This window comes from Gallinula chloropus, assembly GCF_964237585.1.
Source record: "Gallinula chloropus genome assembly, chromosome: 14".
Lineage (NCBI taxonomy): Eukaryota > Metazoa > Chordata > Aves > Gruiformes > Rallidae > Gallinula > Gallinula chloropus.
The window spans coordinates 5075530-5137542 of NC_140099.1; the positions used below are offsets into that span (position 1 = coordinate 5075530).

The 62013-nt window shown below is 44.3% G+C and overlaps 2 protein-coding genes and 1 pseudogene across 3 annotated transcripts; 1 reads left to right on the top strand and 2 right to left on the bottom strand.

Annotated features, from left to right (window-relative positions):
* Positions 1-2901: 2901 nt before the first annotated feature.
* Positions 2902-4290, bottom strand: LOC311197010 (inositol 1,4,5-trisphosphate receptor-interacting protein-like 1; annotated as a pseudogene). The gene is made up of 3 exons: positions 4225-4290; positions 3968-4054; positions 2902-3924 (listed from the first exon to the last, which is right to left on the bottom strand). The product of its transcript is annotated as an inositol 1,4,5-trisphosphate receptor-interacting protein-like 1 (transcript).
* Positions 4291-4901: 611 nt separating this feature from the next.
* LOC311197011 (inositol 1,4,5-trisphosphate receptor-interacting protein-like 1) lies at positions 4902-6407 on the bottom strand (the record flags this gene model as incomplete). Its single annotated transcript, XM_084270698.1, has 1 exon — positions 4902-6407. The coding sequence occupies one exon, from the start codon at positions 6405-6407 to the stop codon at positions 4902-4904; it is 1506 nt and encodes a 501-aa protein (XP_084126824.1).
* An 11473-nt stretch (positions 6408-17880) lies between these two features.
* MTHFD1 (methylenetetrahydrofolate dehydrogenase, cyclohydrolase and formyltetrahydrofolate synthetase 1) lies at positions 17881-60188 on the top strand. The gene is made up of 28 exons (XM_084270578.1): positions 17881-17956; positions 26584-26668; positions 28986-29045; positions 29640-29693; positions 30070-30206; positions 30344-30444; positions 30784-30920; positions 32300-32411; positions 36076-36203; positions 36884-36981; positions 37678-37851; positions 38340-38476; positions 38751-38797; positions 40890-40997; positions 41096-41170; positions 42921-43023; positions 44200-44276; positions 45188-45328; positions 48312-48380; positions 48902-49013; positions 49207-49346; positions 49786-49827; positions 50883-50983; positions 51922-52099; positions 53165-53272; positions 54473-54625; positions 59031-59139; positions 59310-60188. Exons 1-27 carry the CDS (start codon positions 17916-17918, stop codon positions 59118-59120), a joined length of 2808 nt encoding a protein of 935 aa, XP_084126704.1. The 5' UTR covers positions 17881-17915; the 3' UTR covers positions 59121-59139; positions 59310-60188.
* Positions 60189-62013: the final 1825 nt, after the last annotated feature.

A 62013-nucleotide genomic window follows, 5' to 3' on the forward strand; every position in this document is an offset into this window, starting at 1 on the left:
TGCTTTTGGGTGAGTTTCTGCGCTAAGTTCTGCCGGTAAAAGGCTCCACTAAGCAGATGTGCTGTCCCTACCATGAACTGGTTTACACGTGTAAGTAAGCTCTGAGCAAGCTCTGTGTGAACTCACTGCCTGGCCCTAAAGGATTGGAAAAACAGGAAACTCTTTCAAAGGTGTCTAAGGATTTGATGTTGACATTTGAATTTCCCTTTCATATCACTGCAACATTTTTGTCCAGGCACTTTATCCAAGCACTGCAAAGCTGTCATTTCTTCCCAGTCAGAGATTTTGTGCTTTTGAAAATAAATCCAAGGAGGACAGAAAATACAAGGACACAGAATAATTTCAAGACACTTTAGTGCATGAGGCAAGTGTTCATTATGGACAACTGAGCCTTTTAAACCACTGGGGAAAAGCATAACTTGTGTGCAATTAATTTAGCAAAAAGACAAAGGTGTTCTGCCTCCTGAGATCTTTGATGCTACCAAAACGTATTCATCAGGAGAAACAGAGTTATAGCAGTGATAATAGTCTGGTAGGAGTTGAAGGGGACCAAAGACAATCCAGACTGCATGCTAAGCAGCTGGGAAAGCATCATTCTCGCTCAACCAGGCACTGAAGCAAGCAGTTGGGCTGAGAAAACAGGGCAGTGTTATTGTGGGGGATCCTCTGATGACGATTCACCTGTGAAATGGGCTCTATTTGCTAGCAGCTTGTGGTCACAGAGGCTGCAGGCATGGGAGCAGGCAGAGAGCATCTCGTCCTCTTCCCAGGAGCTTCTGGGAACCAGGTCCCAGAGCAGCAACTGTCCACAACTGTTCTTTAAAGATGCATCCCTTGATGCTGCAGCTGGAGCTGGCCAAATTTCCCTGCCTGTAAATTGCGCACTGGGAGGAACTGTGGAAAAATAATCCAGCAAGATTCTGTGAATATAATCCTTTAGATGAAACACTATCCCACTTGCAACCCAACTCAGCAAATGTTAATGTCCTGTCCCTGCATTTGCATTCCCATCAGAGCCATTTCTCCCAGACAATGGCTGCCTTTGCCCTGTTAAACACAGAAAGTAGGCATTTCCTCAGAGGAAGTTAATTTGGATTTTTAGACCAGGAAAAAAAATAAGAGTGGCAAACAGAGTCTTTTCAGTAACCTGGGAAAGTATTATCAGACAAAAACCTTTTCTCCTCAAGGGAAACACTTTCCAGAGGCCATTGAGAAGTTAAGGACCAACACATTACTTTAATATTGCCTTTAAATGAGGAAAACTCGATGGCCCTGCATTTAATTTTACCACTACACATACCATAGTCATTGAAGCCTGCAATATATTTTAAGTGTGATTCATGCATTTAGCTTTTGGTTCATTTCTGTCTTAATTTTGGAGCCATAATAAATCTAACTTTGGAGGTGCAGAATGATTAATTCCTCAACCACATTTTTGCTTTGAAGTGTCTATTTGCTGTGAAAAAAAAATAAGCCCTTTTGCTTTTTTTCTTCAGAGTCACAAAATACAAACACGCACAGATGCTTTGGGCCAGAGGAGGGAGCTGAAAATCTGTCTGGCACTGACAATTTATCTGGAATGAGGAGGGGGGCTCCTATCTCACTACCCCAGGGAAGAGTGCTGTATTTGTTAAACCCAAGCCACTGTGTGAGGAGACAATGGGAAAGTTGGGTCTCCTTTACTCCCTTCTTCACCCCCCATCGTAGTGTGGGGGGGGGTAGGGAATGGGGGAATGGGGTTTCAGTCAGTTCCTCACAAGCTACTTTCCTTCTCCAGATCTTAAAACCTCTACTCCCCCCCCACCCTTCCCCTCTTAGCAGACTTTAGTCATAATTTCACTCCCTTCTTCCCCCCTCATCGTGGCACGGGAAGGGACAGGGAATGGAGAGTGGAGGTTTCAGACAGTTCTCATTCTTCTTAGCTGGGTAGCCCCTGGCAGTGCTTGTGGATGCTTTTCTCCTCCCCTGTGCTGGGGCAGTCAAGTCTTTCTTGCCACAGCTGCTGTGGCCTGTTACAATGTTCCACACATGACACAGGTGTGGATCACTCTACCCTGCCCTTTGCAATGGATTTCATGGATTAAACCCTGATCTTGGCAATGACCTGACTTGTCATTTGGCTGATGGGTCTACAGGTATGCTTGCATTTTGCATGACAAGCAAATGAGAAAGGGTCACCATACAAAAGCAACAGCTGATAGAGAGGAGGAAAGAAATTCAGCAAGTATTTTATGGGCAATTCCCAAACTTTGCTCCACAGTAGGTGCAGTTTGGGGTACCCAAACCTTCTCTCTCTTCCACAGCTCATGTTACTTTAACTTGACGAGGGACCAACTATAGGCAAAGGGAGACTGAAGTTTTGGAGAGGGCAAGAATGTCTTTAGCCATTCACTCCTTACACTACTTCAGGACCATAGCAGAATACATAAACCTCTAGCTCCAGCTAGAGGCCGTTCATGGTCAGGTTTCTAACCTGAAAGTGGCTTTGGGCAATTGATGCGCTTTGAAAAAATCCTGCCCGGATCCCCCTCACAATCAGAATCTTCTTCTTCACCCTCTTCCTCCTCCTGCTCCTCTACCTCCTTCAGCTCTTCCTCCTCTACCTTTATATTCCTGCTGGAGCACTCTTCAATGTTGCCTGCCCTATGACTCCTCCTCTGGAGCCACCACCAGAGACGGAACAGCAGGACCAGGACTCCAGCACTAGCCCAGAACTGCCAGTGATTCAGGGCAGCAAAGAGCAGGGATCCCCCGGTCAGGCAGCCGGCTCTCACCGCACTTTTGCCTTCGCAGTTTTTGCCTTTAGCCACTACAGGAAGAGTCCCCTGGAACGATCCTCCCCTCTGGAGCCCTTCACCTCGGGGCATGAGGGTCTTCGGAGGATTGTAGACAGCAAAGCAGTCACCCCCCAGTCCTCTCAGGAGACATGATATCCTGCAGCCGCAGAGGAAAGGCTTCCTGCACCAGCCTGACAGGGCTATGGTTGTCAGGAGGTGCAGCACAGATGTTTTGAAGGCATCGGTGGAAAAGCCAGTGCCCACCAGGTTGCAGGCACAGAGCTGCAGGCACTTGAGGTGGAAGCTGTCCCCCAGAGCCTGCCTGGCCATACCCCTGAAGAACTTCACCTCTGCCACAGCGTAGGTCTCTGGCCACATTATGTTTGAAGTGAAGCTGTCCTCTGTGCTCTGGCTACACACAAAGATATCCCAGTCGCCTTGTTGCACCCCAAATATGATCTCTACAAAGAAGGTTCTTTTGGAGGCATTTTTTAGCTTCAGCTTGCAGGAGCAGCTGGAGGGCAGCAGCTTCATATGGAAGCGACGTGACTGAAGCAGAACTACCCAGGCCACGCTCACAAACGTCTGCAAGCAGCACACAGTTTTCTGCACGACTAGGTAGGAGGCAGTGCAGAGTGTGTGGAGGAGCCTGGGACCCTGCTTTCTCTTCAGTTCCTCCTCAGAGTGGTGGAGGAAGCACAGCATGTTCCCCACCAGCTGCTCATTCGTGCAGGTGCGTTCCAGCTCCACGCATATGCAGGCGAGCGTTGCTGGGATCTCCCCTGGGGTGCCCGGCTCCAGGTGGAAGACATGCCCACGGGGAGCCTTGGAGGGCACGAGCATGCTGTAGAGAGCACCATCCTCTTGAGGACTCCAACCTTCAAATGCGCTGCCCACACCAATGGCTGGTTGTAGCACGGAAGAACTGATCTGAGAAGAGGTCTTGCAAGAGGAGGAAGAGGTCGCCCACCAGCTCCTCGACCACTCAGCTCCAGTAGGTCAGGTTGTGCTTTGGCCACTGGCTACGCTTTGCAAAAAACCTGCCCAGATCCCCCTCACCATCAGAATCTTCTCCTTCACCCTCTTCCTCCTCCTGCTCCTCTTCTTCCTCATCTTCCTCCAACTCCTTCCTCTTCTTCCATCTCCTCTACCTCCTTCAGATCTTCCTTCTTTATTTTCCTGCTGCCCACCTTACGACTCCTCTTCTGGAGCCACCACCAGAGGCTGAATGACGCTCTCGCTGCGTCAGGTGGTGCCCGAACAGCCTGGACAGGGCCCTGTCCAGAGGACCCGGAATAAACAGGACAGGGACCCGGAATGAACAGGGACCCGGATACAGCCACTCATTACAATAGGGATTGTTGTATTGCTTATTGTATTTTGCTTGCCAGGTGCCTGTCAATGCTTACAAAACGTGATGCATTCAGTTATCGCTAAAGTAACCAACCAGGCACTGCTTGAACAGGAAGAAAAAGGGGGAGTTGCTGCAGAATGGCGTGAGAAGCAAGGCCATGGGTCTAGGGAGCAATTGTTCAAGCAGTGTCCTGTGTAACTTAGTATCACTCTCCTATGAAATTTAATAGGAAGAGTAGGCCACGCTACATCTTGAGGCAAATGATGGAAAGGAAGGTCATAGCTGTGTTACACAGTAACAAGAAGTAGGAACAAGATGTATGTTTCAAGGATCTGCTGTTCCCGAGAATGAGAAGGCAGCACAGTTCCCAGACAGCAAGATGGGTGATGTAACCTTTAACCAAGAACCAATCAAGCTGTGATAACTATAATATGCATTAGTGGCAATTATAATATGTATTAATGATAGTATAAAAGAAAGCCATTAGCCATAATAAATCGAAGCTTGCTTTATCAACCACATTGGCTGGCTGCATCTTCCCTCTTGCTGAACAGCAGGACCAGGACTCCAGCACTCACCCAGAGCTGCCAGTGATTCTGGGGAGCGAAGGGCAGGGATCTCCAGGCCATGCTGCTCTGCTCCTGAGTGCTGGGCTCCAGGCTTCTCCACCCTGTGGCCACGTTCCACAACCAAGCAATGCACAGAGACAGAAGCAGCATTCGTTCAAACACCCAGTTTATTGGATACTTTTCCCAGAGTCAAGGCCTCTCTCAGCTGCCAAAGATCAGGAATCTTCTAAGCCGATCTTGCAGCTCATAGAAGTCACGCAGTGCCTCAGGAAGGGCGGCTGGGTCCTCTGCCAAGTGATGGAAGAGGTTTGGCGGTACGGCATTTTGGAAGGATGAGGGCAAGTGAATCTCCTTGGGCACATTCTCATTGCCAAAGAAGAAATTGTTGAGGCGTTTCTCCTTCAGGCAGCAGTGCAGATACGACCTGACATCCCTTAGCCGTTGCAGGAAATGCTTGCTGCGCCAGTTTGACAGGGGTACGGTTGTCAGAAGGTGCATCACAGCTGTCTTGAAGGTATAGACGGAAAAGCCTGAGCCAACATGTATGTAGGCAAAGACCTGCAGGCACTTGAGGTGGAAGCTATCACGTGGAGCCTTCCTGGCTATATGCCTGAAGAACTTTACCTCCGCCACAGCATAGGTCTCTGACCACATCGTCCTTGGGGTGAAGATGGCCTCTGTACTCTCACTGCTCATGAAGATGTCTGACTTGCCTCGCCGCACCCCAAATATCAGTTCAATGGTGAGCTTTGGCTCATTGTCTTTTGTCACTTGAAATCTGCAGGAGCGACTGGAGGGCAGCAGCTTCAAACGGTATTTGGATGACATAGGATAAACCATCCAGGCAGCTTTCACCAACTGATGGAACCAGCGGGCTGTTTTCTGCACATCTAGGAAGGAGTCGGTGCAAAGAGTGTCAAGAAGGCTGGGTTCCTGATTCCTCCTTAGCTCCTCCACGGGGTGGTGGAGGAAGCACAGCATCTGCCCTGGCCTTAAGCAAGTGCACATCAGCTCCACGCGGATGCGGCAGGCCCTCATTTCCTTCTGCTCTGCAGTGCCTAGCTCCAGGTGGAAGGCATGCCCACGGGGTGGCATCATGGGTATGAGAATTCTGTAGACAGTATCTTCCTTAAAGAGACTCCAGCCTTCAAAGGGGTTGCCAACCCCAATTTCTTCTTGCAGCACTGGGTAGAAACTATTTGCACTGAGCTCCCTACAGACAAGGATGAAGGTGTGCACCAGGTACAGCACTGTCCTGCAATCTTTGGTAGTGTCCTGGACTGGCAACCGGAGGTGCTCCTCAATAAACCTTCCCAGATCATTTTCATCATCATCTTCCTCCTCTTCCTCATCCCTGTAGCCACTGGAGCTGTCATCATTGTGGTCGTCTGCCTGATGACCCCACCTCTTGAACCACCACCACCAGAGACCAACTAACAAGACCAAGAGTCCAGCAATTGCCCAGAGTGCCCTGTACTGCAGGGCAATGAAGAGCAGGGATCTCCTGGCCACGCTGCTCTTCTCCTGAGTCCTGTGCTCCAGGCTGCTCTGCTCCAGCTCTTGCAGGAGCTGAGCTATCTTACGGCTCAGGTAGAGATGACGCCGCTCCATGCGCTCACATGTAGCCTCATCCAGCTCCTCACCGACCATCTGTGGGTACTGGATGATGCTTTGCAGCAGCATCAGAAAGAACGTGGTGACAGCCATGGCCTGCAGCACAGAAGGGCTTCAATGGGCCTGGGAAGGATCTGGGAGGGGAACCGCAGAGAGAGGGGGGCCAGGAGGAGCTGGGGTGAGGCAGCCAGGAGGCAGCAGGGCCTGTGCCCAGCCCTGGTGTCGGCAGCACTGTGCCCTGCCCAAGGCTCTCTCACCAGCAGCTGGTCCCTTGATGCTGGGTAAGAACCCACCTCCCTCGGGGCCGGTGTTTCTTACCCAGACCTCATCCAGCCCAGCCTCCCCCGTGTGTGTATTCACTGCCAGCCCAGATCACACTGGGCAGAGCTGCCTGGGTGTGCCCCTTATAACCTGCAGCCCCCATTGTGATGCCACTGGTGTCACAGATACAGGAGCCAAATACAGGCGCAGCCGCAGCCAACCCCACCCTTGGGCCTCACCCTGGCCACTCTGCTCACAGATGCCCTGGGCAAGTTAAAGCCCCCAAGACACCCCCAAAGCACATGCCCTAGTTCTGGCCAGAGCACATTTTAACCTGTTTTATCACCCTCCCCAAGCAGCCAGCACAGCTGAGCTGAGTTAGCCCAGGCTCTTTTCCACACCACCTGACACCACTCCCCCATAAAAGGGGCTGGTTGGGGAGGGGGGCTCCTGGGTGTCTCCAGCGCAGCCTGTTTGCCTTTGTGTCCTGCAGTGCTCTGTACTCCTTGGGTCTGTAAGGTACTCTGTGTTATCACAGGGTGGGGATGTAATTGCCTGTTACTGTTCTACTTTCACAGTGCCTTTGTCCATAAGCTGTCCTGATCCCAACCTACAGAGGCTCTGTCTCTGCTCTGGGAGTGAGGGAGTGGTGTGGTGCTCAGCCACTGCTTGGGGCTGAGCCACCACACACGGGTGTCCTGGTTTTGTCTGGGATGGAGTCAGTTCTCTGACTAGCAGCCTGCACACTGCTGTGCTTTGCCTTTAGCATGAGGCTCATGGCAATAATGCGTAAAAGGGGTCTGGCTGGGGAGGATCTGGAGTGGCTCTGCCTGATTCCAGCATGGTCTGAGTGCCAGCTGGGCGTCTGTGTGGTTGTCAGGTCAGTGAAGTGCCTTGTGTCATCACCGTTGTGTATGTTCTGTTGCAAGTCCTGTTGTTGCCACACAGCCCCACCATTTGCTGCAGACTGATCCAGACTGCACTGGAAAAGGGTGAAGCCCCTGAGCACCTGGAGTACATTGACGATGGCATCAGGTGGGGCAACACAGCAGAGGAAGTTTTTGAGAAAGGGAAGAAGTTAGTCCAAATCCTGCTGAAAAGCTGGTTTTCCCTGAAAATGAAGTTAGGCCAAGGGACCTGCACAGAAGGCCCAGTTTTTAAGACTAATTTGGCATGACAAGTGCCATCAGATTCCAATGGATGTGATACATAAAAGAGCAGCTATGTCTCCACCAGTGAGCAAAAAGGAAACATGAGCTTTCCTCCATGTTGTGGCTTTTTGGTGAATGCATATTCTGAGTTTAAAACCCAGTGTAAGCATCATGTTGGCAAAGTCAATGAGGTGATGGGCTCAGTGGACCCTTCCCTGGCAAAAGGCAAAAACTATGAAGGCAAAAGCGTAGTGAGAGCTGGTCCCCAGCTCTCTGCAGCTCCCCTTCCAGATCCTTCCCAGGCCCACTGAAGCCCTTCTCTCCTGCAAGGAATGGCTGCCACCATGTTCTTTCTGATGCTTCTGAAAAGCATCATCCAGTGCCCGCAGATGGTCAGTGAGGAGCTGGATGAAGCCACGTGCAAGCACATGGAGCAGCGTCACATATACCCGAGCCAGACGGTGACTCTGCTACTGCAGGAGATGGAGCAGAAGAGCCTGGAGCCCAGCACTCAGGAGCAGAGCAGCATGGCCTGGGCAATCCTTGCTCTTTGCTGCCCTGAATCACTGGCAGTTCTGGGTTAGTGCTGGAGTCCTGGTCCTGCTGTTCCGTCTCTGGTGGTGGCTCCAGAGGAGGAGTCATAGGGCAGGCAGCATTGAAGAGAGCTCCAGCCGGAATATAAAGGTAGAGGAGGAAGAGCTGAAGGAGGTAGAGGAGCAGGAGGAGGAAGAGGGTGAAGAAGAAGATTCTGATTGTGAGGGGGATCCAGGCAGGATTTTTTCAAAGCGCATCAATTGCCCAAAGCCACTTTCAGGTTAGAAACCTGACCATGAATGGCCTCTAGCTGGAGCTAGAGGTTTATGTATTCTGCTGTGGTCCTGAAGTAGTGTAAGGAGTGAATGGCTAAAGACATTCTTGCCCTCTCCAAAACTTCAGTCTCCCTTTGCCTATAGTTGGTCCCTCGTCAAGTTAAAGTAACATGAGCTGTGGAAGAGAGAGAAGGTTTGGGTACCCCAAACTGCACCTACTGTGGAGCAAAGTTTGGGAATTGCCCATAAAATACTTGCTGAATTTCTTTCCTCCTCTCTATGGGCTTTTGCTTTTGTATGGTGACCCTTTCTCTTTTGCTTGTCATGCAAAATGCAAGCATACCTGTAGACCCATCAGCCAAATGATAAGTCAGGTCATTGCCAAGATCAGGGGTTAATCCATGAAATCCATTGCAAAGAGCAGGGTAGAGTGATCCACACCTGTGTCATGTGTGGAGCGTTGTAACAGGCCACAGCAGCCGTGTCAAGAAAGGCTTGACTGCCCCAGCACAAGGGAGGAGAAAAGGATCCACAAGCACTGCCAGGGGCTTTCAGTCACCACTGAGGCAGTCCCATTGGAGCTGCAATTCACAGCTCCCAAGGACAGATTTGAAGCAAATTAAGGTCTCCAGGTTCATATCCACGTCACTGCAGTCAAGGCAGTCCTTGAGCTTCACATCCATATGAGACTCTCTTTTTTTGATGGGAACAAGGTCCAACATGACACCTGTCCCAATATTCTGTCACTTGGAGGAGGAACTCCTCATCAGTGGATTCCAGATACTTCTTCCATTGATTGTGCCCTATTGTGTTGTCCCTCCAACAGGTCTGAGGGTGAACGAAGCCCCCCATAAGGAACAGGGCTTGTGAAGTTGAGGTTGATTTTCCTGATCTGGTAGCCTATAGCAGACCGCTGTAGTGGATCACTGTGGCAGTTGAAACCATATGAGGGATTTTTAGTCCATTATCTTGTCCAGACCCAGTTTGAATGGGTCTGCCCAAGGTAAGGATTTGGATATGGGTACTCTTCATATCACTGAACTCTCTGTGTACTTCTTATTTGAGATCTAGTAATTCTGGCTTATGGGACATAGTGACTTCAGCACTTTAATGAGTAACGTTTTATGCCTATATCTTCAGGAAAATCCCTCTTCCTCCCATCAGGCTCTCACCGGGCGTTTAACCTGAGTGTACAAAGTCTTCAGTAAATTCTAGATTAAAAAGTAATCAGGCTGCGTTGATTTTGGCTTCTCTCCTTGCTGATAGCAACCTTGCTGTAGCAAAGCCCACAAAAGAATGCTTTGGACTTTGTTAAATACAGTGCTGAAAAGTATGAACTTTTTCAAGAAGCACCTGATAGAAACTTTCCCACAAGTTATGCTTCCTTTTAATGTACTAATAAACTGCTCATTTACCTCTGTAAGGTGGACTCAGAAAGCCTTTTCTCTGTTTAAAGACTTGCAAGTTTCAGGTGTCTTTTTGCCTCGATGACAATCAGCATCTACTGAAATTATGTCTTAAAGAATTTGAGAAGATTGTCTGTGGCAAAAAAGGCCAGAATTTACTCTCAGTTTGGTTTATAAACCAAGTTATGGTTTCTTGACTGGTCCAAGCATACATTCAAGTAGTGTGAAAAAGAAAAGCTTTCTAGGAATACTCTTCTGTGATGGTATTAAGAACTGTTTTGTTTTGGCTCATTGCTTCCTAAATATGAGGTGGGCCACAGAAAGAAGATGTGCAAGTATTAAAGATGGTGAAAGCACAGAATACACAGTTCAGCATAAGGAAGTGGTTTAAAAGGCAATAGCTGAGACAAGGTATGGGGAAACAACAATATTAAGGGAGATGTGAGGGTGGATGTACACTGGAATAGTTTGTTCAGGACTCTGTATCCTTGGAGATCTTCAAAACTCGAATACAAATGGTCCTGGATGAACTGATCCTGCTGACTGTGCTTGAGTAGAGCTGACCAGATGTTCTCAAGAGGTCCCTTACAGCCTCAACTACTGGCACAACAGTGGAGAGAACAACAGGACCCAGAGGTGTTCCACACCAAGCTCTGAACCTTCCTGTACCCTGAGCAAGCATCACTGACTGCCTCTTCCCTCGGCCCAGTTTCGAAGCCCCTGGTTTGCTTTGCAAAGCAGCAGGGCTCCAGGCTAGAGGGTCAACGTGCTTTGCTCCAGAACAATGGCTGGAGGGAACAGAAGGGCCCTTAATGTGCTTTTTGCCAGCTATAGCTGTCACAGGCCACAGGACAAAACATTACACTGCTGGACCAAAGCTCCCAGAGACAGCAGCCAGGGACAGACCATTTCATACCACAGGCTCTCTAATCAGATCTCAAGCTGGTTTACAGACTGGGAAGCTCAGAGTTTGCAGTAGTAGACACCAGCAGAACTTGCTGTTCTTTTGGAAAATCTCCCAGAGGTGTGCAGGACAGACACTAGAGCTCTGCAGACTCACGAGGTTCATGTACTGCTGCTCTGCTGCAGCTGAGCGTGGGAGAAAGGACACACTCCACAGCCTCAGGGCAAACAGCAGCAATGTGTCTCTGAATCTGGTGCCTCCCACCAGGCTCTGCCTCATTTATAAATGGGACAGTTCTTGTTTTAAATGCCAGAAAACTCACGCAGCAAAAGGCAAAGGGTGAAAAAGTGATTGCTCCAGCCAGAAGCTGGCAAACTCCTGGGATAAAAAGGTTTGTAATATGAGGCTTGTAACCTGGAAAACACACGCACGCATAGGCACATATAAAAATGAGGGTAGAAGCTTACAGGGACCTTAGTTATGTTCATACTGTTCAGAGTGAAAGAGAATTAAATACTTGAATAGTTTGTGCATCACTACTTCTTATATCCTTTCAAACTGTGCTCACAAGCTGAAACTCAGCTTCAAACACTTAGGAGACCTTCAAGGAAAGGAAAATCTTCTTGTTTCATATATATTTGTGCATGTGCTCACTCGCTCATCACACAAAGGTCTGCTTTTCCAGAGCAGTTAAGGTAGGCCTCCTTCTCCTTAAATTTACTGTACCTTTCAATTCTACTTCAATTTACTGCTCCTTTATAACTACAAACAACAGCCATCAAACATGGGCAATGGGGGATAAATACAGACTTTTTAATTAGGAACCAATTCCAATAGGAGGATAATGAAGCACAGTGGGCAAATATATCTGTATTTCAGAGACAGAAAAATATATATACAATATCAAATAAGGGAAAAAATAATCCACTTTATCAATACTGTTTCCACAAAAACTAAGCAACAGCTCACATGGCCAAGAGGTGTTATGCAAGAAGTAAAGCACACAAAGCTCGTGTATTTTGAGACAAATTGAGACACTCTGTATTATATAAGGAAATGATCTTTGCCTCTCATGAACCTCTCGGAACAGGAGAGATGTGGCTGAAAATTGTACCAGGGGAGATTTAGGTTAGGTATCAGGAAGAACTTCTGTACTGAAGGGGTTGTCAGGCATTGGAATAGGCTGCCCAGGGAGGTGATGGAGTCACCATCCCTGGAAGTATTTAAAAGGCGTGTAGATTAAGTGCTTAAGGACAAGATCTAGAGGTGGCCTAGTCGGGGTTAGGCTGTGGTTGGGCTTGATGATCGCAAGGTTCTCTTCCAACCCAGGTGATTCTATGATACAAACCATTCTGTTTGTCCCTAATTTTACATTATTTCTGCCCCACTTCCATTATCATGTGTGCCTTAGAAATCCTTTCAGTTGTAAATGGTTGGAGGCCAGGAATATCATCAGTTTAGCCTATTCCTACAGTCTTTCTCACATACCTGCAGCTGGCCATCATTAGAGCTGGGACGACCTTTTTTTTCTGATCTGGAGGCAATTACATAGAAAGAAGGACACAAACTGGAATCAGGAATGCTCTAAGTACATTGAAAGTACAACTTCTTAAGTTCTTAAGTTCTAACTTCTTCATGTGACAGATTGTTTGTACACACCAACACCAAACACTGCTGGGTATTTCAAAGTGCCCATTAAGACATGCATAAAGCCTGCATTACCCAAGTGCAAAACTCCATTTACCTGTCTGTGTGTCCAAACACCCCACTTGCTGGAATTACCATCTTTGGGAAAGCTGGTTTCATGCCAGCCTTGGACTTCCCCCCTCCCCAAATTTCACAGGATCTCCTCACCCTCCTCCTGTCTCTGCAGAGATGGCAGATAACTAGTTGCACAACCTTGTGCTGCCAGGGATGTCCTTACTGGGCTGGGGGAATTACCTGAGAGGCTGTGTGGATTAAACTGCAATGGGAAAATTGTCTTCTGGATATCCTCTTCCCTGCAGCCCCAAAATTCAGCTTTCTCCCTGCCCACTTCTGCCTGTGTGTCAGTGTGTGCAGCCTCTCTATGCAGTTTAGAAAGGTGGAATTGGTATAATGAGTATTTCTGTAGAAAAATAGTGGACAGATTCATATAGTCACATATTCATATTCTTCTAGTGAAATTTAGCAGTTGGGAAAAGAAAGGGGGAAAGTCCTATGTAGGCACAAGCTATTAACTAAAAATTACTCTCTGAAGAGAATTAGGAGGTGGAAATGCAACACTAGTGAATCACAGCTCCATTGCTTATGTGTTTATATTTTGCTTTAGGCAATTAATTAATCTTTCTCAGTGACCTTATCTGGAAAAGGTGGAGATACACACCTCACAACCAGGTTGTTGTTTATTGCAGGGAATGTCACAACATGCTGTAGAAGTATTAGGAATGGTTATTGTGCAAGAGAGACGACTACTTAGAAAACGGTTCTTTGCTCTGAATTATCTCTCACCATCAAAGAGTCAGAACAACCTAGGGCCCATAGTTCCCAAGCACTCCGCCTCTATTCCCAGTGGAATCAAGTGTGACACAAAATTCTTCAAACTGTTACCAAGATATCTTTCTTCTGCAGGATCTCCAAGAGAAGCCCTAGGAGATTTCTGTGTGAAGTTGAGGTGACGTAGCTAAAGGAAATTAGCTAAAAGAGCAAGAAGAAAAGCAGCCAATGGAAAATGCACTTGAGTAAATACAAGTTTGTATTACTGGCATAGTAGTGCAAGTGGAAGTTCAGATAGTCTGAGCTGGTTGCTGCTGCCTGTAGAGAGACAAATAAACTGGTCAATACAAAACTACTTCATGATAGGCAAGCGAATGACAAGCTTGTGATGGGTGCTCAGAAAAGCACTTTAGAGCCCTCTTTGTTACTACCAGGCTGTTGGACACAACTGGCTTTACCTCCCTGCCAGAATAAAACCTATGATGAAAGCACCCTTCACTTACTTTATAGAAAATCAGTTCATTGTAGGTAAAACTGGTCGTGGAAGTGATTTGATTTGCCTGCCTTTGCACTGAAGTGGATCTGGAGCACTCCAAGTCCCTGTTCTGCCGGTTCAAGCATTAGACCAGAAACCCCCAGGAGAAGGCCAGAGAGCAAATACCAACTTAACCCAGGACAGCCAATTTCGCAGTGATTGTCCAGCAGCTGGCTGCATCACCAACTTCCCTGACGTGTCTGAAATGGATGAGGCATATGAGACAGCTAAACAGATTAGGAGAAAACACTTTATGATGGAACAAATGTTAGTTCATGCTATCTAGTATAACATTAACACAGCTTAGCTTCAAAGCTTGTCCATGGAGGTCAATCTTAAGCCTTACATCAAATTTTAGTCACCTGATCCAAGGGAGAGTTGACCAATAGCTAGAGTTGCCGCTGTTACCCCATCACAAAGTTGTGTTCTCCACCATGGTAGCTAACGTAGGTTCTAGAGTAACGTCATTCATTAACAATCCTGCTTTGCCCAGTGGGTCACCTCTAAACAGGAGAGACTCCAAAGTCTAATACTGTTTTTCCTGGTGCGCTCCTGCCAACAGGTTTTCTCAAAATCTCATTTCTGACCGAGGTTTATGAAGTTAATCTACATTTTCTGTTCCTCTTCCTTTGCTGGAGACAATGTCCTATTCTAACTGTCCCCCTCAATGGGTGAAGCAAAACCTAATGTTTCTCCTTGGCTTGCTGATTTGGGGTCAGTTTCTCACAACAAATCGTAGCTTCTGGGGCCCTGTGCCATCAAAGGCATAGCTGTTACCTCATCAGTAACACTGGAAGTCTTTCTGGCATGCACTTTCATGGCGTTTTAAAAGAACATTCTCCATGACTTTTGACACGTTGGGTAAGAGGGGGTGTATGCAAAGGTAAACAATCAAACTAGGGGAGTTGCCAAATCAAACCCCAGGATTCCTGGCAGGGAGGTAAGGCAGAACAACTGATATGGGGCAACACTCAGAGTATAGAGGTCTCTCTTACTCTGAGGCTTCAGCCTATACTGAAGTAACTGTTCTTATCCTTCTTTATCCATTAGGAAAAAAGTCTGTTTTGGGACAAAACAAATGATGCTCAGAGCTGTCTGTTATTGTGGCATTAGTTTTTCTCTCCTTCTTTTGCACTAATATGGTCAAAAGAATTGTACTGAAAGCATAAGACATCAATCATTGCTGTCACCTTTGCAAACATTTTCACCAGATTTGTCTCTCTTGCCACTGTGTTTCTCTGAGATTTCCTTTCTGTGAATAGCAGCTTTAACTTTTTAACTGCATTTTGGGGCTGAATTTGGCTCTAAAATGAACAAGCAGAAGGGTCTGTTCAGCCATTTCTCATCACATAATCCCTTCTCTGGTCTTTTCTCATATCATTTCCAGTATTTCAACCTCAGGATGACAATTAAGAATAAATGTTAAAGAACATGTTCTTACAGAAATGCATACAGCTTCTGAGTAGCAATCTCAGCTTTAGTACTTGACTGCCACATGAGACAAGTTAGAAATACAGAAGAACTTCCTGCTATGACAAAATGATGTTAGCTAGTCTGATTTTCTGGCATAAGCATTTAAAAGTAATGAATCTGTCCCTTCCCCCAAATGAGGATCTGGCTCAAAAATAATGAAACAATACAGTAAGTTATTTAGGGTTATTTTTATTTAATTTCCTAACATTTAGACTCTACAGTAAGTTCAGAACATATTCAAAGTTTTACCTATCATCATGAGACATCTCTTTTTCCAGGACCTGGGACATTATGAAAAGCAGTAAGTGTCATTAAAGCTCACACACAATCACTCATGCAAATCACTCAAGTTTGCAACTCTGGGTAAGAATCTGCAGCTCCTGATGTCAACAGCTGCTTCTGCTCACTCTGCAAATAAGGTCATGTGAATATTTGAATAAGGTGGGTTTCTATTTTTTTTCTTTTCTGCCTGGTATGTTCATACTGCCATCCTGAGCACCAAATTTTATTTTGGCAAAAGTTGCTTTTTGTAAGCTTATCCTGTCCTTAACTGAAGGAGTCCATCTTCTTTTTCCTTTTTTTTTAAAAACACAGGGTTTCTCCCCTCCCCATCCTCCCCAAGAGTTCATTCAGGCCTCAGATAAAGGCAAGAGAACAAACAAATAAGGCACAGAATTTTAATCAGCCTAGAAAAATCCCTTCTTTCAGTTAATTGTGTAATCTCAGTTTTGATCGTATAATACTGCAAGTGCCTGTTGGAGCACTCCAGGAAATACAGGGAATACATAATGAAAGAAAAGAAAAAGAATTTTCTAACATTTTTCTGTTTAGCATATAAAAGCCCTAAAATGCAAAGTCTTCTGTCTCTTACAAGTCACTTTTAAAGTGAAATTTCTGACCTTTAATCCTACAATTACAACACACTGTTAAGGTAGTTTAATCACTCAAGGTAACAAGCTGCCCCTCAACAGAAAAGAAAGCAGAATAGGAAGGGTGTCACTTGTTAGGCTATGAAAGGAACCACAAAAAAAAGAGGCTTATCCGTAGAGAAGTTGTGAATTATATATGGATTATATTCCCATCCTAGGACACTTACGAAGCAACTACAAAGCTTCTGGGCTTCCAAAACAGGAGGGCCCATATATTTCCATCATTATAGTCTGATGGAAACTGAGGCCTGCACTTCTTCCTTCTCAAATTCTGACAGTTCCCCAAACCCCTTTGTGAACTGATCACATTATGGAGTAGGATTGAATTGCTTTCTCAGCAAACTCTTTGGAACACTCACTTTATTTTTCCAAACGTATGCATTCTATGTAAATCAAAAATCCACGTGAAAGCATTTTACACAGGCCTCTTAAGTCTCATACCCTCAGCAGGAACCCTGCTGTTGTATCCTCCAACCCCTACTCTCCATAGCATGTTAATGTGCAGCAAATGTTATCCCATTTCTTTGCTGTTCTGCCATCCCAAAACAGCACTGACTGCTTTATAGCAAGCACTGGGATGCACTGTTACTGCCCAACAGCACCCTAACACTCTGAGTCCATATCACCATTGATCCCAATTTATCAGTTTGCCATTCCTGACCTTTTTATCACTGTTTTCTTTAATTGTAGCCCTGTTCTTTAATCATGTTCTAGATATTCACAGGAAAAACTCGTGAGTTCCGTAACTTCTTTGGGTCATGGAATTATCTTGCCCGAGCACGCCTGCCTGGGTGACATTTAACTGTTTTTCCCATCTCCAACTCTGCCTGGACCCTAACTGCTTTTTTGCTCTGTTTGAGAAATCCCCTGAAACTCTGCCAACTCTGAACAAGGGCCTAAAATGTCTGAGCTGGCCTGCGCGGCAAGGAAAAGCCTTGTAAATAATAGTACACACGGAGGCCTGCATGGACCTGACAGGGTGCTACACCTCCATCAGCCTAATGGGACTGCCTACTCCAAGTTCATTCCTTAGAGGCAACCATTAGGAACCCGTTTCTTTCGCTCTTGATGACTTCAGGCCACAATCCCCTTCCTTTTTCACTGCCCTCTTCCCAGGGGTGGTGACTTTATGTTGAACAGACGTGCTGCGATCCTGAATTGCCTCAGCAAAACCTCTGGGAAGTGCCGCAGTGCTGCCCCAGGACATGAAACCCTGACTCTCCTGAGGCAGATTTGCCATTTTCGTAGAGATCCAGCCAGGTATCCGCTGCACAGGGCCCACCAGCAGCAGAGCAGCACTGCCAGCCCCTCAGCAGCGGCGGGTGACATCCCACCGCCGCACACTCCTCTGCCCGAGCTCCAGAGGCAGCTTTCGCCCTCCGCTCCCAGCGCCGGCAGCCGACTGCTCCCCGTGGCGGGCGGGTACCAGGCGCCTCGGGGCGGCGGGAAGGACGGGGGAGGAGGCGCGGCACAGCCGCCTCAGGCAACAGCACCCCCCTCCTCCTTCCTCCTCCGGGGGCGGGGGCAGCGCTTGCGCCGTGGGTTGCCGAAAGTTTGGGGCCACGTGGGGCGCAGAGTAGGGCAGTGGTGGCGGTAGCGTGTCCCGCAGACGCTTCAGGAGTCCCGCCGTGCTCGGCCGCTGCCTCCTCGCCCTCGCCATGGCCCCCGCCGAGATCCTCAGCGGCAAGACAGTCTCCGCGTACGTACCAGGGGGCCGGGCGGCCGCCCTTCCCGCCATGCGCAGGGCGGGGGCTTCCTCCGGCGGGGAAGCCCCGTGGGGAGCCGCGCGGGGTCTGCGCCCTTTCGGGGTGGCTGCGGTCCGGAGGGGAACCGGTGCGTGCGGGGGGTGTCCCGGGGAACCCAGCCCCGCTGGCCGGGGGAGCGGGGATGTGGTGGTCTTCACTCCGGCTTGGCTGCCGGGATGAAACTGTTTGGGGACACCCCGAAGTTTTGTCACCTCGTTGTATTCCAAGCTCGCTTCTTCCTCGCTAGAAACGGTGTGGAGATGTTTAACGAAGGTAATATTAAAGGTGAAGTACTGTCAGGGCAGCATTGACCCCCCCAGGGAATCCAGCCGGCGTGTGTGCTTGGGCCGGCATCAGCCCAGCAGAGCTGTGATCGCTCAGCATCCCTGTGCCAGCATAAGTATCCAGGCAGGTGTGAAGCGGCTGGCTGGAGTATGGGGTTTGCACGCTCATTGCTCCTGGGATGCTTTACGAGCAGGAGTTAGGAAAGAGTGCTTAAGGTATGGGGTCTGTGTCCATCCCGTACAGGCATCGGTCTGTGTTTTCACAGGTGTCCTGCCAAAGGTGCTTGAAAGATCCATCAGACCCCGAAGGAAGAGGCTTTCTTGTGCTTTTCAGGTTTTAGTTAGCTGGCAAACTCTTTGAGTATAGGTGACCCTGCAGCGTGTCTTTTAGTTTGCTTATTTTTCCTACTGCTGCTGTGCATACATGTCCGGATTAATTTCCCTAACCCTAGGAAAATGCAGTGTTTAGCAAAGGGTAACACTTGTGTTATATTGTGTGCAAACAGGGTTTGGTTAGGTAGGTTTCTTGGGTACCTCCTCTCCATGACCAGGGAATTCAGACAGAAGGGTAAATTCTAAATGTTCTAAAATAATCATGGAAAAGTTATTAGACTCAGTCCTATGTACTATTATGTATAACACATCTACATCTAACTGACAGTGGAGCATCTCCGAAAAGTAAGCTTACTGTGCGTTGAATCTGAATATCCACCATGAAAGGCTGCCTGAATAATTTTTACCTGGTAATTTTTGGGCCAGCACATCTTGGGTGTTGCAGTCTCTCAGTCTTGTGTGACTCCTTACTCCTCATGCTTTTGGCAAGCACGCTCTGCAGGGCCTATGTGTGGTGATAATGGTACTTAATGATCTGCCTGTTACAGGTTTCCTTTTCCTGGTATAGAATGTGCCCCTGAAGTATAGTGGATCCTTTCAAGGGGCAGTTTTAGAGCAACTGGAAATCTGGAAAGATGCTAGCTTAGGTACAGTGACTGTGTTTTGGAGGGAATTCTGAGCATTTACCTTAAAATTTCAAGATTCTTTGGCAGTTCATGTTGCATTACTTATTTTCTTTAAATGTACAGATTTTTAAAATTTCAGATTTGTGATTTTTAAAAAAATTCTGTTTGTTTTCTGTACTACAGTAGCAGGTGTTTTCAGACATGAGGACCTCTCTGACTTGCAAATACCTGTGAAGAGGAATAAGCTTTTAACATACACGTACAGGATAAAGACTTGCTTATTGTCCAGCACATCTGTAAGCTGTTTAGCTGAATCCTGCCTTCCAAAGGCATCAAAACTTGACCTGAAGAGAACACAGAATGAAAAAATAATTGTAGCTGTACCGTTGTCCTCCTTCAGTTCCTCTATTTCCACTGTATTTATGTCCAGTGTAGTAAAACCACTGTGTACTCCACAGGAATGGGCCTTGCATCATTCTGCTTTTTCCTCAAGGAGAAGGTGATACTGGATAAACAGGGTTTTGCCCTGCAGATACCTGCCCATTTCTTCTAGGTTCTCTAGAGAATTGTGGGACCAGAGTTCAGCTCCAGGCCCAGCTTGGCAGCAGCAGAAGTGATAGGCATGTGTTTTTTCTAGGAATTTTCAACTGAAGTGCCTGTTGCAGAAAGGCAGTGTTTCTGACTTGACATCAACTGGAAGATCTTGTCAGCTGCTATCTTGTAGGGGATGTTTTTGTCTGTTCAAGAAAGGTGTTGGTCAGATATTAACAAATGAGGTGAATCAGTCAAGTAGCATTCCAGCTGCTTAACTCTGTGTTTCTGTATATGGTGTAAATGAAAACTAAGTATTGTGAACTTGCTTCTGCCACCAAGCACCCATTTCCCAAAGAAAGGTGAAAAAACCCAAAACCAATTCAGAGTCATGCCAGTTATTTAAACACAAATCAAGTAGATAGTGGCATTCTTGTTCACTCTACTTATTTCACAAACATACTTTGAGAGAGATTCAGCTTTCTGATCCCTATGAATAAGGAAGACTTGGTGAGGAGATAAAGCTAATTCACACCTATAAATTCTTGGAAAGCTCAAACAGGCATTTTCTGTGGGTTTGAGTAATCCTGGGAGGATAGTAAATGTGGTTGTATTGTGCATGAGAAGGAGTACATACAGGAGAACATACAGGGCAGCAGACTTCTGTGGGATTTTGTTAATGCTGCTCTCACTAAGGCTGCTTCTTGCACTAGTAACACACTCTTGTGTCTGGACAGTCTGTGAAATGTGTTGAATGTGTTGGATGTGTCGTGCATCAATCTGAGCTGGCTGGTTATCTCAGAGTGGTTTTCCTCTACTCTGATTGGCTGTTGAGTAATTTTGCCTTAAGTTAAATTTGCCTCAGTGGCAAATGAGTTGCAAAAGGTGAGTTAGTTTGTAACTCTACAGTAAAAGAATGACTAGTAAGAGGCAGAGAAACCTTGCTTTAAGGTATGCAGAATATGGAGGGTTGGACGGAATCAAAATACAGTATTCTCAACCTTTTCTAGTGTTTTCTCAAACTAAAGACTCTGTTCCTGTGTCTGAAATAGATACTCAGAGCAAAACATTGTAGTGGCTGTTTTTTACAGCTTATGTCTGCTGCAGTGAGCGGTGTGTTCAGTCCTTATCTTCTGAAATAGCCCAGATTTGGAACCCCTTGAATTGGTTGATAGCATCTGAAATGGACCAATGTTCCTGGTCTGGATGAATGAAGGCAGGGAAGACTTAAGATGCCCCCCCAACCCCTAGGGAAGGGCCAGGTGGTGCTTTGAGTTTAAAGAATCTTTAAAGTATTGGATACCCGGATAAGCTGATCAGGCTCAGCTTATAATTGGAGGTAGCAATGCAGTAAGGCAAGACATCAGCTTTTTCAAACTGGACCTCAAAAAGTTTTTTAGGAGTTCCTGTTGAAACCATCTAAATCTAGTCTGGATGCAAAAAAAATTCACCAGTCTCTGAGATCTCATTTACCAGACCCTACCCAGTATGCCTGCCCCAGCATGCTCCGGAGGGTGTGCTAAGCCAAAGTGAACTGTGTGGTTCAGTACTGCTCAGTGCCATTGGGTAGCCCCAAATATGAGCAACAGCTCCTGCTGTTAGGTGCTACATAGACACAGAATTAAAAAAAAGATGGCAACCTGCTCCAAGGAGGTTAGAAGCCAGGAGACAACATTGGTGGACAGCAGGGCCGCAGCGCTGTGATCTGTGCATGTCTGCAGCAGGTGACATAGAAAGGGGGAGTCCTAAAGGAAGGAACATTTAGGGAACTGCCACGTGCTCCTTGTGGAAAGAGGAAAACTCAGTATCACTCTTTGTGAACACAGACCGTTGTAGTCATGGCCTGGAGTATTGTCTGGAGTGCTTGCAGCCCTACAAAGGTGGATTGAGTCCTTATCTGTTTCTCCTGGATTTTCTTCTGATTAAATCACCTCACAGTTGAGTGTTGTGTGTGGTTTGGGGATGCAGACATGATTGGTGTGATTGGTGTTGCACCACAGGAAGCTGGTTGTGATAGCTTAAGGTATCATAACTGAAGTTGGGGCAAACTCTTCTGTCTTACGTTTTAAAGACTAACGTTTGTGTGAAATTTAAACCCTGTTCTGTTGGCAGCCAGCCACATTTGAGAAGTTCTTCAAATGCTGCCTATCCTGTCACCTATGGATGATTACTTCTTCAGCTTGGCTGTTTTGTAGCCCTCCTTGAATTAACAGTGTTGGATAGGAACATAAGCACATTTAGTTCCCTGCAATGGACAGGGACACCTTGTACTAGCCCAGGCTGTCCAAAGGCCCACCCAGCCTGGCCTTGAACCCTGCCAGGGAGGAGGCAGCCAAAGCTTCTCTGGGCAGCCTGAGCCAGGGCTTCACCAGTCTCACAGAGAAGAGTTTCTTCTGCATATCTCATCTAAATCTCCTCTTCTTCGGCTTAAAGCCATTCCCCCCTGTCCTGTCATTCTGTGTCGTTGTAAACAGTCTCTCTCCAGCTTTCTTGTAGCCCTTCAGATACTAGAAGGCTGCAATAACGTCTCCTTGGAGCCTTCTCTTCTCCAGGCTGAACAAACCCAACTCTCTCAGCTTGTCTTCACAAGAGAGGTACTCCAGCCCTCTGGTAATCTTCATGGCCCTCCTCTGGACTCCCTCCATCCGTCCCATGTTCTTGCATTGTGGAGCCCAGAGCTGAATGCAGTACTCCAGATGGGATCTCACGAGAGTGGAGCAGAGTGGGAAAATCACCTCCTTTGACCTGCTGGTCATACTTCTTCACCCAGGATACAGTTGGCTTTCTGGGCTGCAAGTGCATCAGTCAGCATTCCCAAATCCTTCTCGGGACTGCCCTTAATCCATTCTCTGCCCAGCCTGTAGTTTTGCAATGTTCTCAACATGATGAAAAAGAATCTGAAAAAGCAAAAGCATCTTCATGCCTTTATCTGGCCTGAAAAGTGCTTGTGCAAGTATTTGAGCTGACACAACTAAAGGAGTGGTTAAAAACCTCAGGAGTGTAGAAGTGGTAGAAGGCTGTAGGTTGTTCTCCTAGGAGATTGTGACAGTGTGCCAGGATCAGCTTGTGTCTCCACACTGTCCCCTGTCCGCAACCCTGCACTGTTTGTCATGGTAGCAATAAAAAGTGCTGGAGGCTGCAAGGAGGAGTGGCAATAGGGACAACTCTGGCGTGGATGCTGCAGGACCTTCAGCCTCGCATGGCCATTTCTGGAGGGCTGCAGCAGGAGCGTTTCTGATGCATGTTGTTGAAACCTTTGGGGAATCTGTGATCCAGGCAGTGAGGCCAAACCCTCCTCTGTGGAGGCAGGCCTCTGTTAGAGCATCATTGTCTCTGAGGAGGTACTTCCTTGCTCATATGTTCAGCCATGTTCACTCACTGTTACTCACAGAAGGGACAGAAACACAGCCTGATGTCATCTTCAGTGTGGCGATGTGTATGTTCGCCACCCAGTCTACTGAATGTACATAATCCCATCGGTGTGATGGGGTCTGCTGAGGAGGCACTGATGTGGGAGCTGTGCTGCTCTCTCCATTTACAGCAGAGCTGGAGGAGCGTGGTTTGTCCTTCGCTATTCTGTGAAACTCACTTAATGAATTTCTATTTAGCTCACTGTTGCAATCCAGAGAAAGAAAAGCTGACAAGTTCTTTAATCTTTGGAGCTGGCTTTTGCACTGTGTGCTCAGAGCTGTGTGCTGTCCTTAACCTGTATGGACCCTGGACCCTTGTTTGCAGTGTGTGTTTATGGACAGATGTGCTGGCACGGGGGTCTTAGCGTCAGAGGAGGTAGGCTTTTGGGGAAACAGCCACTTACAACTGCAAAATTATGTTTGAAGACTTAAAAGCATTTTCATACAGCTAGTGTCAAAAAAAACAAAAAAAAAAGAAAAAAGGATTGATTTATCAATATGAACTTTTATCTTTGTGAAGGCCTGAAGTCCGTAATAGGATTTTGCAAACTGTATCACAAAATAACTGCTGGCCTGGAAACATGATTTTATAATGACTTTTTTTAATCTGCTGAATTTAAGCAAGGATTTATTTTTCCATTATTTTTCCTCTCAAACCTTGTGCCTGTGGTATTTGTGGCAACTGGAGAGCTGTAGTATTTAACACTAGGTGGCTGTCTAACAAGTGATTTCTTGATTCGAGGTTCCTAAAGCAAATCGGTGCTGGCAGCACCACTCCACGCTTCTGTAGGTGTTACCTTTTTTTTTTGTTTTGTAGCTGAAGGGGAAGTGAGCTAGTGCCTAATTAGAGAACGTGCCAGCGATATGATACGTGAGCAGTCATGGCTGCTGGGGATGAAAGCACACCACGGCCCTGCCTCAGAGAGGCACTCAGAGCTAGACTCTCAGGTGGGCTTGTTTGTCTTCCACCAAGAAGACTGGATTAAAAGTAAAACTCGGACATGAGAACCCTTTCCAGTTGAGTGATGATGCTTATAAGGGCCTCACTGGGTCCTAAATGATGATGCATTTCAAGTTTGTTGGCGTTTGGTTTTGTTTTTGCAGGCCGCAAACAAGTGCTGTGCCTGCCTTACTGGAACACCAGGGGCTGTTCTCAGAAATAGCCCCCTGAGCTGTGTGCAGTGGATTTCTGATGCTCCTCGAGATTGCCATGTTGTTATGGGCCACTTGTGAGCCCAGGCCCTGTTATGTCTCTAGCTGTAGATGTGGTGTTTCTCTCTAGGCCCTTGCAGCTGGAATGTAAGGCGAGGCAGTTCATGATTTTGCCACCCAGCAGATAAACTTTTGTCACTTTAGCCTTCTTCTAGCAATTCTTTGTGCTGAATAGTTCAGAAAACAATCATATAGCAAGCCAGTCTTTGTGTCAAGTCTTTTACAGAGGTGACAGCTAAAGAAGGTTTAGGAATTTGTTAAGTAAAATTGAAAACAACTTCTTTAAGAGACTTTGAACAGCTTGGCCAGACACAAACACCTCTAATTACTCTCACCCCACTCCTCAGGTGCAGCAGAGCTCTGACTGTATGACTGGGAATGCATCAGGAGAGGTGCATGAGTTGGAGCAGAGCAGCAGGGTCTCTGTGGTTCCCAGAAATGGGACTTAGAACAGCCTTAGGGTTGCTTCTGGCTGGGCCAGCTGTAACCATCCTCTGGGACCAGTGCTGCTGGGTTGCAGCAGAGCCATGTACTGCTCCCATTTCCCTTTCTTCTTGCCTCTGGCATTTCTGATTTGGAGTTCATAGTTGCAGGGTAGAGTTGGCTTCACTAGCTGTCTGTCATCCTGGAATTTTCCTGTATTTGCAGGCCTTGCAGCCTCCCACTCAGCATCAGCCACTTACTCTGTCCCCATACCCTTAAGTCCACATTTTTAATGAAGTGGCACCACCAGCAGCTCCTCCAGTCTGGGAAGTCTGATTCCAGTTGGAAAGTAGCAGACCTTGTGGTATTGATTTGAGGGTAGATGAACACAAGGAAACCATCTGTGTTTTAAACAGCAGGTTGTTTGGAGCAGTGCAGTATGCATTGCTATGCAGGATGGTGGTGACTTTTCTTCTGTTTGAGAATAGTGGGTGGGATACGGGCTGGAAATCACGTGGAGGAAGACAGACCTGTTACCAGCCTTTGATGTCTGGTGAGGTTTGTTTACCTAGCCTTTGCCTTTGAGTATATTCTAAATTTGCAGTGAAGTGTTACGGACTCCTTCCAGCACCATGAGCCCATCAGGTGCTCACAGTTGGTCAGTTCTCTCTGAACCCTGACTGCCTCTGGTGAGGAGTGGTGCTGAGACTGCATCCAGGCTTTTGGCAGAATTTTGAATTTGAAATTTGATCTTCCCTACCACCCTCCCTGGTGAAGGATTGTGCACATGGGGCCGGACAGTGATTGAGAGATCAGAGAGGAGTATAAGGCTGGGGAGGGTGCTAACAGAGGCTTTTGAGCTGTGTGAGACTAATTTATCAGTGATGGGTATCTGTTATCACTAAAGCATTGGATTGTAAACTGGGTATGAGTTGGCTTGTCACTGAATCTTCTCATGCTTCCATTTAAAAGTTTTATTTTTAATAATTCTATCCTTAAACTTATTTTCACTGAAGAGTTGACCTGAGTCATGTACCAGGGTTTAGCTAATGTTCCTTACCATTTCACCTTTGTCCACCTCCCATTCTCCTTCCTGCTCCCGTGGAAAAGTCTGTGCCTTGTTTGGAAGCTCTTGGACTGGGGGCATTGTCTCCCAAGAGTGAGAGCAGCAGGCACAGAAGCAGGCTGGAGATGGGAAGGTGGGTATAGGACTGCAGCCTACCCAGCCTAGGTTAGGCCAAGCAGACAGGAAATAGGAACACTTACTGACCAACTGCAGAAGAGCTGTGTCTTTGGGTACCTCCTGTTTTTTTAGCTATTATCCAGAATTTTACTGTTGTAGATTCACCATCTTTTACCAGAACAGCATGTGTGACAGTATTGACTGGTGCCTGTGGAAGGCAGGTAGATTTGGTATGGCATATGTAGAAAGAGGATTTGTTTTTCAGCAGGTAGTTTGAAATCCCAGGAACTTCTGTGCAAATTTGGTGCATTTTTTACCCTTGTATCTTAGGAGTCCATGAAGAAGGTGAGGAAGCACAATCTGGGCTTATTTAAAATATACTTTTTTAGTTTGAATAAAATTTCCAAAGTGTCTTAGTGATTTATGGACATTAATCTTGGATATTGCTGGGACCTGTGTACATGGGGCATAAGTATGTGTTTTTCAGTCTGCCCATCTGTCATCCTTTCAACTCCTGACTTACCACTGTCTGAGAATTCAGCCCTGTAGTTAACTATGTGCTTTTTTCCACCTCTGCAGACAAGTGAGAGAGCGACTAAAGCAGCAAGTTGTTGAGATGAAAGAGAAATTTCCAGGCTTCAGACCAGGACTTGCAATTTTGCAGGTATTGTTTTCTTTAATGACAGCTACAGAAAATCTCTGTTGCTTTGCAGTGGTAAGTGCACAGCTGATGAGCTTCCTCAAAGCTCCCTTGTTACGGCAACATTTTATAAGGAATTAGGAGAGTAGTTTCCTGTGGGATGGTAACACAGTTCTGTGATGTCTTTTCCCCAATTGCCGGGGCCCATCAATGTTTTGGGGTGGGTTTTCTTTAACCAGACTCTTGCAGCTCCTTGAAATGGTTTCAGAAATGTTTCTGAAATGGTGAAAGTCAGCATTTTTTTGCCTATTAAGAGGAAGCAGTGCTTTCAGACTCTATTCCAAGTCTCTGCGCTGTGTGATCCTCAAAGCCTGTCACCTTTCAGAAATGCTTTTGTACCAGAAATCTTTGAAACGGGGTGTTTATTGAGGCATTTGATCTGCTGTTACATCACAGCGTGGAGAGAGAAGGGGAGAAGGATGGGGAAAGAAAAACACCCCAACCCAAACCACCTTTGTTCAAGAAGCCTTTGAGTGCAGGGGATGGGTCAAAATTGCATTACTGAATTTGCTGTCTGTCAGAAGTGTGAGTAAGTGCTAGAGTCTGCACAGAAACACTTGCAGAGATAAAAAGCACTCATCAGTACAGGGTTTGGCCTGTGTTTGGCAGAATTAAAGCGACTTTTTTTTATCCCTTGCAGCTAAAAAATTGGAAACTCTGTGCTTAGATCAGAAGGGAACCAGTAGTATTAAGTGGCATGTAATGTGTGGCCACAAAGGATTGATGGACAGAAAGTGGCTGCTTAGAGAAGTGACTTCTCTTCTTATTCCGTATTTTGGGCTCTTGAAGAGCTCTTGGTGCCTGTCTCTGGATTCCAAGTCTGAGATCACTATAGTACACAAAAAACATGCTTCTCCTTTTCAGTGCCAGGAAAAAAATTGTTAGTGGTGTGGGGTTTTCTCTGTTTTTTGTCTACGTTAGCTTTAAGAAGACCATCTCAACAGAAAACTTGTCTTCAGGTGTTTAGAAGAAAGGAGAAAGCTCTTTTATTTAAATTTAGTAAGGGATGTTTTGGTGGAAGTTCTGACTTTGTGAACTGTCTTAGAAAACTCTTGTCTTGTTGTGTTACTGGGGTTTTTTTCATGGTTGGCCCGTGTTCTCTTCAAACCTGGGTAGAGTCTTTTACAACCTGTTTGCTCTGTGGCTCTCTGACACTTTTCTAAGTTCCCAAACAGTCTGGGCTTGGAGTTCATCTCCTGTCTATTTTTCAGTTAAGTCAGGACAGTTAGCTGTGTCTGATATGAAGCACCCCACACAATATTTGCTCTCTTTTTAGGAGGTATCCAGTGTCCTCTGAGCAAAAAGAACATAGCAGTTAATGTTTTGTTTTGTTTGCCATTGTCAGGAATATCCTCTTTTGCAGAATATATGCAGTCTATTTGCTGACATCTCCTGATGCCTGCTCTCTTCCTTCTTTTCTGCCCTGTATGAGGCATACCTTTTCCTGAGGCAGACTTTAAAGGGGAGGCAACCCTTTGTCTAACCCTAGAAAGAAAACCGGTGTATGACCAGGTCATCCGGTCACCCCTTCAGTTTGTGATCTGTGTGAGAACCAGGGATAGCTACCAAGTACCAGGGAATGGGGTTCCCAGAATTTGCTTATCAGCTTTTCCTTGTTTGCTCCCCATTTTCTTATGGTTACAAGGAATATTACCTTGAACAAAGCATACTGGATGTTACAAGCAGTCTTCTGGAACACAGTTGTGCTGTAATCACCCAATGCTGCCAAAAACTACAGGCATTTGTTCCACTTGCTGCTTTCTCTTTGTGCATCACTTTGTTCTTGTCTTACTGGTTTTTCTTTGGCATGAAATTTCTCAAGGTACAAAACAGCAGTGAAAGAAATCTCTCCATCAAGGCACATGTATGTGCATAAAATTAAGATTCCTGGGTATCAGAGGCCCAACTTTTCTGAAAGCCTTAATCAGATAATTGGATGTTATCAGCACCTGCTGATCATGTTAATTAGCTAGAGATTTAACTTTCTCAGCTGAGATGGCAGGCAGTATTTTTTGCTGTGGGAGAACACTTGTGTTTCTAAGGTTTTTTCAACAGGTGTAAATAGTGTTTATGCAGGAGATCAGACAACTTGTCTTGAACTGCTTCTTCAAAGAACATTTTCCTGCTGGCTACCAGTAGCCTCTATCAGTGTGTTTTACAGTTATTCAAGAATACTTTTGTCTCCTAGTTGTAGCTCAGAGGAAGCTGAGGATTAAGCCCACCTCACCCTGTGACTGGATCTCTCATCTGCAGTGTGACTCAACTATCTTTTCATCCTTAGGTTGGAAATCGGGATGATTCGAACCTCTACATTAACATGAAGCTGAAGGCTGCTGCTGAGGTAACGGCCAAGCTCTTACTGTTTCTCTCCACCCTCCTATAGTAGGTCAAATCTGAATATGAAAAAAAGAAAACAGATGCTAATCAAAGAGTAGTGTGTAAGCTTTGCCTGTATTGGAGAAACCAGTGTTGGCCTGAACTTTTGGTTAAAAGGAAGTGTTACCTGACACTTAGTTCAGTGGGGTAACAACAGTGGGGCTGGTGCAACTTCTTGTGTGATCATCACCTAGATTACATGTGCCTGAAGTGCTGGTGCTGCATCTTTCCTGACCTGTACCATGAGATTACCCTCCTTACCGTGACTTGATGCAGTGAGTTGCCTTGCATCTGTCAGCAGTGGTGTGTTACAAGCTACAGCAGAGCTGGGAATGCAGGAGCTTTTTATATTTGTGGGGTTTTTTTATATTTTTGGGGGTTTTTTTGCTTCTCATTGATGATTATTTCCAAGTAATAGGACTGTAGGCAGAGGAACAGGAGATAGACCTGGGAAACATGACACAATGTAGCTGTGACTGGGCTGGACTGACAGAATAGCCAGATCAATCCCTGATGTCAATTCAGAAATTAGATAATTTGTTCATATTGTCTTTTGCAGATTGGGATCAGTGCCAATCACATAAAACTGCCAAACACAGCAACAGAAGCTGACGTAAGTGATGTAGTCAGTAACAAAACCCCATAATTTTTAGTGTCTCTCAAGGGATTAACCTATATTTATTTGTTCTCTTGTTTATAAAAAAAATAAGGCTGCTTTCTTGACCACAGATATAAAATCATGTAAAATGGAACTGGAACCTACTGAGATTTTATTTTTAAAGGGAAACTAAAACACTGCAATGTAAAATTTAGGGACTTTAACAGGTATTTTTCTAAAAATAAAAAATGTGAGTCATTTATGCTCTTGGGTGGAAAAACTAAACATGTTGTACGTTTCTTTTAAGCCAGACAGGGTTGTGCTTTTTCCTTTGCATCAGTCATATTTCAGTTTATCAGCCATTAGGTCTTTGGTCTCTATTCCCTTGTAGGTCCTGAAGTGCATTGCATCTTTGAACGGAGACCCTGCTGTTCATGGCTTTATAGTGCAGCTGCCACTTGACTCTGATAAACCCATCAATACAGAAAAAATAACCAATGCTGTTGCACCTGAGAAGGATGTAGATGGGTAAACTGACTTTATCCCTGGAGAGCATGACAGCTACTCCAGAAAGAAACTTCTTTTTTTTTTTAATTAATTTTTATTTTTGAATAGTAATTGTGAGGCAAAGAATCTTACTTGGCCTTTATTCTTTCAAAATACAGCTTGAGTAGCATCAATGCTGGGAAACTCTCCAGAGGGGACCTTGGAGACTGCTTTATTCCCTGTACACCGAAAGGATGCATGGAACTTATCAGGCAGACAGGTAAGGAGGTTCCCATCCATTATTCATGAGTGCAGTAGTCCTCAGTAAGAGGAAGAATTATGTACCTGGCAAGGCTGTGCTTGACATTGAAACTTTTCTGGAGGTGCCACATTTCATCTTTGCTTTTTCAGATGGGAAACGAGCTAGTTTTAAAGGGGGTTTTCCTTCCTCCCTCCCAACTCCAATTTCCTATCCCACACAACCCAGAAGAAAAACAACACCCTGAAGTACCATAGCCAGACTCCAGCTGACCAAAAGACTGGAGAGCTGTTTGAGTTAGGTTGTATTAGATTACACAATGACCTGTTGTTTACTTTCTCCTAACTCCCTGCGGTGTAGGTGTCCAGGTGGCAGGCAAAAGAGCTGTAGTGGTTGGTCGCAGTAAGATTGTCGGTGCTCCCATGCATGACCTGCTGCTCTGGAACCACGCAACAGTAACCACGTGCCACTCGAAGACCTCAACGCTGGCTGAGGAGGTAATGACAGGATGGGTGCATGAGGCTGTAGTTACAAGCTGCAAGCCAACAGTCCCTGCTGCTCATTGCTGTTCTGAGTCATTTGGTATGGGTCATCTTTCACCCAAACCAGTTTCCCAGTCCTGTTCACTAGATGGCTGTGTAAATATTCCTGCTGGAATAGGATCCTAGTTATTTTTGGCCCTTAATTAGAAGCTTTTAATTTATTACAATAAAATTATTATTTTTGTTTTCTTTTGGCAAGTGCTTCCTCATCTCCCAAGTAGTGGCCTGCATGACAGCATGTGTTTGTTTTTTTCCTGAAAAGGCCAGGTGGTCTTTTGCTTTAATGACTGGGAAATACTAAACCAAATGTTTTCTCCAGGCTTGGTTGTTGGGCTTTTTCCCCCAGTCTATTTTCTATGACTGGGAGTTGGTACCATTTTCCTCTTTACCAGTGAGAGTGACAGAAATAGTGTGTTGCTGTGCTGCCACCTACTTGGATTTCATGGAGCAATCAACACTGCCAGGCTCTGTAGTCAAGTATTAAAGCTGAAAAGAGAGTAGGTGTATTTGAATGTAACTCACAAGGAAGATCAGAAACACTGCAGTGCTTCGTGCCGTTAAGTTGCTGTTCAATAAGGCTGTCATTAGGTTGATTAACAATTGAAGTGCTGATTATTAATGAAACCTTAAGAACAGTTAATCCCCCTTGAAGATAAAAAGAAAAAAATACAAGTGATAGCAGCAGCTTCCTAAGCAAACATGAATGAAGCAGTGCAAGAACTGACAACAAGCTTTAGTCAGTCTCTACCACCAGCTTTGTGACCAGATCAGGACTGTCTGTATGAATATTACTGCTGAATTACAATCAGCTTTCTCTGGAGTTGTGTGTTACACAATCCTGGGCTTAAAAACCACAAGGCAGTCCTGCCACAAGTGAAATGCCACTTGGAGTTCTGTGCAGGGGCTGTTCTTGGCTGCTGTCTGATGGGTGCTGGGTATATTTCTAGCATTGAAAAGAGCAGCTGAATATGCAGGGATATTTGAAGGGAGGGAGATAAGAATATGCAGAAGGCTTTAATTTTATCTAAAAGTAGTCTCTGTGACCCACTTGGGAATCATGGAGTAGTTCAAAGGAGGTTCTGAAGTGTTGACTAGCAGTAGTTTAGGGTAGGAGTGTGAAAATAGGACATCATTTCTGGCTGCTGGAATTTGTGCTTGCTGAGGAACTGCTAGCTACCTTTAATTGCTGACAACACCCTTCCATCACGCTGATGGCAACGGGTGAGCATGCAGCTTCACTGCAACTGAAGCTGATACAAGTTGCTGCTGAAGCAGGTCTGCGTTTTACCCACTGCTGGTGTGATACAGGGTTGTTTCTTTGGCTTTTTTTATAGGTTGGTAAAGCTGATATCCTGGTGGTTGCAGCTGGTAAAGCTGAAATGGTGAAAGGCGAATGGATCAAGCCTGGTGCCATTGTAATAGACTGTGGGATTAACCATGTGCCAGGTGCGTGGGTAACGCGTGGAGAGTGGGGATGGGCTTGTATAGAAATGCAGTTGCTAAGTGAGTACGTGGATACTGTTTCCTTGGTGTTTCTAGCCAATATGGACTTCTTTTTCTTTTAAGTCTGTCTTAAGTAATGGTGGCAACCTCTGAGGATGCCAGAATTAAAAAAACCCAGGTTGATGAAGTACTGTCCTAAAGCAGATCAGTGGCAGTTTTGTTCCTGCCTTCAATGAGGCTGATGATCAGGCAAGGAAGGAGACCTAGGAAACACTACAGCACAATATCCATGTAATTTGCAGCAACTATATAGTAAAGTCTTGCTGCTGTTGTCACTTGTGAGCATGCAGCTTTGCTGTCATTACTTTGCAGTTAGAACTGATTAAGCTGTTCTGTTTGAAATATAGAAATGGCAAGCAGTCTCTTAAAGTAGCTGTGGATTTTTTGAATCACAACATTAACTTCTTAGGTTTAAATGGCTGTTGTCTTGAAACAAAGCAGCTTCTGCAGGAGGGTGACAGTGGCTCTGGCATAGAATAAAGTGCTTGAACATAATGGATTTTAGGGTAAGGTTTCACTTAGCTGCTCCTCATAAAGGAGGAACAGACAGTCTGGCAATTCTGTTTTCATCTCATTTTAAATCCAAATTACAGATGCTGAATGATATGGAAAATTAGTCACCATCCAACTATCTCTATGCTACACCCACAAGGCTTTTAAAAGGTAGTTTTCATAATTAATCAGTCATTTTGTTGCCATTATTTAATGGGATGTAAAGAAAATTCTGTTCAGCAGTCTTGTTCCTCAAAGATGACACTGAGTTGCATTTAAAAACATTAGTCCTCTGTCTAATTAAAATTAAAAAGTCATCTGCTGTTGCTGTTTGTTGCTTGATGTACTTGTGCCAAGCTACCCAAACTTGGGCAATTTGCCAAAACCCACAGGGTCACTGTTGCTCTGCATGAAGCAGAGTGGCTTGGAGTCTCTCCCACCAACATGTTGTAAATAAACCTACCATTGTGTCTCTGACATATGATGGTATGACCCTTTTTTTTATTTTCCCAGGCTTGATGTGACCTGCATCTCCAAGGACACATCCATGTTTCTTTGCAATTAGTCTGCCTTGGGCAGTGCACTGAGATCTGAGCTGCTTGTACTCTCAGCTTAGTCAGTGTTACATGGCAAGATGCTTAATGGTGTTATGAGACTTGGTGATCAGGGCTTGGTAGAGTAACGTGGAAACTGCCAGATTTCAAAATGATGGATGCCACAGGCTGCTGTTTTTCTGTGGTTTTTCTGAAGCTGATGAGATTTCCTGCCTCTTTGTTCCCTTACAGTTTGCAAAAAAGTTTTCAGTTTAATCTTCTGGGAAATCAGTGTCAGGATTGTGGTACTGGCATTGCTACAGAAAGAACGGCAGCTCCTTTGCCAGCTTCTCCAGCTACATCACTGTACAGACTGAGTATCACTGCTAGACCTGGTGGTGCTGGGGTCATGTATGATCTTGTGTGCTTGCAGCTGTGTATCCACCAGAAACACATTACAGTTGGGTGTATGTTGGCACAAGTTTGTTTGGAAGCCATGTGGATGGATAAATCCCAGCCCTTGTCTGTGAATTAGCTCTGGTCCAGTAGGTGCAGTCAGGCTGTCTAGTCTCTGGAAATAGATGGAGGTCATCACACCTGTTCATTTCATATATGCAGGCACTTTACTTCTATGTGTGTGCCCTTCACTTCTTTAATCTCAAAGTCCTTGGATGCTCTCTCATGTTCCAACTGGCTAGAGAGCCTACTGCACCAAAGAGGACAGGGGCACAGGGAGTGGTTATAGTGTCACTGATACTCTCTGTAACTAGTTTGTGTCTTTTGTTTTGGTTTTGTGGGATGATGAATATTGAGAAGGTGAAATCACAGGGAGAGGCAGAAAATGTTGTGTGTAAGCTTTCCTTCAAAAGAATGTTTTAAAGGTAACTGAATAGTTCCTGGGTTGTGTTCAGGGGTGCTTCACCTGAAGTGCAGATGCAGAGACTGGGGGTTTGTTTGGCTTGTGGCACCACTGTGACTATTATTGGGCTGTTTGTGCTTGGGGTGCCTAATTCATCATTTATTTTCTTCGTTCTTAGGCCTTGAGTCTCCCTGGCCAGGGTGGCTAGTCAGTCTTCTTGTCATTCTTGGAAGAAAATACCGATTATGTTATTTGCCTTTTGCAACCTTAATTAAACTGGCCTCTGAGCTGCAAGGCCAGATTTGTCTGCAGTTCAGGCAAGCAAAGCTGACAGGGGCCATAAACACTGTTAAAAGCTGTGATGCTGTTAAAGCTTTGAACTGTAGGGAAAAGAAGTGTTGCTTAAAACACAAACACAGCAAAACATCCAAGCTGCTGATTGTCTGTAACAATGCAGCTAAAATCTAAGTGTTGGCAGGAGCTGCTTTTGTTCCCTCTTTGGTTTTACTATAATCATTTGTTTAGTTTGGTTTCTCTTCCACTCCTCCCTCTTGTCAAATGTATGATAAAGTTATTGATTGTGTTCTCTTCAAAAACACACTTACTATATCCAGTATAATATTTCAAATATGACAACCATAAAATCTATCTTCAGGTTTTTCACTCTGCTTGAAAAGTTCCCTAGGGTCCTCATCTAAAACAAGGATCTGCTGCTTCAGGAGAAACTTAAAATTGTTTGGGGGTTTTGTTTGTTTATTTTTTATGCTCTGTCTGTAATCAGTCAACTTTTTAGATAACTCTACTAGTTTTTCTTATGTATTTTTCTCTATATGTGTGGGTGAGCTTAAAGGTCACTGCTGGAAACAAGTACTCTATCTGCTTCTGAATTGTTAGGTCACGTAGTGCAGCAGGATATATCACTGCCTTTTTTTGCCCTTTCTTTTCCCTTCCCCCCAGAGAGAAAGATATTCTACTGGAGCTCTTTTAAACCTCCTGTGAGGTTTGTTTTGGCATGTCTCTGACTTCTGTGAACTGCAGTATTTTTCAGTCCATCTTTAGAATGGCCATGAATAATTGAAAAGTTTAGCACTTTCTGTCTTCAGTTTCTGCAAAGGCAGGTGATTTTATTCAGCAGTGAGACCCAGATTCCCTCCAAAATGGAACAGAGCAAATGTCAACCTGTGTTTTTTCAATAAGTCAACCATGTATTCCCTCTCAGTTCTCCTAGACTATTGGTTTGTATCTCCCTCAAATTGGAAACTGTATTCAGAACAGTACAGCAGGAGCTGTGAGAGGATGTTCAGGTGACATCTCTATTGCATGTCCCATTTGTGTTTTATTATTGCACAGATGTATTACTTGGTCTGTGCTTTGGTCCCCCTGTGTTTGCTTTGGAGTCATCTTCAGACTGCCCTGTGGACCACGTGCCACTGAGAAGATACTTGCATCCTCAAGGAAATGGACATCTGTCTGAGGATAAATGGTGTTAGTGGGAAGATACATTGCATGAACTGCTGACACTCTCTGAGTGAAGTATTACAAGAACAGCCTCATCTTGTGATGTTGTTTTAACTTTTTAATCTTTCTTTACATCTTTCTAGGTACACAGCTTCTGCTTTTTTTACTCCAACAGAGGAGACAACTTCAGCTTCAGTCAGTGCTGCCTTTTTCTGTTGTTTTGGTGAAGTGTGGTATATAACTTGATTTTTCTTTAAATCCCCAGACAGCACAAAGGCCAGTGGAAAAAGAGTTGTGGGAGATGTGGCATACAATACAGCAAAGGAAAAAGCTTCCTACATCACCCCAGTTCCTGGTGGTGTTGGGCCCATGACTGTGGCCATGTTAATGCAGGTACGTGGGTAGACTGTGAGATGACTGTAGGTCATCTCTGCATTTGCCTTTGGGGTATGTTGCTGCTGACCATCAGCACACTGCTGAAGCAACTGATGCTTCCTCCTTGCTCTTACAGAGGTCTAGTTAGGATTTCCAGGTTCTAGTCCCAACAGTTTGGGTTGTTAATGGAAGAAGAAGATGGACCTTAAGGAAATGTGAGAACAGAGGGTTTTTTCGTTTGGGTTTTTTATTTGCTGGGGGGGGTTGTGTTGGGAGCAGGAGTGAGGTTTTTGAGTGTGATCTCTCCAAACAGGTTTATCTTACAGTGCTCTGACTGTAATTCTAAAACTATCCATAGGGTGAGTGGATAAAAAGGAGGAGAGTAATAGTATAAGCCAACTCACTCTGTTTCCTGCTTTGCTTAAGGAATCCTGCTGGCATAGAACACCCAAAAAAATCCAGCACACTGGAAAATAGGTAGTTGAATGGATAGACAGATGTAGTGGGGCTTTTTCTGTTTTTCTTCTTAAGAAATCTGTGAGCAGAATCTCATTCTGAATTATTAGCAAATGCTTTAATCAAATCACGTAATCCCAGACTGAGACAGATGGGAGGGCAAAAGCTTTCTGAGTCTCATTGTTAACCAGCATGGTTCATACAGTGGTGGTTGCTATAATGCCTTCTCATGGTCATTTTAGAGCACAGTGGAGAGTGCACAGCGTTTTCTGGAGAAGTTCCAGCCCGGAAAATGGAACATCCAATACAACCAGCTTACCTTAAAGATGCCTGTTCCAAGGTAATGCTTTCAAATGAAGCTACTGGCAGCATGCATGCTGTATAGCATTCACTTCTGTTCCCAGGCTTTGCACAGTGTGGGGCATACATGGATGTAGACTGCAGCTGGCATTGAGATTTGGAGAGAAGAAAGCACTGTAAGGCCTTTTGAAGGGAGCAGAGCTAACCTGCAGTTGAAGTACATATGTTGTAGTGTAGGCTTGGGTCACCCCGATAACGTTAAGGGGTGAATGTGAACTTCCACAGACTCTTCAGGGCAGCTAGATAGATGCTGGTGTAGCAAATAGCAAGACCCTTTGATTTTGAAAAACTTTCAGTTTGACGTGACAAAAAGCTAGCATCTTGAGGTAACATCTTGAAGTGGGAGTTGTTGGTGTCAAGTCCCCAAGGAGCAGTTGAAAAGTTTGCAAAATTCCTGCAAAAAGACATTCTTGGGTTGGAGGTGGGTGGTGGTGGTTGTTGGGAGGTTTTTTTAGTTGGTTTTTTTCCTTTGGGTTTTTTTGTTTGTTTTCTTAAAATAAGTTATGAGGACATGTCTATTCTAATTTAACCAATATTGATGGGTTTAACTAAGATGTTAACTAAAACTTCCCTTTTAAAATATTGATTGTGTGTTTGTAGCTTAACCAGTCCAGAAGAAGGGAATTTGTGAGATGTCTTTGACTTACAAATTGACCTTGCTCTCTCTTTCTTGAAGTGATATTGAAATATCACAGTCTTGTCTACCCAAGCCCATTGATCAAGTTGCAAAAGAAGTTGGTCTGCTGCCTGATGAGGTGGAGCTCTACGGCCAAACTAAAGCCAAAGTTCATCTGTCAACTCTACAACGGCTGAAGAACCAGCCAGATGGCAAATACGTTGTTGTTACTGGGTAGGTCTTTCCTTCACTGAGGAAACATCATTCACATGGTCTCAAGGTGAAAAGAAATAGTATTAGCATGGCTTATTGTTATATTGTCTTTTAGTATGATGAATGTATGAGGTGCTCTAGATTTTAGTGAATCACAATGTGAAAGTCTAGTGGTTTGGGAAACAGATTCATCTTTTCATGGCAAATAGTGGGAATGTAGTTAAAAATTTCTCTCCTTGAGATTAATTGTTTTGCTCTGTAAATCAGGGGTTATGGAGGACAGACTGGATAGTAGTCTAAATTGCCTGCCTTCAACAGTAACTAGCAAGCTGTTCCACATCACAGTCTTCAGCAGTTATGTGATAATTTCCCAATCTTGTTCCAGTTTTGAACTGATGAAGATTAGCTGAAGCCTGAGCCAATCCAGATGTTAGGTGCAATCACTGGGTGACTGTTCTATCCCTGTGTTTTGAGGATTTCATTGTGTCTGTTCTGCTTTTTTACTGCAGGATAACTCCTACTCCCCTGGGAGAGGGGAAGAGCACTACTACTGTTGGCCTTGTTCAAGCCTTAGGAGCACACCTTCACCAGAACGTCTTTGCCTGTGTTCGGCAGCCTTCTCAGGGACCAACCTTTGGTATCAAAGGTATGAGCTCTTCTGTTACTTGCAGTTGGACTAATGGGGAAAGATGGCATTCAGGGGTTTTATTCTGCTGCATTGTAGTTTCACAACTGCGTTTCTTAAAAGAATGAAAAACCTTGGATGTGTTCTTCTTGGTAGTTTTTAAGTGCTGTGCTGGGATTTAAACTAAGCTTCTCAATAGTAGCTGCCTCCTTAAAGCCATTAAGCAAACACATGTAATACCACTCTGGGCTAGAGAGACCTTTATTTGCATGATTTGACTATTGTTTCTCTGTAGGTGGAGCTGCAGGTGGTGGCTATTGTCAAGTTATTCCCATGGAAGAGGTAATTCTTTGTACAAAGCCTCATTGCACATGTAGCTCTCAGACCTTGAAGAGATACTGCAGTCAGACAGCTTACAAAATCTTTTTAGTTTATGGCCTGGTGTTGCACTCCAAGAACTGGATGCTTGATTTCAGCAAAGCTTTAATAAAATTAAAAAATCCCAAACAAACAAACACCAAAAACAGTGCAAAAAACCAATCAAAACATCCTTGGTTGTTTCAGTAGGGTGGTGCCTACATGCTCAGGGAACTTCACAGATCCAGGAATTCACAGTTTTTCTGTTCCCTCCCCTGCTCTACCTTTGATTTGCTGCATACCCTTGAGCAGAGTACACCCTGTGCCTCTTTTTCCCAGCATTGAAATGAAGATGATCATGACTTAATAAGTTTTGGAAGCATTTTAAGTACTTCTGTCAGCAGCGGTGGTCACCGACTGTGAGCTAATTTGGTGTACTTGTGTTTTAGATTACTAACATGGAATGGGAATAGGGAAGTTGGGAATCAGTAATGCCAAGACCTCAGCCTGTGGGGGACTGGCACTGCGACGTATTTCTGATGTGACTTGGCAACAAGTTAAATTCTGTGTCTGGGGACAGGGAACTGAAAGGCACGTGTAGCACGTGCTCTCGCGCTTCTCTCAGCTCTCAGAGTAATTGCCTGTATAATTCTACCTTTGTCTTGTGCACTGTAGACTGACACAGGGCAATTCTAGGAAGAAAAGCAGAAATTATCAGAAGAAATTATCGATTCATTCCAATTGATGCGGCAAGTCCATAAAAGATAAAAATGTTAAGGAGGCAGAAAATTGTTTTAGTCAGGTGCTGAGAACATGTGTGAATGATAGATGTTGACAGGAAAAATCATCTCCTCCTGTTTGGAGGTGGTGTTAAACCAACAATACTTGACGCTGCGCAGCAGTGGGAAACTGCCCCACGCTTGGAACCAAACTGGTTCACAGGACTTCAGGTATGACCCAGGTGATGCAAGTACACGTAGTTTTGTGGGGTGCCTTAGCTGATGCATGTCCTGTAAAACTGAACTGCCTGCAGTCACTAGTTACAGTAACGACCTTGGTACATCATTGGAGGTTTCTGCATGCAGCATCCATCCTTGGAAATGCTTAACAGGGGAAAAACTTTTGAGTTTGCACTGCAGAACCAAGGTAGTAATAATTGCTTCTTGTTGCACGTATATACAATTAGCATTTGCTAATTAGGGTTTATAGTCAATGTGTGACTAGCTCCATTCTGCTTTAAGCTATCTGTTTAAGACTACAGTTACAAGGCTCCAAAAAGGAGAGGTTTTCTGTCGCACCACCTTTTCTAATATCTCTTTTTCATCTTCCTCCTTTGCTGCTCTGTCCCAGAGGTAAAGGATTGTTTTAACCACACCTCTTACTCCCCTGCCATAATGCAGGCTTGTCACATAAGCTATATATCCCAGGTCTTCTCTCAGCATAGCTTCAGTGCAGCCAGATAACTCATGTAGACAAACCCACTCAAAACTATTTTTTAATGAGATAGAATCAAGAAAACTACTAGCAGTGTCACGGTGTAGTACGTGGTCTACAAGTTCTGCCTACGATACTGTGTGAGTGGTTAGCTTATGCAGAGCTCTGCACAACCACAGCTCTACTGCTAACACCACACAAGGTTGCTAGTTTCAGTTTAGCTCAGATATCTTTGTGGGAGCAGCAGCAGCTTCAGTTACTGCATGTGTGAAACCTGTTGTGCAAATAATGAGAGTGGGTCAGAAGGAAGGTGAACGAGGAGAAATGCAGATGTGCCATACTATGGTCTTACCACAGTCTTCTTGGGTGTCAAGAAGCCTGTGAGAACTGTTCTCAGGGGGAAAAAAATAACTTTTTATTTGGAAGCTTCATTCTGGAAGTTTGTAAAATGACATAAATGTGGGGGAGGCTTTTTTCTGTTTTAGAGAAATTCTTTCCTCTCTTCCACTGAGCAATCTTCCCCCTCCGCCCTTACCCACTTTAACATTGCTATTAATACTTCTCTTTCCATCTGTCTACAATGAATTGAAATAAATGAAAATTGCAGCAGGATGAGGTAACTGATATGGTTTATGTCCTCTAGTTTAACCTTCACCTCACTGGTGACATCCATGCTATCACTGCAGCCAACAACCTGGTCGCTGCCGCTGTTGATGCGCGTATGTTCCACGAGCTAACTCAGACTGACCAGGTATGTTCCCTTATGATGCATTTGGGCCCAGCCCACTTTGGCCAAGATGTTTTGGGTGTTCCAGCAGTGTTAACAAACTACTGGTTTCATTCTTCAAGGCTCTCTATAACCGTTTGGTGCCTTCTGTCAATGGCGTTAGGAAGTTCTCTGACATTCAGATCCGAAGACTACAGGTAAGTTCACTGTTTTCATATTGGTTTCTGGTTCTGTTCCATTTATTCATCCTTTACATATGCAGAGCTAGGTTACAGAAACCCTCCTGATGTCCTGTAGGTCATTCTGCTGTCATATATTTTTTTACATAAAGCATGCAGAATTGAGGTATCCTTTTGCATAGCATAAAAAAACCCAGTGAGGTGCAGCCCTAAGGAGAGGAATCATTGATGCAGTGTTCTGTGTCATAAGCTGTATGAATAATGACACAGTGGGAAGAGGCAAAAGGGATTAGTGCCCTTTATTAATAGCTTCAGTTCAGTGTCCTTAATGCAGTTTAGTATCAGTATCTGTACCTTACACCCAGTTGCAGCTAGGGATGAATAGTGGCAGCTATGCAGATAATGCAACACAAAAAAAGAAAAAAGGCAATTTATAAAATACAGCAAAAAGAATTATACAGAATTTTTTCATCTTACTCAGATTGAATAAACAGGGAAAAAAACACCCAATACCTGTCCTCTACATTGCCTGCTATTTCCTGTCAAAAAAAAGAATTTCCAGTTAAATGAGCAATGCTGTCATTGGGTGGCAGTCCCTGAGCAGACCACAGCTCCTCTGAGCCTCAGAAATTAGCATGAAGTAGCATGTGTCCCTGACCTCTACAAAAATGAGGATTAACAGAGGAATAGTTTGTACTGAGCTTGGACCTTCTGGCTGGGAGGACAGCCTGGAGGCTTACTAAGTTAATTCCAAGAACAGACCTGTTCAGGCTGGATCACTTACCCGTTTGGAGGTCAGGAGCAATAGTCAGAACATGAGGGAAGCTAAAACTGTTGTTTATTAATTGGCTTTAACATCTTAACTGTTAGAGACTGTGTGGTTTGCATCTAGTGTGGAGCAGAGAAGCAATGTCACGTTGCTTGGTGTTCTGAGGGACTGCTGAGGGAACTCTAGCCCCTCTTGTGGCTACTCAGTGTCGAGATGTGAACGGGATGTGTTAATACTCCAGAAAGAGGCTATTTGTTTTATTCTTTTTATTTATTTATTTTTCTGAATGATGTGCTTGAGGAGGAAGAGAACAGACTTTCTTCTTCCCTGCTGTTCTTCAGAAGAAAAATACAACTTAGCTGTCTAGTTAATTAAAAAAAGCTTGCTCGTTCATAAATCAACTAAATCGTTTGCCTCGTTCCTAGGCTTGTATCAGGCTTCTTGAGATAATTCTTCTCTCAATTAAGCAACTTGGCAAACTGCCCACCCTCTCAGTATGTTCAAGATCAGCTTTCTGGGATGCTGACAGCCTTGTGACTGAATTGTTTAATTCCTCCTTTGTGCTGCTTAACCAGCGTGCGGAAAGCAGCGTCTTTAACTGCGTATGGCTGTGTGCAGTGACCCTCGGCAAACTAACGAGAAATGGATGTGAGCATGTGAGACTAATGATTAGGACAAGGCATGTAAGGAGCTGCAGAGCTTTTTCTCTCGTTCTGTAGATGCCTTGCACAAAGCTTGCTGACAGCCTGCCCTAATGAGCTCCGTTGTCTGCCTTCCCCTTTACTAGGTGGCCAGCAGCAAGCTCTGCTTCCAGGTACACGCTAATATGGATCATCCTACGCTGTTGTGAGGCCTAGGAAAAGGGACACCAAAAAAGCCCTTCCTTATTTCTGAATATGCAGATGCTGCTGCCAAAGGCTCCTTGCTTTAGAGAAGGGTTTGTTCCTGTGAATGTTTTCATTGTACATCTTTTCTTTTGTTTGTCCTTTCCCCCCTTAGAAATTGGGCATTAACAAAACTGATCCCTCGGCCTTGACAAAGGAAGAAGTAAACGCGTTTGTGCGGCTGGACATTGACCCAGGCACCATAACATGGCAAAGAGGTACAAGAGCCATCAAATGAAAGAATTATTAAGAAACAAAACATGTCAAAAGAGAGGCTTGCAAGTGCAGCAGGAGCTGCATTTCCTGGGAAAATGGGAAAGAGGGAAGGCTGGCCTCTGCTTCTGGGTGTTTGGCGGGATAGATGCTGGGCTCCTGTTTCTAAAGGGTCTGATGCAGGGCTGAAATCTGCTCTGAATTCACAGAGATTAAGAGTTCAGTAATCACTGTAATTTTGTGTTTCTGGATTTGTCAATCACAGTTGAGTTTGGCAACATGTAGCCAGCAGCCTTTTTGCCTTGTTGAGAAAGATGACTAAGGAGAGGGTTCTGCTCTGGCATTAAACTCAGTTTTAATCTGCCCACTTGCTCTGTTGAGGACTGACAGTAGATAAAGGACAGACTTTTGAAAGGTTTTTAAAGACACCTGAGCATAAGATCAGTCTCTGCTCCGACAGATTTAATATTTCACTAGCAGAAGGATTTTCCAATATGGAACTTTTTTCTGATTTCGACCCCAAGAGTATTGCTTATTCTTCTTTTTATTAAAATAGTATGAAATGTATTCTCCAAAATTTGCTTCATAACCTGTAATGGGGCTAAAATAGTCTGCCTTGTGGGAAATGTTTTATAAAGTACTTAGAATTTTTCAAACAGATACTAAGAAACAGCAAGTTTAGGCCAGTATTTGATAATTTGTGTTTCCAAGGTAATTTGAGTTAATGGGGCTGTGTGAAACTATTCTCACTAAATGGTAATTTTGTCCATTTTTATAATTTAACTTATAAAATGATAGGGGGGTTGGGGTTTTTTTTTGTCTGTAATAATTTCCTGATTTCACATTGACTAATGATGGTGAAAAAGAAATTGCAGTAATACTAGCAGCTCTGCTTTTCAGAGAGGCTATGGACTAGTAGTGTAGTTACTGCACACAAATGGAGGTAGACTCCCTTTGTATGCAGTGCACAGTCTGCATGTGACTCTGGGTATCTTAACTTTGTTGCAGTTCATTTTTGGGGAAAAATCATGTTAAGTGATTGGTGTTCTTTAGGAGAGGATGGTATCTCAAACTGCCATCCTCTCTTCCTAGGTGAGCTAGCTGAGCGTTTGTAATAGGGCATAAATGTGACTTACGACTTGCAACATGACTTCTCATCTTTCTCTCTGCATTCCTTGCAGTACTGGATACAAATGACAGATTCCTTAGAAAAATCACCATTGGACAATCTCCAACAGAAAAAGGCTTCTCCAGAACGGTACTTGTTCCCTTTTCTTGCATGTTTTAAGAAGTACTTTGAAAAGCGTGGTCCTAAAGCCAGTTTCTGTAGCTCCAGGTATTTCCATCTTCTATCAGTACCTCATTAAAGAGGAAACAGAAAGTCCCTGCAGGCAAGCAGTTACATTTGCTGCCACTGCCATGTTTAATTTTATTTGCTGTTCTCTCCTTCCCTGTTCTTTCCTGAATGTTGGCTTCCCAAACTGGGATGACTATGGTGTTGTAACAGCGGTTCAAAAATGCCCTCTGTAAATATGGTGCATGGCAATGGCTTATCTTCACCTCTGAAGATGCACTGTCTGAGCTTGTTCAGATTCATTATATAATCAATGGACTAAAATAGGCAATCTGGGCTGTGACTCCTCTTGTCCCTTAAGTAACTGTCAAATTAATGGTTCAAATTAATTGTGCTCAGAAAAGCCTTTCTATTGACTTGAAATGTCCCGAGGGTGCTTAGCTTCCATGGAGGTGTCTGCATTATATCAAATGAATTCTACCTTTCATTTCTTACAGAAGCTGGTGCTGAGGTTTTTTGTCACCTGCTGTAGTGTTTAGTGATAGTTGGATGAGTTGCTAAGCTCAGTCTTCAAAAATGCAATTTGTTAGCGTTAAGCATTCTGACATGAATCACTAATGTATGTGCCAGGGGAGACTCATGTAGTACCCATGGAATATTTTACTTAATTTTGCAGAAGAAAATCCAGTTTACAATGGCCAAATTTAATCTCAGAATATACTGTGTTTATGCTTTTGATTTCTTATATATTTGGATTTCTGTGGTTTTTTGCAGCTGATGATGTTATGATGATGATTTGCCTTGTGTCAAGAATTTAGCAGAGGTAAATGCTAGGGCATCTTGATGAGTTCACGTTCTTTGTCCATCTCTTGCAGGCTCAGTTTGACATCACAGTGAGCAGTGAAATCATGGCAGTGTTAGCACTCTCTGATGGGTTGGATGATATGAAAAAGCGACTGGGCAGAATGGTGGTAGCTTCCAGCAAGAGAGGAGAACCAGTTACAACAGATGACCTTGTAAGAGTCTCACTCAGTTCTTAAATGCAAACTTTTCCCTATTGCTTCTGAAATTCTTTGGATTGAAAAGACTTTAGCATTTAGAAGATCAAAGATGAAGTCTTAGAGTCTGGAGTTAATGAAGGTTTTTTACTTCAGTCTGGCCAACACCTCACCCAGGGAGTGTGTGTGTGTGTGTGTGTGCAGGTGACCTGGGCAAGGACAGTGTCCTGTGTGATGTGCTGTGTGTCAAGTTGGAGCCACCACCATAGGAATTAGTGGGAAATACATGGTGGCTTCCAGATGTTAAAAACCATATTTACAAATGAGTAGAACTCAAAATGCATCCTGCTGGCCATGCTGTTTCTTGGGCTCCCTGAAGCGAGGAAAACATAGAGCAGGAGCAAAGGCTCATGCAAATTTAATTACAGATAATGAAATATCTTATTCAGGGAGAGTATGAATGCTGTAAAAGCCAAACCCTTTGTAGAAAGTGTAAGGTCTCTGTAAGGCAGCCTTTGTGACACAAATCCCTTATTTCCACTGCATGAAATGCTGAATACAGCAGCTCTGATGATGTCTGTTACCAGCCTGCAAAGCAATCCTAAGTAGGAGCTGCAAGCTGCAGCACTGTCTTGCAGCTGTCTATACCAGTATTATCAGTGCAGTTCTTAGCATGCTTGTGGAGTGTGTCAGCTAGCACTCCCAAATGATAACTTCAGTGTGGTTTCAGGGAAGTGGCCTGTGGCACAGACACTTCTTCCAGTAAGTGCTTTGAGGATAGCAGTCCTGTTTGGAGAGGGGGGAATTGAGCCCTGCATGTGCACTGTGCCCTGCTACTTGGCCTCAAGACAGAGAACAGTTTCAGGACTGTTCACTAGTCAATACAGATACAATATTGGTGCTTACTGCTGTCCTCCATAGTAGATTTTTCACAGCCTACTTTGCAAGACATGAGTGTTACAGATTTTCTTGATGATGGTTTGCCTTGCACTTTCTGAATGAGCCTTTCCAGTGGGACAGACAAATCCACAGAGTGGGTGTCCTGGCATGTTCCCTGCAAGGTGGGACACAGTGCTAAGGCTTACCCGGCTCGTGCAGTCTTGCAGTGGGGTTTGGGGTTTTATTGGGGTTTTTTTTTTTCCTTATGTTTGGGTTTTTGTTTGTTTAATTTCCTAAGCATAAGAAACAGCAGATTAGCAATGTGGCCTGACTGTGGCCTTGCAGGAAAAGGGCGAAGCTGGGAACCATTTATTTTAAGAGTCCTTATATGAGACATTTGGTGGGAATGAGGGAGGGATGTGCCAAACTTCTGTAGGCATCTTTGAGATCTTAATTCCTACTGCTAGCACACTGCCAGTTTAACCTTAGGTATTGAAGTTAAACCCTATTCTGGAAAATGAGAGTCTTTCCTGCTGCTCCTGAGGAGTGGAGGCAGATGGTGCTTGGGTAGGGAATTGCTTTGAGTTTTGTGTAGAGTCCAAATTATAGAGGTCTTTCATCTCAGGAAATGTTTTCTTTTAAAAAAAAAAAATCTAATTATATTTAATTTTGTCCATTGCAACTGCAGAATGGTGGATGGCATCAGACCTTTCCAACAGGTTCACTTGAATGTTAGATGTGTGCTTTGATGGCAGCAGTTGGCTTGAATGGTTAGAACTGTGTTATATAGTCCTCCTGCAGACAGAAGTGTGGTGGTTTCAGAGCACAGTAAGATGTCTGGGTCCTTCTGCTGTGGTATAACCAGTGTCATGACTGTGTTACCAGGAAACCCAAAGAAACTGGGAAGAAATGTGGAATGAAGAACTCACTACAGGTTTTGAGAAACAGGATGTATTGAAGTGCCACTGAGTGACACAGGCCTGAAATGTCGCCATGGAAATCTTGCTCTGTAATTTCCATTATTCTGGAGATGACTGAAGCTTAAAGCTTATCCATTAAATGCTAAATAAGCTTTCATCTGGCAAGAATGAAGCTAATGAAACAAAGCAGTGAATGTCTCTTAACAAAATAAAAATCTTGCATATAATTGAGTGCTGCAATCCAACTGAAATTAAAAGGGAAGAGAAAGAAAATGTGGCTCACTGTTTCCATAACTGCACATCTGAGTCTGTATCCATGATAGCAATTCTGGTTACTTTTGCTGAATAACAGCCAGTTTGATTTCTACTGGACTGTGTCAGTCACAAAGATGACCAAACCCTCATTTTCTCTTCCTAGAGCAGATGTGGATGAAATCCCAAGTTTCCTCTTTGCAAAAAGCAGAATTGCAGCATGATACATTGCTGCACCTCAGTGGAAACACAGGCTGTGGTGTTTGCCTTTCATGGTGTCAGCCTGGTCTAGCTCGTGAGCAGAGGTTCACTTTAAAAGTTACCTCTGCCCAAGAGATTTGGCCAGGGTATAGCAGCTTATTACAACATTTTAAGGCCAGTATGTAGAGCCTAGTTGCTGAAATGAGGAAGGAAAGAAGTCCAAGACAAATCCACCTGCAAAATACAAGAACATTGATGTATATGTAACTTTAAAGTTCTTACTGCCTTTCTTTTGCAGTCTGTAAACACACTAATGTTACAGTTGAGATAGCAGGGTGGTGAGTGTCATCCAGTATTTCAACATGTATAACAAGTGACCTGAAAAACTCCTGCTTTGTACTACTGAAAGGGCTACCATATACCATACATACCTAAGGGCTTTCTTGCTCCTATTGTTTAGCCTTGTCACAGCATTGAAACAGCACTTGTTGTTTATGCCTTCACTGCAAAGTGATGGCCAAGCAAGGTCCCAACCAACAGGCTGCACCCAGCACACATCACAGATCCTCTTACAGGGATATGAAGGTTATTGTTCTGCCTTTCCCTGACTAGAGTTAGTTATATCTACAGAAACTGCTGCATCTGGTCCTGAGAGCTCACCAGGACAGAAGCAGAGCCTAGACACAGCACAGGAACTGTCTCAGAGACTCAGTACATCTGAAAATTGATTTCCCTTTTCTTTCTTCTAGGGAGTGACCGGTGCTCTGGCTGTCTTGATGAAAGATGCTGTTAAACCAAACCTCATGCAGACACTAGAGGTGAGCACAGACAACTTGCTATATATGTGTGTGTGTTCTCAGAGGCAAGAAGCAACCACTTTTAGATCATTTGTGACAATCAGTGTGAGCTTACTCAGCTTGGAGTTGGAGGGGAGGAGGCTGGCTTCTTTCTAGGTCTGCCACTGGCATGTGGGATGACCCCAAGTAATGGACTAAACTTTGCTGTGTCTATGTTCTGTTGTCTTTAATGCCAGGAATTGGTTTGGGAATCTAAATGGTGTTAGATGCAGGAGAATGGCAAAGAGTTGCTGAGATTTAGCCATCGTTTTCCTAAGCAGATTAATACCTACACTTGAGCAGATTGTTATAATCCTGTCTGCCCTGTAGCCCTTATTACTGATAACAAATGTTTGATCAGAAGCCTTTCATATCTGTCTTCTGAAAGTGTACTTCTTTACCTTCAGGTATCATAGTAATTAGCTCCTGAAATGCTCTAGATTTGCTAAATTTTATGCTCTGTTCTTTATTTCTCTCTCTCTCCCCCACACCCCCTTTTCTAGGGAACACCAGTGTTTGTTCACGCTGGACCTTTTGCCAATATTGCACATGGGAATTCTTCAGTGTTGGCAGACAAAATAGCACTGAAGCTTGTGGGAAAAGATGGTTTTGTTGGTAAGTGTGTGAGGTGTCTTTTTGTTCCCTTTTTGTTTGTTTTGCAGGGAGGGATCTGCCTTTTTTCTTTTTGTAATGACTGTCTTTGCGTTTTTTGTCTTGGATGAAGAGTCTGATGTATATAACCAGAGTGTTATTTCTCCACCCAGCAACCTCTCACATGCTTTTTTTTTAATTTCAATTCCTACTCTAGTTACAGAAGCAGGATTTGGAGCAGACATAGGCATGGAGAAATTCTTTAATATTAAGTGCCGTTACTCTGGTCTCCGACCTCATGTGGTGGTGCTGGTTGCTACTGTCCGAGCTCTGAAGATGCACGGAGGAGGACCTGCAGTAAGTACCTGCCAAGGTGTTCTTAGCCCTGAAGGGCTGTTGCTGTTGTTCTGATCCAGTCACCTAAAGCCCTGTAGGGTTCAATCTGCTTGTAATACAACTGCCTTGAGATCTGCAGTTGTAAAAGGAATCCACGTGTCCAGGTTGCTTGTAAGATGGTTCATTTGTATTATGTTACAGGTCCCTACCTGCTTGGTTTATTGTCCTAATGAACTGCTTGTATGCTGGGGTGTTTGTGATACTCCCACAGTCAGTCACTTCTTGTGCCTTCTTGGAGTGATTTTTCCTTTTATTTGTTCTTAGAAAAAATAGGTCAGCCTGGAATAGACTGTTGTATCTTTTATGCTATTTAATAAGAAACAAGCATGAATTGCTGTCATGGATAAAAATTGTAGAGAGTCCCATTTATTTACTTTTTTTGTTTTCCTGTTTTTCCCAGGTCACAGCTGGGGTACCTTTACCAAAGGAGTACATGGAAGAGGTAACCTCCTTTAGCTGATGTCACAGTTGGCCAACTAACAGTATCATGACACAATACTGTTATGCAGTGCATGCCTGGATAGTTTGTGTGTGTCACCTCTTTAGCCACCAGGGAAATGCTTCCTCATACAAGCTGTAATGTTCTTATCTTCTTTTTTTTATTATTCTTTTTTTCTTTTATGATGTTACATTGGCTCTGCTCTTTCAAGCATTTATTGCACTTGACCTAGCCAGTATTCTCAGAGCATTTTCGTTTCTCCTGAGCTCATGCAATTGTCTGCGTGCTCAATTTTTCATCATAATATCTACTCTATGTCCCCTGACCCTCTCAGTATGATGTAATTACTTGGCTGAAATATTGTCTCTGAAAATATTCTGAGTGCTTCTCTAATTAGTCTCTTCCTAGCAGCGTTGGGGTTTTGTTTGATCCCCCTCCCTTCTTTGCAAATAGAGGAAAGTGAGCTAAAGTCTCAGCTTCTCTCCTTCTGTCTTGGATGGTTGTGTATGCCTGGATAATTGGCCTGGCTCTCTTTACACTGCTGCAGCTTTTTCATGTGGAGCTTCTGTGTGGATTATTCTTTGCATGGGGAGGGATGAAGTGTCTGGATTTCCATAAATGGTCTCTGATGCTGCAAAATGCAAATACATGCAAACCAAAAGCTGTTGCCACAGACTTCAAACAAGTGTTATGAAACTCACTGCTAGTGATATGCACCACGTAGAGGAGTGTGTCAGAGAGAAAAATGAGGCTTTACTGCAGGGAGTTAATAAGCACAGGTGTTAACTTACTAAGAAGAACAAAAAAAAGGATAAAAAATGATATCTCTCTACCTTGGCTTGGCAGCTAAAACCAGTGATCATTAGAAGTAGTTACTCCCTCTCCTGTCTTCCATCCACGAGCGTGCACTGGTCTGGACTGTTTGGAGGGCAGCACTGGGGATTTGCCTTTGTGGTTTCACTTGTGTTTTGACATTTTTTTTGTCATCAGCTTTGGACTCAGTGGTTTGGAATAGAAATGTCATTGCCTCTGATAAAATGTACTTGCTGTCTTTACAGAATCTTCAACTGTTGGCAAAAGGCTGCAGTAACCTAAACAAGCAAATCCAGAACGCACGGATATTTGGTGTCCCAGTAGTAGTGGCTGTCAATGCTTTCAAGTAAGTGAGCTGGGACATGGAAACATTGCATGGGAATAAAAATGTGGCACTCTCTATGCTTTGTTTTAACAGAAACTCTAGTTTTCAGTTGATGTACTGTTTGCAGCATTTTCCATTGTTGGAAGATACTGATTAAATAGGGGAGCTCTGCTTAGTCATTTTAAATGTGTTCCTTAGTTTAAATTAGCTTAGTATCAGTGACTGTTATCTGCCATCACTTACACCCTGCCTGGCCAAATTACTGTGGACAAAAAGGTGCCTGTGACGATGTGGAATCTTAAGCTCCTAACAGATAGTGAGGTGCCTGTGCTTGTTGGCCGCGCTGCGTTCTGCAGTTTGCTGTATGGAATAACTGTGGCCTGCTGAGAAGCATTTTGGGTCCTGCACGTTGGCCTGCACAGGAAATAGAACCTGTGTGTGATCTCTTTATGCAGGCAGAAGGGCTTTGAACAGGTGTGTTAAAGCTGATACCAATTGAAGCAGAGTAGCCAGCTAAGGATTATTGATCTGAAGTGAATACATATTGGCTGATTGAGAGAAATTATGGGTTTTAGCTGCTTGTGTGCACGTGATACAGCACACTTTAGCATCTCTAAATCACCAGTGCTAACACCTTTTTGAGTTTACTCCTGCAAACAGGAATTGCCTTGCTGGTACAGGACAGAAATGTCAGGAAGTGGAGCACAGCTCTGTTGGTAGTCATGAGTTTCTGCATGTAGGTCCACAGCTAGCCATTGCCATGTGCTCCTCTGTGGAGTAGCCTCCTTCACCAAGGTGGAGAAGGCTCATGGTGGATAGACCCTCAGGAGCTGCATGGCTGGATTCTGTGATTTCTTTGGACAGGTTTTGGATCTTGTCAACAAGAGTGAAAAACAATTAGAACAAACATGTACTGCATGTGGATTCTGGTACAAATGTGCAAACTTTTCTCCTGACAGGACAGATACAAAGGCTGAGCTGGACCTTGTAGTACAACTGGCAAAGGAAGCAGGAGCATTTGATGCTGTGGAGTGCACTCACTGGGCAGAGGGGGGTAAAGGAGCAGTTGCACTGGCCATGGCTGTTCAGAGAGCATCGCAGGCACCCAGCAACTTCAGGTTCCTCTATAATGTGGAGGTAAGAACTTGCAGTGCTATGGAGGTGCTTTGTTTATAAGGTGAAGATCGTTTGGTTTCACTAGCTCAAGTTGCTGCAGGCTGTCTGAAAGGCTGCTCTGAGAAACTGAGAAATTTGGGGTTAGAATATAACACTCCATCAGTCTCAAAGACCCAGTTAGTCAGTTCTTGATGTTTTTACTAGCCAGTGAAATATTGTTTACTCTTGACACCAAAAGGTGCTGCTGTGACTCTGCAAGAGATGACAGACAGGTTTCTACCATGGCAGCCATGTTCCAGGGTAGGGCTAAGTTTAGTTCCTGAACTTGAGACCTGCATTCCTGCCAGAGCATGGACTGGAACAAGCCTGACCAAACCTGTTACCTTATCCGGAGCTTCTGGGCGTGCTTGTTGCTCAGGCTAGGAGATTAGAATTTGTCCATTTTTAACTTCTTCCTCTGCAAGTAAGGCTTGTGGAGTCACACTACGGTTTGGGATAGAAGAGAGTGTGTGTCTGTTTCTAATGATTTTATACTTCAGCAAATTTGACAGATTACTTGGAGGTAATGAAGTCACTGTTAGTTCCCAGGTTATGGCCTGAGTCCTCCTGTAATAGCCAACACCTATTCAAGAACCTAATGAGGTACAGATCTCTGTCATTGTATCTGTTTTAGCTTCTTAACAGATGCTTTCATTTTTTTCTTCTTTAATCTGTTTTATTTGAGCTTTTATTTAACTATTAACTTGTATTCTCTCAAATTGGTTTTGTCTGGCTCGAGAGATAATGAAGATGCCTCTTTTGCAGCGGGAGTAATTAACATGCAGGCACAATTTACAAGAAATACTGTTGTGTATCTTTTTGTTTCTCACTGTATAAACTAGCTTTGCCCTCTTACCAAGAGGAACAGCTGCAGCAAGATAGATGAAATGCATAGCTTTGTCCTGCAGCAAATGGGAATAGTTCTTATCTGCACATGGGCACTGCACAGCACGTACGAAGGATTGTGAAGCTGCTGTGATGTTACAGCCCATCATAGTTTGGCTATACTGACTTGCCTGTCTTTGTCATTTTCTTTTTTTTCCCTAGCTCCCTGTTATAGATAAGATCAGGCTTATTGCACAGCAGATCTATGGGGCAAGGGACATTGAGCTGCTTCCAGAAGCACAGGAGAAAGTCGCCTTGTACACTAAGCAAGTGAGTTTTCCTGATGCCAGTGGTGCTTCTCATTTTAAAATGTTCATAATGAACAGTGGTGTTGAAACGGTGTGTGAAGGGAATCATCACTCAAATTGTGTCCTTGCCTAGGAGTTGTTGGATGCTGCTGTGGCAGAGGAGGAAGAGGAGGTTGTATGGGGAGGGAGAAACTGCCCCTGACTTCTCTTAGGGAGTATGAAACTCATCTGGCCCAGAGCTCATCTGTGATAGTGTTTGGAGAGAAGAAAGCAGGAGGATGAAGTGATCTTTGTCAACTGCGTTCCCCAGGCCTTTACCAATTTGGGAACTGGAGAACTACAAGTGATCAGACTGGTGCTAAATAGTCTCTGATGTTTATTAGTTTTTAATCTTGTTCCACTCAGTTGTCTAATTTGAACCCATAGGGATTCTGGGCAGTCACAAATACATTGGGTACAAGTTCCCCAGGTGATACCAAGGGTGATACCATACTTCTTCTGGAAAAAGGTGTCTACTCTTAGCAGCTTTGAACGTGGCATTGGGTTGTTGAATTAGATGCTCTCTGGTTGTTGCATTGCTTTTACTTTTCTCTAGCATTATGTTTTTGTGAATTTACCTGCTTCTGCATTAATGAAGGTCTTGCATTAATGAAGGTCTGTAAAGGACTTTGAAGACCAGGGTGGGAACTAGCCATTCTCTGTTTACAATTGAATAATTTCACTTTTACAATCCATTTACTACTGGCATACATAGTTCCAGCTTTCATGTTTCTTGTATATTCCTTTACAAGTCTATCAAAATACCACAGCTACTTCCTCACAACCTGTAATTACAGTGATCAAACATTTCTAATTAACTGACCTCACCAGAACAAGGACTTCAGTTCTGAGCTGTTTTAACGCTTTTGGGAAGAGAGTAGAAACTTGTAGCTATCAAGTAACCATACTGTTAGGTTTTTTTCTGAGTTGGATGTGCTGGGGGTTGTGGTGGTTCATTCTTTAATACTTAGCAGGGTCAAGGAGAGAGCTTGAGAGAGGAGGAATGGGGATATAGAATGGCCAGTGGATGTAACACACTGTGGATGAAGCAGTTGGTGAGGAGTAAAATGGCCTGATAAAATGTCTGGTGTCTGCAGAGAACGGGAAAATTGCATTTGTGTGCAGAAAAAGTGACTGGATTTTCACCTACTTATCTCCTCTCTCTCTTCATTGCCTTTCCCAGGGATTTGGGAACCTGCCAGTCTGCATGGCTAAAACTCACCTGTCGCTGTCTCACGACCCCGAGCAGAAAGGAGCTCCGACCGGCTTTGTTCTGCCCATCCGCGACATTCGGGCCAGCGTTGGGGCTGGGTTCCTGTATCCGCTGGTGGGGACGGTACGTGACTGAGTGAAACCCTCAGCTGTGGGCTGAGGAAAAACCTGCCTGTGCATTCCAGGAAGCAGTTACAGAAGGGATCTTAAACCAGGAGAGAGCTTGTTATTCACAGTTGGTGTTTTAACAGTTCAGTGTATTAGATGCCCTTAATACTCCCCTTTTTTCCAAGCTGAAATAGACTATCTGACCATTTTAGCAAGCCCCCAGTGTACTACTCAGGACCAGCCTCCCTGTCCTCTTGGATTTTGAGGAAAGGGTGAGTTTTGTAGCTAATGAATTCTGGGAACTGCAGTCTGGTTGAGGGGGTGGGAGAAGTCCTTGGCCCACTTACTGCATTGTGACTTTGTAATCCTGATGAAGACACTTAGCAGTGCTGCAGGTAAAGTCTGTGTACACTTGCAGATTGACATAGAACAAGACAACTCCTCCAAAGCTTCCCAACCAAGCAACTTTTGATGGGACAGCTCCAAAGTGAAGGTGGCCTGTACCATTAATCACAGAATGCATTAGCTTGAAAGGGACCTTTAGAGGTCATCTAGTCCAACCCCCCTGCAGTGAGCAGGGACATTTTCACTAGATCAGGTTGCTCGGAGGCCTATCAAGCCTGACCTTCAATCTCTCTGGGATGGGGCCTCCACTGCCTCTCTGGGCAACCTGTTCCAGTGATCCACCACCCTCATATAGAAGAATTTTTTCCTAATATCCAACCTTAATCTCCCTTTTCTAGTTTAAAACCGTTACCCCTTGTCCTAATGCTAATCATTTGTTGCCCCCCCTCCCTTTGGTTCTCATGGTTTTGTTGACCATCTGTTTGCTGTTCAGCCTGCATCAGTTCCAACAATTCATTTCACTCTGCCCCTGAGTTTTTTTGTGTCTGTTGTTCATCATGATTGGCATAATGTCAGCTGAGAGGCCAGAGAGTAGCTACAGTGGGAACAGGGTCCTGGAATAGCTTTGATGTGAATTGCCTGGCAGAAAGAGGAGCTACCTGTAAAATGAACGTTCAGGTTTGCATCCAAAAAAAGAACGTTAGGATGAAAGGATTCACTGGAAATCTTCAGTACTTGTGAGATTGTTTTAGGGAATAGAGCAAGCAGCTCTACCTTTTCCTTATTTCTTTGAGCCTGAACCTTTTTTCTGAAGCTTTCATGGCAACATGTTTGTTTCAATAAGGTTTCAAAAGCATTAGGGGTACATGGCTCGGATGAGGAAATTCACTGGTTTAAGAGTTGGATCCCTTCTTCAAATGCCAGCTAGAGACAAATACTAACTATCTTTTAATTCTTAAAGGAAAAAAAAAGGTAAGCATTTCCAGATTACCCAACATAAATAAAATAACCACATCTTGATAAAGAGGTGGATGAGCCAGGCTGCAAGAAAGTAATACGTGTTTGGGGATAAAACAAAAGATAGTGTGCTAGTTCCTGTTATTAATGACCTTTTTGGTTTTTTGCAAGTCAGGATTTAAGCCAAACAATGATTTATTTTATTAATTTTTTTGTAGAAGCTCTGGAGAAGGAAAGGGTACACAGTGTGAATGAGCTGCACAAGAGAAAGATGTTTTCAGACGTGAAAACTAACATTTTAGCTCTTTCTGATGTCTAATTTCTATCAAGTTGGACACATTCTGCTCCCTTCCCAAATTCCCAATGTTTCCTTGAACATACAGTAAATCATGATGTTAATTCTGCCCAGATTAACAGTGAATCTTCTGGCTAGGGACATGAAGATCACTCTTCTGTGGCGCCTACAAAGCCAGGGAAGGGATGTTCTCTTGAGAAGCAATCCAGGATGGTTTTGAATCTGATCACTATTTTAAACCCATTCAGCAGGAGGTGTGTTAGCCTCAGAATAAATTTTCAGCAGCAGTCATTGAACTGTGAGCTGAAAACCCAGCAAATATGTAGCTCTATGCAGAAGCCTTTGTGAGAAATTTAGGGTGAAATTAATCACTGGTGCATGTGTGTTCTTGTTATCTGTGATCACAAAGGTATGTCATATTTTTTACTCTTCCTCAGGTTCTGAGTGTTGAGGATTTCCCTTTCAGTCTCAAAGTTGAAACAGTTTACTCAAATACTTTGAGGTTTTAAAGGAAACATAATTTCAGAGATTATCTAGATTTAACTTTGAGCATGAAAGATAATGAAAGTGAAATAAACCGTTGGACTCAAATTGGTTGGGTTTCTTTTCTAGTGCTGCTGATGAATTGAAAACAAATTATTTATTCAGCTCTGGGATTATGTTGGTTTTTTTTTAGTTCCTAAAAGGCATTTTGTCAGAAGTTTCACAAGTGCAATAAAAATAATACATTCCCAGTTGGTATTGGTTTTACAGAATCACAGAATTGTAGGGGTTGGAAGGGACCTCCAGACATCATCAGCTCCAACCCCCCTGCCAAAGCAGGTTCCCTAGGACAGGATGCACAGGTTGGTGTCCAGACAGGTCTTGAATATCTCCAGAAATGGAGGCTCCACAACCCCCTTGGGCAGCCTATTCCATTTGATATCTTGCACAGGGATTGATGATACCCATGAGGTCTAATTTTTTAATGTTAGCAAATAGTGTGGTTTGCCCTGTGTTCCTTTTGCAGCACATGTAGTACTGAAGCAGAGGACAGTAATGGTGGAAAAGTTCATTTCTTCAGCTCTGAAAATCTCAGTGCATTAAGCATTGTAGACACTTGTACAGAAAATAAGTAGCTTGGATGGCAATGATGCTGCACTGCATAGAAAGTCGGGGTTTAAGCAGGCTGCCTTGAAGTAATAGATAGCAGAGGAGCCGCTGTGGGGCTGCCCTGTAGACGGGAAGGAGGAAAATTGACTGTTCCTTTCAAAATAAATAGTGCAAGAAATAGTCAGGCCCATCTTCAGCAATATGGCACTTCCTACTCTATTGAATGTCAGTGTCTCAGCTCCTGCTGTGCCCCTCTGAATCTGTGGAGATCTGGAAAGCTCCGATTCCTCAGTGATAGGAAGATCCTTGCTCTGCATGACCCAAGACTGGCAGTGACAACAGTGAGAGGAGGAAGAGTGCCCTTCTAGGCACTTCGTATCTCTTAATACCTTGGCTCTTGAGACCAAATATCCCCACAACTAAAACCAAAGACAAGGAATGATGGTCTTCTCTGTAGCCCCTCTGTTCTCTGTCTCTGAAAGCAGCAGCTCTCACAAAAAGCTCATCCTGTAATTCATTCAAGAGTAGATTTGAAGTCATTTTTACCTCTGCATAACCTGCAAGACCTGCAGTGGTACGGTACATGTGGGACTGGTGTTAGCCCTTGTAAATGGCTTAGGAAAATGGAGTGGGACTCCAAAGCTCCCTGAACAGTTTTGGGAACTGCAGAAAATGCCTTACCAATAAAGCTTTGCCTCCTTGCTGCTTAGCTTATTATCAAAAGGAGGATTGGGAGGTAATTTGATTAGTGTGCGAAATACTTGCTCAGGGAGAAAATACCAGGTTGCCAAAGAGATCTTTAATCTAATGGAGACAGGCATAACAATGCTGATTGTGAAAGTGAAGCCCAGATGGTGCAGACAGCAAAAGAGACCTTGAATTTTTTGTTCATGGGGTGAATGGCCACTGGCACAAACTACCAACCGTGGTCACGAGTTGCCCACCTTTGTGGCGCGTCCGTGCTCGCCTGTGTGTGTTGCTGGGCTAAAGGCTGCCAGCTGCATTGGTAAATCCAGCCAAGTGCAGTGCCTGTTGGCCTTGTGTTCTGTGCCTGGAAATGGGGACTCAGCAGTGGGACAACTGGGGAGGACTGGCCTGAGGCAGGCTTAGTGCTGGCAGCTGTTTTTTGCTTTAGTTCTGCTGCTTCTGACTTGCACGCCTCGGAAATGTTCCAGTCAGGAGAACTGACCTCTCTGTCTCTCTTTTAGGCTTTATTGCATAGAAAAAAGAAAATCAATTTGAACTTTCTTCTCAACAATAATTATTCCTAATTATTTAACACTTCTAGTTCTAGACTCTTTAAGAATTGCAATCAGCTGAGGCTTTGCAGTCGGCAAAGTTGTATTAAAACACGTATCCTCATTTTAATAACAAGGAAACTGCCACGAGTAATTACTGCCTCAGCACAGCAGAGCCCATGAACACTCACCTAACAGTTAACAGGTCAGCTGGATATTTAAGTACTTTGCCAAATCTTGGGCTCAGTCACTGGTGGAGGCAGAAGCCAAACTAAATCCTCACAGTAAAAAAAAAACCCTCAAACCCCAAAACCCAGATCTGACTGTGGGGCCAGGAGCTCCTGGCTCTGGTGATGTGATTCAAAATGGTACAAGACCATCATCCAACTAGTACATACATGGGCAAGGAGCTGCATCTGCTGTTGCCATCTTACTCTTCAGCAGTGATTTAGTATCTGATCTTCCATTGTAACATTTTCTCTTCTGTTGTCCAGATGAGCACTATGCCAGGACTTCCTACAAGACCCTGTTTCTATGATATAGACTTGGACACAGTGTCAGGAGAAGTAAATGGGCTTTTTTGAAAGGAATTACTAACCAAAGGTAGGTGCCTTCTTTTGAAGGCTTTCAATATCTGGGCTTTATTTCTCATTTTAAGATAATGGAGTTAAGCCAATCTCATATAATGCCATATGTTTCCAAATGACATTTGATTATAATGAAAGTTGCCTGCAGTACCATATAATAGTAATTAAATTTATTTTTCTTTTTAGCTTCCAGAAGAACACCTGATGAGTCATGTAAACAGAATTATGCCCTGATTTTTTTTTAAGTCAAAACAAGATATGACTGAGAATATAGTGCAAGTCACTGGGAGGAGTGCAAAAGAATCAACCACTTTTAATCTGTAATAATTTTTAAACTGCTGTGCTCCAAGCTAGTTGAAACTAGGTTTATAAAGTATACATCCTCTGCAAACCTCCTGCTTCCTGAGTGTAGCTGAAGCAGAACACAAAGTTTGGGTTTAGTGACCTCTTGATTCGGTGACATGATTTTAATAATTAAAAATCCTAAAGCTGGAGCTGTTTGGAACAGTCTTGAGACTTGATTGCCTTAACCATAAGGATTTTGTAGCATATATTATCTTTGAAAGTCTCATAGGCTGCATATTCATAATTGCCATACTGAATTCCATATCTCATTCCTCACACTATGGGACAAACCTCTGTGCTGTGGAACTGCACCAGCATCATTTAGAAGAGGAAACAAGGAGGAATCCCCTTTGCCTCTCATCTCTCTCTAGGCGCGCTTACCCCGGCTTCTGCTGTGAACTATTCCTGCAGGCACCTGAGCCACCTCACATTTCCCAGCTGTGACTTCTGTTAATGGAAACTGAACCTCTGGATATCAGATCTGTAGGGACTGGATCTCTGGCCCAGCATCTGTGGCTTCTATCAAATGTGTCTCTTGAACCATTTGATGCTGAACTCTTAAGTGCAGTCGCCCCGCTGACGAGCCTTGTTCCTTAAGGTCCCTGGCTGAGCAGAGATGACGTGAGCAGTGATGGAGTTAGCAGGCCAAAAATCATTCTGTAACATAAAAATATGGCTGCTGCCCTTTTTTTAACTAACACAAATAAACTGGTAAATAATTCCAAGTGCTTTTTGGGGTTTTAATGTATGCACTGAGATGACTGAAGTAGAACTTTATTTCTGTGATTAGCTGTACATGGCAGCAATCCTTGTATTGACAAGTAGGAGTGATTATTGCAGTGATAACTTGCCTGCAATGCACCACTGTGTGTGTGCATGTAATCCTGTTGCCTTTCCTAGGCGATGTGTATCATCTATAGGAAATAAACTATCTGAATTACTCCATGAATTTGAGATGCTTCCAGTTGACCGCAAAAGATCCAAATTAAGATTTGCAAGGCCCATCTGCTTGCACCAGAACTGAACCTAAAAGAACATTGTGATTTTGGTGAGAACTGGGAGAATCAGGATGTCGATGTGTGTAAGGGCAGTACACAGGCACTCTGTGTGTGTATCCGTATGTAGGAGAGCAAGACCTGCCAAGTTATTCAGGAGGGGAGGGTAATAATAAAACTATCTGGTTGTCACAGGAGCAGACAGAATAGCTTAAATCATTGTAAGAGTATTTGAGATACATTCACAGCCTCCTGAAATTTTCTTTCCCATGGTGTCCAGCTGAGGAGTTGCTGCAGCCAGGTTTGCCAGCATGCCCGCAGGCCACTCGCAGGGGGTCAGAAGGGCTGTTCCCAGTTGCTGCCCCAGGCCCTGGACCAGACTGAAAGTGCCTCTTCACCTGTAGCACCTCAGCCTAGGAAGCAGGTTCCAACCCTGGAAGCAGGTTGCCAGAGCTGATGCTGCCAAGTCTGCTGTCAGTTCCTACATTTAATCTTCCCTGCTACATTGCTTTCCTGCGAGTGCTCTGTGTTCCACCTTCATTTTATGCTTAGGAAAGATGGGCTAAGTGCAAATTTATGCTAAGATTAGCCTCCTTTTTAGTTTAGCATGAGATCATAGCTGTGTGCTTGAAAGAGATGGTTCAAGAGGTTGCTAGTCCACCTCCGGCAGAGAGGCAAACCAAGGGCTCAGGCATGCAGCTGCAGAAGGGTTTGCTATGCACCAGCATAAGGGCCAAACACTACCCATGAGCATCTCTGGAGGTGAATGGGGAATGCTTTCCTGACCTGCACTTTAAATCTAGTGGGCTGCAAACTCAACAGTGCCCCTACTCCAGGTCTTGCAGAACCGCTCCATAAATAGAGGGTGGGTTTTCTTACCACTCTACTCTGCAACTAAATATGCTGGTTAGTTCTTGCCCTATCAAATAGGGTACAAAGGACACTTAATTTCATTTAACTAAATACTGGAAGGTTGTCTTTTCTTCCTGTTGCCTAGAGAAAAAACTAATTATGTACAGATTTGCTCTCTGTGGGCTGTTTGTGGGCCCAGAGGCCATAGCTGGTGTTATGGCCAGCCCTTTCCCCAGCTGAGCTGTAACCAGTCCTGCATCACGCCCTGTAAGAAATAAAACAGATACGGGTTTTGACTCGCTATAGGGACAGAAGACAAAGGAGAAAACAGTGCTTGGCTGGCTTGCTGCATGGCTCCAGCCTTTCAGTGTGGGCCCAGAGAGAAAACTGGAGCCTACAGCTGGACCAAGATCTTCTCTCAAGCTTATCCATCTTCTGCCCAGATCCTCTGCTTGCCACAGACCCTTTTTATTTCCCTTGCGCCACAGCCTTTGGCGCTACCTGGAGCAGCAGGAATAATTGAATTCCATCTGAGGTGCTTCTGAATGAGATTGATGAAAACCTGCCTCCTTCACACCATGCCTGAGGCAGCACACACACACATTGGCCATCCTTCTTACTGCTGCCTGCTTTCCTCCCTCCTGCCTCCCACTGCACCGATGGAGAATCTTCCTGGGCACCCAGGGTCCTTGCTTGGC

What these genes read in the sequence shown, in the direction of transcription:
- MTHFD1 (XM_084270578.1), top strand. Translation starts at nt 17,916, where the DNA reads ATGGCCCCCGCCGAGATCCTCAGCGGCAAGACAGTCTCCGC. An exon ending in AGCTGAAGGCTGCTGCTGAG is followed by an intron (nt 29,046 to 29,639) that starts GTAACGGCCAAG and finishes TGTCTTTTGCAG; the next exon opens with ATTGGGATCAGTGCCAATCA. An exon ending in ACCAACCTTTGGTATCAAAG is followed by an intron (nt 38,477 to 38,750) that starts GTATGAGCTCTT and finishes GTTTCTCTGTAG; the next exon opens with GTGGAGCTGCAGGTGGTGGC.